The following is a 72,089-nucleotide window of genomic DNA, read 5'->3' on the forward strand; positions in this document are numbered from 1 at the left end:
TCTAATGTTCTTCTCCCCGAATACTTCCTCGCAGAGACTTTTGAACCAAGCTTAAACTAATAAGTAGGGAAATATATTATATTTCTCTTGAGGTATACCCAAAAGTCTGCTTCAAATGCATTGCGCTCATTTGTATGCATGTTTACTTGCTTGATCGCTTTTCGTGCTTCCTGCTACGCTTAATTTCAAATAAAACAATGCACCTGTACAAGAATACTTACAGTCAACTGATATATTGCCTTTTCTGTTACATTTTTTTTTGTTCTGCGACATGATCAACAAAATAAAGTTCATGTCGTAAAGTAAGAGGTCAAAGGTAGATAGTCCCGGTAGTATAGAGGGCGCTGTTGATGATACTGCCGATCACCGTCAGCATTGATACGAAGATTACCGAAGTTGAGCTGTCATCAAGAGCTGAAGTTGAGCTGTCATCAAGAGTAGAAGTTGAGCTGTCACCAAGAGTAAAGTGCGTAGGTGCTGCTAAGTAACGTTGCCTTCGTTGTCTTCTCTGCGCATGGGTGCTTCGTATTATGACTTCACAAAAGAAGTTTGTTAAAGCTATCATTCCTCTCAGCCGAATCATGAACCGAACTGTGATCGGACCACTGACTACAGTGGATCGGACTTCTTCGGACTCGGGGGAAGTAGGCCAAAGCGTAAGCGCCAAAGAGGAGTCGATAGCGTAGGTCTCTATAGGAAACTTGCGCCGTGCGCCCGCGTACATATTTGACTAAAACACCGGGACCATGCACCTTTAATTATGCTACAAGATCAACCGGAAAAGAAATCTTCTTGAGGAGCTTCTTTCTCTCTGACTTTTGTGGCTCTGTCTTTATTGCCATCTCTCAAAATGTTGCCGAGGATATAGAGGAAGGACGTTTTTTTTTTTTTTTGTTGTGAATTCATTTATATCATTATCTCATTTTCGTGGAAAATCGGCTGTCAAATTTGCTGAAAAATTGGACACATGCGTTAACACCAGAATGAAGCATACTTGCCTAATCTTAAGAAAAGGAAAGTAACTAATGGGCAATTCCGCAGTTAGGTGGACTTAAAAAAATGTGCCTCTTTATCTTACTCTTTAATTTAGGTAACAGCTAATGCCATGGATGTTTACCAACTATAAAGGGCTTTCAAATTCAGTAGATTTTATTTTTTTATTTATTGGTTTTACGAGATCTGAAACCATCATTTAAAATGTATATGTGGGACTAGGGATGCTGAAATTCACTTACCAGTAAATATAAATTACACTGGGTTCCTTTTAATTTTTTTTCTCAAAGTTTTGCTGAAGGGTAAAAGATGAATACATTTGAATGCTCCAGAAGTCATGTGACATTTCGTCAATTACAAAAGGGTGAAATGACCTGCGGAATTACTTCGGACAAATCGTAAAGTTACTAACCATGCTTTTTGGGGTCTAGCTAGTAAATTATCAGTCGAACTGCTAAAAATATTAGCGTGAACATTTGTCAAGATGCAATAATTGAAATTAATGCAACACTTTGTTTGAAATGCCTTGAATTTTTGCACACTTTTTGTTACAAGACATTGATTTTTTTTGTCATGTCCTTTTTTCGTAACATCACTAACCTGCCCTTTTAGCTGCCATAGCAGTTCTTATATTTATTGGATTTTATTCATTCTTTTCTATATCATAAATATTCGAAGGATGAACATGTTTTTAACATGATTTTTGACGTGAAATGAATAAATGGAGATTTTGTAGTAAAAATAAATATCTAAATTTGTGTAAATGTAATGTTACTAACCGCGGAATTGCCCTAATATGTCCTGGAGTTCAAGAAAAGCGCATATGCTGGAGACACCTGCATTTACAGAAGAACTTATTGGATACGATCAATAATGAAGAGAAGCAAGATATGGAGAAAGTACGAAAGGGGGAAAAGAGTTGCAACTACAGTGGACTCCCGTTATAACAAAGTCCTCGAAACCGGTATTTTTCTTTCGTTTTATCAAAGTTTAGTTATTACCACAAAAAAAAAAAGAGAAAGAAAATAGAGAGGATAATGTTGCGGTCTGCATTTTTACATTGTGGTAACCGGAATTTCGTTATAACTAGAGTGCACTGTACTCAATGCAAGATTATGAATGTTTGTTGTCTGCGAGACACAATATTCAAGTTGATTTTCCTCTTTCGCACACACATAGACACGCGTTCACACACACACACACACACACACACACACACACACAAACACATACATATCGTGTAAACACAAAATGCAAACGTAATTAGGGGACCATGCATCTCTGTCAACCTGACACTTGGCAATGGATCGAAAATAAGACGTATGATTTACAACATGTCTTCTACAGGACTCGAGTGGATAATGGTTCATTATTTCCAGGGAACAAATAAAATGATACGGGTTCATGCACAATATGAAATCATTTGTGAAATCACTAGGGCAGTAATTTTTGTTATACTTGGCTTGTTATATTGGACAGTTGTCCAGTGCTCGTGTGCCCTACAAAGGAGTCACTAGCCTCTGTTTCATGAGTACGTACGTTCTGAACGTGAGAATAAGCGCTATGGGGCGCCAATTGTCCCACACTTGATGACTGATTTTGTAACAAAATCGGCCGTTTGATACTTGGCGTTTCATATAGAGCTTATTCTCGAAGATTGATTTAATTCCTGTATATGAAGGATCGCTGACTGAACGAAAGTGTAAGGTTAAACTGACAATGAAAAATATGAAAAACAATCATGCTTTCTTTTTCCTGACACTGCAGGCTTTTAAGATGATAGGGGTAGAGGCTGAGAAAATTACTATTTTCTGCCATTTCCGTTCTCCACTCCTCTCTCCTGCCACAGTTTCACCGAGAGCACAAAGTCGAAGATATAGCGTGTTCTGAAGCATTTGTGTAAGGAAAAAGGCCATAGAACCTCACAGATATCCTTTTGCAAGAAACCTTTGCAACCGTACTAATTGCAGTTTCTATATACAAGATCGGCCATTTTTGGGATATTGATATCAACAGTTCCCTTTGTCGCAATAAATACATTTCTTGCTGCAAAATTGAATTGTACATGTCTCACTACAGTTGAACAAATAAGATGGAGCCTGCTAAGATTTTTTTTTTTATGTAGCAGAAAATGATTCAAATCTTTATCATTGTGAGAAGATGAAGTAAAGGTATTTTTTTAATCATACAAACAGATTCTAATTGAGTGATTTAGGAAGATTTGCGAATGAGAGCTGGTACAATATTTTTATAGCAAACAAACAAAAAGAATTCGTTTTTCAATGGGTTCATTAAAAGAGGCTTAGGAACAGTCAAACACACACACACACATGTGCGTACGCGCAAACATAGATACATACAAGTACACACCCACACAGAGAAAAATATCAAGAAGTGACAGGGATTAAACATGATTTCCCGTGCACACGTACACAATAATAACAGAAACCATATTCAACTATATGCGTCACACTTCCGCGCAAGAGAATAAACTCAAAGTAATATCCATCCACACATACACACGGAATAGGAATAAAACAAGTATAGAGAATATCATAGGAAATTATGAGAATCGCAATTGTACATAATAAATATTATACCCACCGTACGTAGGCTACGGTCACAACCCCCAAAATCAGCCTGCTCGGCGACCGCTCGGCGAGTTTTTAAGCAATTTTGGTCTGAGAACGACCGGTGATCGACCAGTGACCAACGAGGCACCACTGATTTTTAGGGCATCGGTCGGTCGCCGCTGACCGACCAGTTTTCACTCACTGCCCAAAATACGCTCGGTGTCCGAACGGCAACCGCCCAGGCTCTGACCTAATCGAGCAGTCGCCGCTGAGCGATTTAGGGAACAAAAATAATGGAGACAAAAATAACAAAAGCACAGAAGAAAACCAAAGGAATAGATCGAGCGGTCGCCGTCGAGCGATTTAGGGACCAAAAACTGATAAAGATAAAAATGACCGAAGAACTGAAGGAAAACAGGGACTGGATGGGAAAGAGAAGCCAGGGTATTGTGGAAGAAGCAGGGGGAGGGATAGAGGTAAGGATCGAAACCCCATCAACATCTCAACATCTCGGCAAAAAACATGAGGGACAAGGAAGTTAGGGACAACCGCTTTGGTTCAAAAGAGATTTAAGCGAAAAGTTAGTGTACATAATATAGTTAGTAATGTATGGTTTTGGTTATCTTATCATTTAGTAAAGCCCTATATTATGAAGAAGTCATGAATGACAAGAGATGGGAAAGTGAAAATATGAGCTTAAATAAGAATAGAGAAATACTGTTAAGTATAGAAGCAAACCGAGATATTTTGGAAAATTCTATTTATTCTAATTTTAGTTCAATCTTGGGTTTTCCCTCCTTTTGCTTGATTTCCTATTTTTTCTGGTTATCTGTGGCTTCACAGAATTGAGGTTTGGAAGTTGATAATTCAACTCTTAGATCCTTAGCCAAGAGTTTTATCTTAATTGACTAATTAATTGATTATCACATCACAAATTACATATATTATATGGCTACATGAATAGACCCAGGTATAGCTTGTGAGAATTTCCAGCAGAGACCGGCGAGCGGCCGCCGGTACGCCTACGGGACACCGGTAGGTGACCTATCGGTCACCCGTCGGTCGCTGAGCGATTTCGTAAGAATCGGCCGGTGGCCGGTTAGAGATCGTCCAGTTGCCAATGGGGCATCACTCGGTGACTGCTCAGTCTCTGCGCGGAGAAGGTCCCCATATTTCGCAATTTTCTTACCTGAAATCGACCGGTGACCGATGGGAAATCGACAGGGCATCGCTCGGGCATCGCTGAGGTTTTTTTTAGTCTGCTCGACATCTCCAAAAACTGCCCGGCGGTGCCAAAATGTCAGCGGTGACCGAGCAGGCTACAAATCGGTCGGTCGCCGCTCTGAGTTGTGACCATATCCGCAGACACGCTGCTGGGGAAACTTTTCGATAAAGACGTTCTCATCTGCGGACTGAGGAGCGTTGGACTGGATGTCATGTGGGACGAAGAAGTAGATGGTAAAATTGGACTCGCATGTTGGTCCCTGTCCTGGGATCACCCGGGTGGCCACTGGGACTGTCATGGGGATTTTCATTCCTGTTTCAAAAGTAGTGAAACAAAGCGGTTTGAGAAATCTGGCTGGCTGAGTTCGAATATGGATGAAACCATGGACCCTCAATCCTGATCCACGCTAGATGTGAGTCCATTGGTGGCGGCAGTTGTGCCCTTCAGTAGATTAGAGGGATGGCATAGTTTTGGTGGAGATGAGGTTTAGGCTTTTAACTTTTTGCGAGATACCAGGAAACCATTTATGAAAGCGTACAGAGCATGCCATTCTAAGAGGATTTCAGAGTTTATTTGATAAAAATCGGTTTTGGAATTGCTGAGACATCCAAACCTATCAAAACCCTAACCTCATACAGTACACAATGGTACATGAAATTATATTATAAAAATCATGTAAGCCATCCTGTCTGAAGCCGTCTTTGTGCTACATTGAATGAGCGAGGAGCATGTAGCAATAACAGGTAAGTAAACTTGACTTGACACTTTCTTTGGACCAATCAGAACCCTCGATTGGCGCAGCAGTTACGAAATGCAGGAATCGCTGCCCCGCCCCAACAATGATATAATCATTCGTCTACCAGGGGGCATTTCATGAATCGCCTTGGTCGGAAATTTTTTCTGACCAACTGTTACAAGCTACTAAAATCCTTGCATCTGATTGGCTGAGAGCAAATTTGTCCGACAACTTTGTTGAACAAAATGCTTCATGAAATGTCCCCTGGTGAAGCTAATACCAATCAATCAATCAATCAATTAATCAATCAACAAACAAATCAATCAATCATTCATTCATTCATTCATTCATTCATTCAGTCATTCAGTCAGTCAGTCAGTCAGTCATTCAATCAATCAATCAACCAATCAAATACAAAGAAAGCGCCGGTTGAGCTCCCCTCTGGATCCGCCACTGTTACCTCTCCCCTGCTAAAGATTTCCGGGGCCCCAGTCTTGTCAGTTCTGTTTCCCTTGATAACGTACTTTGTATCGAACTAGAGACACAACCCCTTTCCGCTTATTTTTGTACGGTCCGTTTTCCTTTCCGTCACTTATCTGTCGAGACTAATCTGCTGTGGACAGATCAGGGAGGTCTTCTGTGCACTCAGGTATAGGTGTTTGTTCTTTGCTTCGTTTAGGAAGTTAAAGGGGATGGCTAGTAACTGATCAGTGGGGATCGGTGGGAATGCTGGGATATGATTGTTCCAATTCTTGTGGGATTCATTCATGAGTACATTATATATCTATTGTTGTGTGAAAATGATTTGCTTCAGAATGGTCTCATATTCAAGTAATGTGCAGTCAGATGTTTCCAGGTTAGCATGCCTGTACAGTGACGGGGCCTTAAACTGCACATTACTTGAATATGAGACCGTTCTGACGCAAATAATTTTCGCACAACAATAGATATGTAATGTACTCTTAAATGAATCCCACAAGGATCGGAACAATCATCCCCCAGCATTCCCACTGATTCCCACTGATAAGTAACTAGCCATCCCCTTTAATGTGCTCCCCCCCCCCCAAAAAAAAAAAAAAGAATAAAAATCGGCTATATGCACCTCATTGAGCACTTGAGGCGAAAAAAGAAAATTATCCCCCCGATATTAAATATTAAAATTCCACATCATCAACTTATATAACGTGTTGCCGAATGTCTTTGATATACACTGCAGAAACACAAACTCCGTTTACCTAGATGTTCATTAGTCCAAAGATGAACATAAGTTTGCGGTCTTATCCCAAGTACTAGTATTCGTTAATCCAAAAGTTTGTTGGACCAAAGAAAATGAAATAAGGTTTATTTTGCCGAAGGTTTGATGGTGATGAAATAAGGTTTGAAAATCCGAAAAGAAAAAGAAAAAGAAAAAAAAAAGACTCTTACAACTGAACTTACCACAGGAGATTGCCAATTTTGCAACCAGTCATAGATTTAAAGTGATGGACTTGAAGTTTTGGTTGAGATGGAGCTTCGGGTTTTTCAACATTTTTGTGAGATAATGAGAAAGAGTTCTAGAAGAAATACAAGTTTATTTGACGAAAATTGGTGTTGAAATGACTGAAATATTCGAAAACAAAGAGGTCCTTATATAAGGTGGGACCCGAATTCTATCAGGACCACTTTGTTTTACTTTTTATAGATTGACTTTGTTCAATACATCAATTTCGAATACATGCAGTAATTGTAATTCATGAAAATTGGCGATGTATGGGCGTGAAAAAAATGGGCATTCAAAATTAATCGAACACGTGTTTTTTTTTTTGTAATACTTAATAACTCTCTCAAAACAATCAGAACAATTAACCAAGCTACGTTGTAGTGACAATGAATAAGAGAAAATATCAAAGCATAATATAATAACTGTATAATCAAAATACTTTTGGAAATGTCTATAAAGAACGATAAGCACACCAACATGTGGCTACACGAATGCAGACGGTACCAATGCGTTCTTACCATGTTAGTATATCATCAATGTATTATACATGTATAATAGGATCTCGAATATCTGGCCATCGATTATCCGTATTCTCTGGGATCTGGACGTCGACTGACTGACATATCTTTTTAGTGTTTTCATGTTTATTTTCAGTGCCAAATATCATTCAAAACAAACACGCGTCCAACCATTATCGTGCGAATACACAACGGGACATTTCATTATTTCACTCATCCCAGCGGACAGTAACGATGATAATGACAAGTGCCGCGCTTATCACTAGCACTACGTACACAGCAGTGCAGTACACATCAGCGGCAGTATTTTGACGAGTCACAATATCGATCTCATTGTCAGTCAATATCAAGCAAACAAACAACCATGCATGAAGGGACATGAAGGGATATCATACTTATATTTTGTTTAAATTTCCGTAGAAGTATGAAACATGATAACGCTATGAACATAATCATAACATTAGTAACTTGGTAATAGCATGTCTATACTCCTAGCATGCTATGCTGGAAAGTGCTGTGGTTATCCGGCCAAATCGACTATCCGGACGCCCGCCGGTCCCGATGTGGTCGGATAATCGAGGTCCGACATACTCTTATTTTTTATTTACTTATTTATCTTTTTATTTTACGGAAACAGCAGATGATACATCATAATTACTGAAATTAATGGATATGCTATCATTGTTTAGTTTTTGTTTTTTCTTCTCGGTAAATAATATTTTCGTCTTAATTGACATACATTCTATAGGTAATAAAACAGTCAAAACAGGTGCATGTTCTTGGGTGAGCGCTCTATTAACCCTTTCCGTGCCAATAAGTCAAAATGTGCACACATTTCACACACACACAAACCTATGGATTGGGAATCAATGTGGCATGCAGAGCGTCAACAAAGGGAGTCAAACCAATGGATGATGGTTCTGCTCTTTGGAAATTAATTATGGCTATTTGCAGTACTGAAAAAATATAATGCCTTTGTATTGGGAATTTTGAACGTGATGCCAGCAGTGGTAAGCAAACTGCAAGCTGAAAACTACTGCAAAATAGAAAAGCGCCCTCATCGTCGCACAAAGTGTCATTACACGCTATTATTATAAAAATCATAATAATGATAGTGATAATGGACATTATTATTACTGTCATCATTTGTGTTATCATCACTATTATTTACGGTAATTTTATCGGTAATCTTTACTGGGTTTTTTCCAAGTTAACATCAGTCATATTCATGTATTTACTTGTGTGAATTGTACTCTACACATAACAGAAACATAAACCATCAATACATTACACTTGAATATCATACCTTTCAGGTGTATATAGCAACCCAACGATAACTATAATTAAATCATACACGAACACTTACACATGTATGGCCTATCTTGTATACTTCATACGAATATGCAGTGTGTGTGTGTGTGTGTGTGTATGTATGTGTATGTATGTGTGATGTTGTGTAAACAGTAAACAATTATTTTGCTGACATTGTTTTTGCTCAGTATATAGCTTCCTGCACACGATTATTTTCCACATGTCTTTTCGCTATCATCCGGTACATTGTGTCGTCACAAAGCCACTCAAATTTCGCCATCATAGCGAGGATATTTCTTAACGGAGGTCAGATCATAGGTCCATGGTCAGACTAATTATCGCCTCACTTCCTCCTACTGAGAGGAACGGAAGCGTTTGATGCTAAACCGCAATTTGCCATTGGCCAAAATAAGTGAATTCTGCTATCACATAACAACTATCACCAATATCCTAAAGCTTAGTCTATATGGCAGCCGTCTCCGAGTTAGGGTATAAAATGAAGGAAAAAGAACCAACGTTGAACGAACTACATCTGTACCAATTCTCAAAGTCAAGCTGTCCCCTTTGAATCTATGTAAGACAATTTACTAATTTCATTCCATTACATCACTCATGTTCATTAGGAAAGGAAAGCACAGACAATTAGGCACACATAGGCCTACTATTCTAAGAATGAATTGCGTTAATATTTTATGACTTTCCGTACTTTCATGTACTGTACGTCTGACCTTTAGTACTTTGTTTCCGCATACTTAGTCTAAAACTGCCTTCTCAATTTCAGTGGTAATTCCGGAGCAGTAATAATATGTTAGCAGATAGTCTGAGCAGAAAGATTAAATCTGATAAGCACATGGGGAACAATTACGTATTGATCAAAATCGGATAAAAATGAGGAAAGTTAAGAAACGATTATTTTCACAAAACAGTTCTTGAACTGTCAATATTAATATGCATATGATAGAGTCGCGGATGTCGTCGGTTCAACACAAGCCAAATAGTTTATAGGCTACACAAATCTCGAAATTATCCTATTTTTTTTTTTCAATGAACGCAATTATGCCTCAGTCTCAAATACTAAGATATCTGACTGATCATTATCATGAATTAAGTTATTCAGCCAGGAATACCTGGGATAAATTTTAAAGTGATGACAATCATTATTCCCCTGCACATAATTATGTGTATTTTTATATACCAATTAGCGAAACTCTACAATTTGATAACTTCCTCAATTTCTATCGGATTAACTCTTTGCTTTCAGACTTGCTTTTAAACTGGTCCGATTTCGCCCGTATAATCATGTCAGATCATTTCTCCTGCATCAGATAGACACAAATTGAGTGACGTCACTATCCTTTTTCCCTTCGCCATCATTCATAGTCTCCTCTTTCATAGAGAAGGTGGAGGAGGAGAAGGAGGAGGAGGAGGACGAGGAGGAGGAGGGGAAAAACACGGAGAAGAAGGACGAGAAGAAATTTTGTAGCCAACCTTTGACTTCATAAGCCGCTAATTTGCATGTCTCTCTCCTATCTCTTTATTGATACATACCGGGATCTGCTATGGCATGTTTTATGTAAATGGAATTATACTACATAATGCGTCACAATGGTAGAACAAGCTAATATTATCACTGGATTGAGAGGTATGTGTCCACGATGACCTCTAGACCTTTGACCTCTAAACCTTTCATTCGTCAAACTATGCACATCTCCTTCCTGCTCTGGTTCAGAAACAATAACTTGAACGATTTGCCTGCTGGAGATAACATCCAGCAGCCGATTGTGTCATTTTTCTGTACACCAAGGACCGATAATAGCGATCTGGACAACGCACAAAAAGTTACTGATATCTCAAATGGGTGGCACGTCCTTGATTAAAAGAAATATTGAATTTAGGACGTACATGCATTAAGATTTTTTAAGCATTTGTTAATGCTACGTAAGCCTGAGATGTTTGGATGTATAAGGTCACAAGGAGGGAAGAAATATTCAAAATAAAACCTTTCATCGTTTTATCACCCGTTTCTGTGCAAAAAAACAACAACAAAAAAACAAAGACTGGAACGAGAAACATTGGTTCACCTGTCTATTACTAAGATTGCAAACACAGGGAATAACTTTGGCAATAATGAAATGCGCACTTTATTTGGAAACAGTATAGTACAAGTGTGCATTTTATTCTGGCGATCTGAAAACCACGCATGTTTTCACTTCTTCTAGACACTGATAGGCCTGTACAATTAAAATCTATGACGCCCACTAGGGAGAAAAAATAATTAGATGCACTTTACGGGGAGTATGTTTCTGCTAAGACGGTGGCAAATTGATTTTGGTGGATGCCATGTTCATGTTAAAACAAATGGCAGTAAAATTTGCAACTCTTTTATGGTCATTGCTTTTAAATGTATATAGGCTAGTCAGCACTTTTGAGTTTCGAAAGAGATCTTTGTTGAAGAATATGATTTACAATTTTTGCTAACATGAATGAATGTATGTAATTTCAAATAACTTTTTATCTGAATTCGCTGGTGACGTCGCCTGATCATTATGTAGGCCTACATCTTCCATAATTGGCACAGTTGTGCATGACTGCGGTTTTATAGTTAGTAAGTATGGGGGTGTCCATTTTAATATCTGCTAAGCCTTTTCCTCTGACGCAACTTTGAAAAGTGGTACAACATGGTGGGGGGGGGGAGGCTATAGCTTGATCTACTTATATAGGGAAACTTTACGTGCAGACAATTTCTTCGTTTTGTCTGTTGTTGTTGTTTTATCCAAATGTTAGAATTTCCTGGTCTATGGTGCCCAGCTGGCTCTGTATTGAGACTTACAGCGAACACTCCGAGTGACGAGTCAGCAAAGACGGTTGCGGCCAAGACTTCGCTCGTGTGAATTGAATGCCGAGCTGCCGCTGGCAAAGGGGGGAAAACTTGCAGGGGCTCCTAGCGTAACCTCACACACTGGGGGTACCCTCTCTGCACCACACACTCCCCCACATTAGCAAACTCGTCTGCGTTTATCCCGCTGTCCTTGCACAGTGAGACAAGAGTGCACTGCGCGTATTGCGGAGTTTCAGTATCCACATCTCCACACAGGAGCATAGACAGCGTTGAGGCTCCGTCTTTCTGACTACGTGGAATACGCAGGATTATCGCTTCTAAAGTGATCCCCAAAGTCTCCAATTGAGTTCAACTTGAACGAGTTTACCGGCAAAGATTGACGGAGGTTAGTAACCTGTTACACTATTTACGTTTGGCAGTTGATCGGAATAAGTTTGACATATGAATGAGGTGAAAGTGTCACTGTACCGACGCTTTTGTTTCAGACCTTTCCGTGTTTGTTGTCGCTGACGTGAGCCTACTCTCACTCACACAGCAGCGGAAACTTCTCGCGTGGCAGTCGTCTCGACCGTGCGAAGTTGTGGGTTTCGTGTTTCAGACAGTTTTGTTCCGTTTGGCTTTATAGCAATGGGCTGTGCAGAATTTATACGCTCATGTGAAATACATTCATGATTATAGATCTAACTACTGAGTGAGTGGGAGTGATTTTTCAAATATTAGAAGAGATACCATCAAAGTTGTCGCAGTTTTACTTTTGCTGTCAACCCTCTGCCCCTCCACCCATCATCCATGACGACTATTGATGCTGTGACTTGTGACACACATACACACACACACACACAGCTGCAGGCTGCCTTTGACAACTACTATCAATGAGCTTCAAACACATCTAACATTCACAAGACTGATTGTTAAGAAGAGGAAGTAGACTGAGAACTGTGATGGAGGCAAGATAGGGGATTATACGTCCTACATTATATTCGGGGAAAAAAGTATCTAAGGTCGTGGAGAATTATGCTACCACAGACCATGACTTGAACGTTTTACATCTTTTTTTTTTTACGTGCGCGTTGGCCTATACGATATAGCAGGTTGTTATTGAAAATATGCACTGTAAAGGCATATTATATACGGCACTATGTTATGTTTACAAGTTATATAGTGAAGTTGATGTAACTATGTGTAATCATATACCTGTAGTATGTGTGTGTGTGTTTGTGTTTGTGTTTGTGTTTGTGTGTTTGTGTTTGTACATGCGCGAATATTCAGCGCATATCCCCAAAGCTTTATAAAGACCCCGATCATAAATGATTTTATGTATATTAAAGGCAGTCATGTTATAGAGCACATGCAAGTGGTACATAAGCAATCAATATGATTTATACACTTCTATGGGTCACAACCGTCGCTGCTCCCTGATTGTGTTCATAGAATTATGATCGACCCATAGATCTAGATCGCTGCACGTATGTACATGTTTAATAGGCCTATATTCAAGTTTCGGCATTCATTTGTGATGTCCAAATCCTATTCCGTTTTCAGTCTAGAATGAGTCAGATAAACAAACCTTCGAAATAACAAGCCTTATTTCATTTTCGGACTATTCATGAACCTTCCGAATAACAACACAAATGCCCTGGCTTAACGAACCCTATTTCACTCATTTTCGGACTATATTAAGGAACTTCTAGTTAATATATTAGTAAGTCGGAATTTGTGAAACGTCAGAATGATATGCAACCGTCAACGTAACACGCATTTACTTCTATCTTTCTGCTTGTTGTTCAATATTTTGGTCGTACTGGTGTGTTGGCTTCCTTGTTTCTGTGAAAAAGTCTGCAACCACATAATACCGTTTATCCTTCCTTTCTAAATTCGAGCCAAAGCGCAATGATTTGTCAGCAGGGTTGTATTACAGACCAAGATTGTGGTTTTCAAAAAACAACAGTAACAAAACACACAAATAGTTAGCAGTGTCAAGAGTTAACGACTAGTTGAGCTGCAGATTGTCGATGGCGTCTTCCGCTCAGGTAACTGCAAAAGGGTCCAGCTGGTACGTGATTACATGATGGAGTTATACCCTATTATCAGATAAAGTAGTTAGTATAAACTCTCCTGCACCTTACAGATTTCTACAGTTTCCCTTCGGATCTTGTTTACTCAAATGCGTTAGTAATCATCGGAATGTTGACTCTTTGAAGGTGAGTCTGAGTCGCTTCGTCGCCCAGAAAAATTACAATTTATTCACAAGGTATAATAGCAGTGTGTCCAGAACCTATATAGTGCTTGTGTGATTATGGCTGTCTTCCAAGAGATAGCTCCAGGGAAAATTGTGAAAAAAAAATGTTAAAATTTCACTGTCATTTAGTGTTAACTCTTTCATTCATTTGTATAGACGAAACCTTCGCTACTGTTCAGTATACAATCACAGGACAGAGTGGATCGGTGAGAATTGGATGCGCGAGTTTAACTTTTAAACTGTTTAAACCCACGTGCATAGTGAGTGGGTTTTATACTGTTTCCAAAGTTAAACGAGAGCATCCAATTCTCGTTGATCCACGAAATTGGCCTGTGCAACATTTGTGTTATAAAATGGGCCCGTAAATTCATGAAATACAACCGTTTTCCCCATCATGCGTCCGGTAGGCCTACACCTACAAGACTATACAAGACTTGAGCCATGCGTTCGGATTTTACCGGACGCATGGCCATGCGTTCGGACTTTACCGGACGCATGGCTTAGTATGGATCAGTAAAAATTAATGCATGACAATTGACCAATCAGATTGCAGATATTCAAAAGCCCATTTTATAATGTGTTCTAGACCGATAAATCTGCCTCTTGTTCGGTGTCCTCTTGCTTAGTGTCGGTAATTGGATGGGGGCCGACCGTATTACCGACCGTAGGCCACCGAACAAGAGGCAGATTTGTGCTCATACTAGCTAGAACGAGAAGTTTCTGGGTTTTAGTCGAGAAAACCAAAAAAAAAAAAAAAATGGAATGTATAGTATCTGAAGTTTCCATTCATTTCAAGGGAATATGAAGCATTTAAATTGGCAAAGATTGTATCATCGAGAGAGTGAACTGTATTATGCCCCTGGACTATGCCGTATGTAGTGAACTGTACTATGTCCCGGGACTATGCCGTGTGTTCAACTCGTTATGTCGGTATTGTCAATCCTATTGGAAACCCTTTTTAGGTCGAACCCTACGGATTACATCTGTAACGCAAAAGAACAAAATGATATTATTACGATACGTTTTGATATTTTGATTGTCCTAAGATCAATATTGTAAAACGAGTTTGATAATATTAATGTTACGGGGATATACAGTTTTGGTGGAGATGAGAATTGGGTTTTTAACTTTTTGCGAGATACAAAGAAAACACTTATGATATAGTTCAGAATATACCATTTTAAGAGGAATTCAAAGTTTATTTGACGAAAACCGCGTTTGGAATGACTGAAACATCAAAAAACAAAGTAAAACAAAGCGATCGTGATAAAGTGTGGGTCCCACACTTTATTAGAATCGCTCTTTTTTGATATCCCAGCCATTTCAAAACCAATTTTCATCAAATAAACGTTGAATTCCTCATAGAATTACATGCTCTTTCACATTTTATAAGAGGTTTCTCATTATCTCATCAAAAGATGTTAGAAACCTGAAATTAGGTCTCAACCATAACTGTACAATCCCTTTAACTTTTGATAATGATGAAAAAGAAGAACTACAAGAAAACTTCCATCATGAGTGAATTCTATTCCAAGCTGTAATACAATTTGAGAGCCGGACACGGTTAATCTTTATCAGGTATGACATGTCCATAAATTTCATTTGACTGCTAGATCACCTCAACTCGACACCCTTCCCTGTAGGACTACAGACAAAATGAAACACACACACACACACAAAAAAAAAACCCCGTCATCAAACGATATTTCATGTGTGAAGCCATAAAACAAGCTACCTAGTGGATTTTATTCATGGAGGTATATACAAGAACTATTTCCAAGATATATTTATATAGGCCCTACTAAGTTGTTATAGGCCTAATACATGTTTTATACATGTACTTGTATTTCACATATTTATTCAGTGCGTGTGTGTATGTGCGTGCGCGCGTGTTGTGATATCATGTACTGTATTCGAATAATATAGGTGGCGTTTGTCAATGCGTGTTCGCGTTTTTCCTCTTTCCCCTTTTTATTTAGGATAGAATCTCCCCTTTGAAGTTGTGCCAAAAAGCCTTTCCCGTGCCCCCAAGGTTTTGCTCTTATGTGGCCTGAGTATGTAGGGAATGCTAAGCTTTGTGTTCATGAGTAAGATAGATGCGATGTCTGCTGGCGACCCATCAACGACACTATTCGGGCCTTCCGGTCTTATCCGGAAATTAAGAGCTTCACACAGGATTAGACAACGCCTCCTCTTTCATTCATCTTAAGTCCCCCCCCCCCCCAAAAAAAAAAGAACTCCAAGAACAAACAAACAAAGAATCCTAGACCAGTTACAAGTTACCAGTAGTCTGAGAAGAAAAAGAAACAAGAAAAAGTGAAATATTGCAAGCACGACGGTGAAAATCTGATCAAAATCGGATTAAAAGTAATGAAGTTAAGAAATTTTAAAGATTCGCTTATTTTGGGGGGACAGTTCTTAAACAGTTCATAAATATGCAAACAAACTGATTAACCATTAATTCCGAAGGCTATTATCACTGTAAAATGAGTATGCCTACAGAACATAGCTCAAGCGAGGAGCGAAAGACCTAGGCCTATCGATACATTTGTATATCGGTCTAGAGTGTATAGTGAAAATGAGAAGTCATGTAGCAGATGAACCAGTCAGACGAGGGGGGGGGGGGGGGTGAGAGAGAGATGAGAACAAGCAGCTCTCACAACCGCTTGTTTACTTGCATCATGTCCCTGGAGAAGTTGTTAGTGGTCAAGGAGATGAAAGAAAGAAGAGAGAAGGAAGCAATGAACGTCAACAAGGCTTCCTGCCTGCACAACGAACATAGTGAGTTTCTTGTGTTTGCAAACTTTTCTGGCGTGGACAAGCTAACTCGTGGATACTGTTGTCAATTCAAGCTGAAACCTAACTTGAGTCATCATTCTATGGTCGCGCTATTATGAAGAGACGCAAATGCATTTCCCAGGAGAAGAGGCTGGTTGGGACGTAAGGCAAGGGGTGGGATATGGAAGGTTTTAATTACATGTACCTTTGAAGAGAGTACAGTAGTAGAGCAGGCAAGAAGAATATCCTGTTCATGCGATGATGGGATATAGGAGCATGGGTAGCTCCATGTGGGACCATGGCGGTGACTTCCCTTACCCCGCGTTCACATTAGTTACGTTCAGACGGCAGGCCCTAACCTCGAAGTTAGGAAACTTCGAGGTTTCGCTCTTGCCCCCTAACTACGACGTGTGTCCACACGACGAATCTTAACCTCGAGGTTACGAAACTTCGAGGTTAAGCTTCTGCCCCCCGTAACTACGAGTGGGTCCCACAAAACCGGAAGTTTCAGCCCACACTGCTAACAAGGCGTCTATTTATTCTTTAGTCGAACCCTGTCGGACTCGCTTACGGGTACTCTCTTTCTCTGTCATGGTATGCAGAGATAGCACTGCACTGATGACTTTATGCCTTTATGAAGATATTCGTCGAAAACATTTTTTTAGCGTCGGAGAAGAATATAGAATACAGTTTGATAGCGAGTTCGACGTGTTCAGTTTCAGAGATCAAGCGCATGGGAAGAAAAGATGATGTTGTGTCATGCGTTATAAGTTTTTCACGTGTGGTGTATTTGTGGTGTACGTTTGGGAGGTTGACCCGGAAGCAGAGGGAAATTGTGGGGGCCGGAGTTTACGGCGAGGTCACTCTTAACTTCGAGTTCGTTGTGTTTTGTGTCCACACGGTGCTTAACTACGAGTGGGGACCCCCCGCGGCTCGTGGTTAGAGCGCTAACCATAAGATTTCTCGTGGCTCGAAACTTCGAGCAAACCTCGAGGTTTGCTAACTACGAGTGCGTCTTCACGGTCCCTAACTACAAGCTCTAACCTCGAAGTTTCGTAACTTCGAGGTTAAGGGCTCCCGTCTGAACGTAACTTTTATTTGAAGGGGGACAGTCATCAGATATCTTATCATTGGTAATCATGTTTTTGCAACTGACTGCTATCTGGACTGTCCCTGAGCTGCGAGGCAACTGTAAAACCAGGAGTATGCACTTAAAACTGCCACGTAGGGCTTTCCGGCATTCGGTGCGGGTGCAGTGTTACATAATAAAGACAAATTGAGCAGTATATACTTTCTTGGACGGAGGTATGCATGAGTTATGCATGGGGCAATACATCAGAACTGCCCAACTAAAACAGTCTAAACTGTTTCATCATCATCATCATCATCATCACTATCATCATAATCATGAGGAGGTACCACACAAGAGCTAGGTGATGTTTCACAGATATTCAAACTTAATGGTCTGCTCTTTGGACATCGGCCAATTCGGAATTCGACCAATTCGTACATGATTCGACCAGCCATGAGGTACTAAATAGATGTTTCCTGCTACTTGTACTTTCACTGAATAAACTCCTCTTGTCTTTCATGATGTTGGTGGAAAAAGACCATAGAGTGCCTATACTATAGAGGCTATACGTGTGTGTGTGGGGGGGGGGGGGGGAGGGGTTCCCTTGTATAGCAAGCGTACCAATTATTATTTTGAAAGCCGGTTTCACGGGCCACTTATACCCTTATGGCATGCATGACTAGCATCGGATACGCGGTAAGTAATTAGCGATGATGAGGTTCTTCCATCGGAATCCGAGTGCTGCATTTTCAACAGGTTGCCATCGTGATATCTCTGTCCCTTTTACTAGGCTCTCTCTACTGTAACTTCCACCTGCTGTACACAGTGATATGACATTTTGGGGTAGTGTTCCCGAAAATGATACAGTGCACGACCAAGTGATAATGATATCTGGCTATCGCGCCCTCATTGACTATAACAACACCCCTCCCCGCAATACCATCATCAACATGCCCATGGCTTGGGTTCGAGCGTTTCCCGCGCTTTTGTCTTCCTGCTGTCCGAACGTCATATGCGGTACTGACCTTTCTGCTCTACATGTACATTCGCATCGTTCACTTCCCCACTATGCTTATGGAGTCAGATGCTGTAAATACAGTACAACTAAATTTATAATGAGTGGATGCACAATGGACAAATGGTCGATGACACGGTTACAAAGGGTACCAAAGAGTAGGCCCACAGTGAAATAAATTTACGATTTGCCTCGATTTCAATACATTGAGCAAATATTCTGAAAGTCAACAAACAAAGATTTCACCCGCGAGACCTTTCATACTAAAGTACTATACGAGATCTCACCTGAGATTTCTTGGATGAACCTGGGAGAGCTCTTTTTCTATCATAGTAGGTTTCGCAGGTAAAATCCCGCGGGCAAACTGCTGGTTGCTTTAATGTACCCCTGAACCGTCCCTGGTAAACTCCCAAGTGTCCCGAAAGACGCTGCTGTGTGAAAAGCATCGCGTTGAAACTCCAGATGAAGCCAAGTTCAGCATACCAACAACATTTTGTGGACCGTTTCGCGCATACGCCATAACGTGTAATTTCACTGTAGACGAGAGAAATTGAATAAGAACTCATTCGCTACTAGTTTGAAAGATTTTTTTTTTTTTCCGCGGGTGTTTTATTTATTGATTATCCGTTGAATCTCCCGGGTGATTCCTGAGTGGCTATAGCGTGAAAGGGGTTTAACACCCCTTTCACGCTCCTGATAGCACCCGGATGAACCCTAGGCCTATAGAGATCTTGTAGTAATACTAGTATACTAAGTCTCGCGGTTGAAATCCCGGGTAACTTTTCAGAACCTCGAAACGTCAAACCGTCCGAGGTAAAATCCCGAGTGTCCCCGCGAACTCCCGAGCGACGCTATAGTGTGAAAGGCTATGCGAGAAACTCTTGGGTGAAAAGCGAAGCTACATTGTATTAAAATTTGACTATAACACTAACGTCTTGTGGGTGTTTCGCGCATGCGCCATGCGGTGTGCTTTCACTGCAGAAGAGCTTAAATTCGCTAGTTTTAAAGAAAATTTTCGCGGTATTTCGTGTTTGTTTCCCTATATACTGAATCTCCCGGATGATTCCCCGTGCAACTTATAGCGTGTACAGTAGGATTTTTTTTTGGGGGGGGGGGGGGGTGGGGAGGGGGCATGCGGGGTATCTCCAGTTATTTGCTTATGCCTCGAGTGCCCTTCATTTTTCTCCGTATGGCCTACAAATCCCGACCTTTTCAGTGAACGTGAATACATAAATAGGCCTACTATGAGCGATAAGCTTTAGTGATTTTTCACTTTGGCCTAAAATGCCGAGAACGAAAGTCTCGGTAATGGACCACAATATATTGCCTTCTTGGGCCATATCTTAACTAGCAAAGTTTTTGATTCAACCATGGAGGTAGAAGTCTTTTCTACCTCCATGATTCAACCATGGATCTATGAGTCCATGATTCAACGAAGGTGTGTGATGTGATGCCTCCGTGGATTAACCAGGGAGGTGGAAGAGACTCTCTTCCACCTCCCTGGATTAACATTCCTTGCTGGTGTTTGTGCCATATGGTAGGTCTAGTTGTTTCCGTTTTTGTTGTCATTGTTGTTTCTTTCCGCTAATACCTTCGAAGTCTGTTTGCACTTTTAGAATCTTATCATTACTTTCGCATTTCCTATATCGAACATCTGGGTGTGAAATTAAATGCGTCCCTGGCTCTCATTATGCTGAGGAGACCAAATCTGCGAAAATTACCACAGTCAGGGCAACTCAACAAGACTTACTAAGTAAATAATGCACGATCAGATATCATGGAAAATAGTGACCTTTAATTGATTGAATGAAAACAATTCAGGATGTAGACTTTGGGTGCGTACATGCTCAATTTGCAAAGGCAGAATCAGCATTTTGAAACATTGCTCCAAAAAGCCGTGCACGAGGGTACTGGTTTCTGGTCAAAATTTTCTGAGCTCGCGAAAGAAACTATAAACCCCCGTGACATTGTAGCGAGTCGTTCTGCGTGTGAAACTTCTTCACGTGAACAGGAAAGGCGTTGAGATGACGTCGGAATAACGCGAATCATAAACATGATTTGCGATTAGAGAATCGCCCATCACAATCGTGCCTTTTTGTGCGTTTTGAAACGCTTTTCTTTTCTTTAATCGAAAAGAGTCGGGACGCAACTGTGTTTTGACCTGACCGTGATTCAAATGCCTGATTATGCATGGCCAAAAGAAGTTGAGCGTTCACGCACCCAAACTGAGAAAGGAAGAGCACACAAGGTAGATATTTTATAACCGAGAATAAAATCAAACATGCAAAGCAGTTGACGTTTCGTTAAGATCGTGCAAAGATTATGAAATTAAAATGAACGGATTTTATTTTTATCATGTAAACTCAAAAGCGATATTTGTCAAATTTAGATTAGATCACGTGATTTCGTGAAGTAAACAAACCTATGGATGTCATGTCCAGGGACAGCGGCACGATTTTAGTGTGGGTGTGTGGGAGAGGGAGCTACGGGTCAAGAGTATGGGTCAAGCTTCTGACGGTTTAGCAACTCTCCGCTGTTGACGGTTAAGCATCTTTATCATGCCGGCCCTCTGTAGAAATCCCAATAATTGCTCTGTTTTAATGACAGCGTATTAGCGAAGGAATGATGAACTTTCATTCCTTGTATTTATTCAAAAACGAAAAAGTTGTGAAGATCTGTGTGCAAAGAAATGTCAGAAAGCTTTGAGATATGATAAGTCTGTACACGTGGCAGCTCCCAGCTCCCTGACCACTCGAGTGACCCTGATGACCTTGTTTATGAGGCCGTGGGGGACGATTGACCTCTTGACTTCATTTGTTGTCCATCATCCTGTCAGTGACCAGGAGGGCTTCATCACGAGCTGTCTGGTCAAGTGGTCAGAGACTTCGGCTTCCCACCTCCCTGGTAAAACTAAAAGTAGGGAGGTATGGGAAGCCGAAGCGGAAACATTGCTTACATACAGATCAGACGTTGTTTCGATCCTTCCACTGTATTTTAATTTATGCATCCACAAAGACAAGCTCCACAAAGAATGTTATAGTATTAAATTGATGAAAATTTTATTGTCGTGAAGCTCATCGGAATTGAATTCACAAATTGAAAACGGTGAAAGAATAAAGTCAGCGATGATTTCTCCCATAATTATAAATCCCAATATAAACAAAGTCAGCGACGTTTTATCCCATGGTCGTCATGTCAATGTTTGCGCTATTTTTCACGGATCTTGGTAAATCCTGATTGTTTAAAATCTCCTCGCTTTTTCAACTTTCAGTTTGAAGTGTATCCCTTTGCGTTTAATGAAAAGCGATATAATTTTGTCAGTGACCTGCAGGACTATAGGCCTACATCGCAATGAGGACGGCTGTACTCGAGTCATCAGTTTACCCAGGGAGGACTCCCACACCTCCCTGGTTTACCTATGTGCCCCAGTGTGTAGTCGGAAGTGATAATTGTCGAGCTACTTATTAGTGTCATAATTACATCGCTAGTCCAAGAGCATTAGGTCAAAAAAGGCTTAAAGGGCCTGTACAGTACTGGTTGAGGTAGGGATTCATGTTTTGAACATTCCTAAGTGAGATAATGAAAAGCCTCTTATGAAATATGAAAGAACATGTAATTTTAAGAAGGATTCAACGTTTATTTGATGAAAATTGGTTTTCAAATGGCTGAGATATCCCCAAAAGTGCTAATATTAAAAGGCGACATGCCCCAACTTTATTAGTATCTCTTTGTTTCACCTTGTTTTTGGATATCTCAGCCATTTCACAACCGATTTTCATCGAATAAACTTTTGATACCCCTTAGAACTGCATGCTCTTTGACATCTCATAGAGTGGTTTCTGAATATCTCACAAAACGTTAAAAGCTAAATCTTCACCTCGACCAGAACTGTACACACCCTTAAACCTGGACATTTTTGGTAACAAGCTTTTTTTTTTTCACGGTAGGTCCAGAAAAATGTCTAGAATAACATACTAAAAGTCCTCATAAATCCTCTTTGAGCGTTGTCTGCAATCCAAGATGGCGTCCCAAATGGCCGCCATTTCCAGAAATTCTTATAACTTTTCAACCAGAGAACCCAAATACAAAATTTAAATGTCTATAATAATATTTCGTTTTCAAGCATGAAGAACACAATAAAACACATATCAAGAGATGTTGATGCACGCAAGTAGCGAAATCCAAGATGGCGTCCAAATTGGAAGCCATTTTCTGAAATTCTTATAACTTTTCAGTAAGGTAACGCGAATGCAAAAATTAAATGTCAAAATATATGTTTTGAAGGATGAAGAACTCAATAAAATACATATTAAGAGATGTTGACGCACACAAGTACCGATCCAAATCCATGATGGCGTCCAAACTGACCGCCATTTTCTGAAATTCTTACAACTTTTCAGCCAGGTAACGCAAATACAAAAAAAAAATAAAAATGTCTAAATATATGTTTTGAAGGATGAAGGACTCAATAAAATACATATTAAGAGATGTTGACCTACACAAGTACCGTATTCCAAGATGGCATCCAAAATGGCCTCCATTTCCTGAAATTTTTATAACCTTTCAGCTAGGCAACCAATTACAAAATGTAAGTGTCTGTGAAGAACTCAGTGAAATACTACTTACATAATTTTTAAGAGATGTTGACGCACGCATGTACCGATTAAACCGCTCGAGCTCTTCCTAAAATGCAAAATGGCGTGGAAAATGGCCGGCAGTCACAATTTTATCTCTCTATAGTTTATAAGAAACTTTGTAAAGTATACAAATAAAAACATTTGGATGTTAAACTCAAGGAGTATGTCCTTGTTGCGAGAGAAACATTTCACCATCAGATTCGTTGCTAAACAGAGAGCCTACTAGAAGGCAAAATCTTTTTACCATGGTCTATATTCGTCACCTCAAGCACATGACATGAAAATTTAGTGCTAGCCCTTTTGTATTACTAACGCATTTGATGTCTACCATGAGGTGAGTTCCATTTGAAACTATCAGTTATCACTTAAGAAGTACAAACAATTCTTTTTTACGTCTGTGCTACATAAATGTTCAAAATTAGTATCTTATTGTGATACAAACTAATGTGTAATTCATCACATGACAGCGAATTTCTTTGGTGCAGTATATTTCTCGACTTGGGGCCGAATTCTCGAAGGTGGTAGATTTAGCGCACTCTTTTGGTGAATATATGTGAGATTTGTTTTTGTCGTAAAAGTAAGAAAATATATATTATGGAAATATGCGGGGAAGATGTATGAGGTGACGCACCCTCCCACAAAATGGAGATTTTGTTTTTGTAAGGTTAGGGGTTTTATGTTGATGAAATGCTATATTTCGTTTCTATTAAAAAGTGTACGTAGAGTAAAGACTAGTACAGAACTGCCAACTAGTACTGATTTTCAGTAATTTCTACTGAAATTGAGAAAGAATACTGAAGGCTACAAGCAAATTACTGATTTTAGAAATCATTGTCTGTGATATATTCTATTACACTGTTGAGGATTACTGAGTTTCACTCAAAAAAGGTACAAATTACTGATTTTTAGCCATCAAAGTACTGAAAGGCTTTTACAAAAGTTGGCAGCTCTGCTAGTATATTCAAGGCAATGAGCTAGTAGAGGATGTGGAAGGGGGGGGGGATCTCTTTCGACTGGAGGGCGTTTTGCATTTCTATGATCGTCATTAACCGGCCTATAGTGCACCCTTAGTATTTTCCTTGATTGTCCATCCTCAAAGAGTAGATGATTCATAGTCTCGGTACCCCCATATTCTCCAACACGATTGAGTTTTCACACTTTAATTGAAATAAAAATAATCATATCATTTACACACATTTGATGGAATATTTGGGAATTGTTAATCATAGGGGGATTTAATTCATATTGGGGAAGTGAGCAGTGGAAGGGTTAGGAAGGGCAAATTACTCTCCAATATGAGGGAACTAACTTTTGCATTTTGAAAGATCTAGTGCACACTTTTTGATGACATATTCGGAAATTTGTTAATCTCAAAAGTGTACAAAGTCTTGATATGGAGAGGGGCCGAGCGAGGGACGTTTAGCATTTTTATGATTGCAATTCAATGGCAGAGTGCATATACTTCAGGTTGAATATTTTGAAAAAAAAAATGATTGTACAGGCCACCCCCTATCCCAAGAGGGGGGGGGGGGGGGGTTGCATCCAACCCAACCTAAACCGTGTTGTGCACATTTAAGGGAAAGATTCCACTGGACCTTTTGAGTTGTTGAATCTCGAACATTATGTTGAATTTCTTTGTCTCTTGAATCAAGCTAAAAACAGCAATTTTTATTATAAACAAACGGCGGCCATTTTGAGCAAAATTTGGTTTTCGCGAAGAACTTACATGGTTTGATATGTACTTACGTGCTTCATGATCTCTAAATAAGTATTTCGTTGGGTTCCTTATGTCTCAAAATATATATTTATACATTCAAGTGCGTATCGCGGTTACCTTGTTGCAGGGTTATGAGAAAAACAGGAAATGGCAGCCATTTTGGACACCAGTTTGGATTTCGGAAAGTGCTTAATTGCTTTATTTGTGTTTCAAAATCTCTGAATAAGTATTATATTTGGATCCTTGTGACTCAAAACGCATATTTCAACATTCCAAGTGTATACAGTTGAAATCTACTTGCAAAATTATGATTTAAAAAAAAATCAGGAACTGGCGGCCAGTTTGGACGCCATCTTGGATTACGGTACTCGCGTGCTTCAACAATTCTTAGTATATATTTTATTGAGTTCTTCATCCCTCAAAACATATATTTAGACATTTAAATTTTGTATTTGGCTTACCTGACTGAAAAGTTATAAGAATTTCTGAAAATGGCGGCCATTTTGGACGCCATCTTGGATTTCGCTACTTGCGTGCATCAACATCTCTTAATGTGTGTTTTATTGAGTTCTTCATGCATGAAAACATATATTTACACATTTAATTTTGTATTTGGGTTCTCTGGTTAAAAAGTTATAGGAATTTCTGGAAATGGCGGCCATTTTGGATGCCATCTTGGGTTGGGGAAAGCGCTCAAAGAGGATTTATGAGGACTTTTAGTATGTTATTCTAGACATTTTTCTGGACCTATCCTGAAAAAATCAGCTTGTTACCAAAAATGTCCAGGTTAAAACTAATACTCTTGGCCATGGACTAAGAGCCAAAGTAAGAGCTCGGAGCTTTCATCCAGTGTGCAAATACGATGTAGATAGAAAGTTGTCATTTTGATATTTTAGAGGCTAATAAGAAACTAGAAAAGCAATCTGAGAGCGCTGACCTCCGCCATACACCGTATTACACGCATGCTGAAAACCGCCCAGTTTCCAAAAATAGAAGCCTTTTGTTACGTCAAGCAGCTTGAACTCTTAAAGGACAAGTTCACCTTCATAAACATAAGGATTGAGAGAATGCAACAATATTAGTAGAACACATCAGTGAAAGTTTGAGGAAAATTGGACAATCGATGCAAAAGTTATGAATTTTTAAAATTGTTGTGTTGGAACCGCTGGATGAGGAGACTACCACAGCTTGTGAGTCATATGCGTACAACAGTATAATGAAAATGTAAAGAAAATTCAACATATTTTCACTTTTTTCGCATAATGAAAAAGTGCTTGACTTGCCTCATTCTAAAGGGAGGGAATAATATCACCCATAGCATAATGTCGGTAACGAGTCAAGGGAATATGCACTTTTTTCAAAAGATGAAATTTTGTGAAATTCTCTTTATATTTTCTTTATATTGTTGTACGCATGTGACATCTAAAGTTATTTATACACTGCAGTAGTCTTCTCATCCAGCGGTTATTGCACAAAAACTTCAAAAATTCTTAACTTTTTAACGGATTGTCCGATTTTCCTCAAACTTTCAATGATGTGTTCTACTAATATTGCTACATTCTCTCAATCCTTATGTTTATGAAGGTGAACTTGTCCTTTAAGTTAATTGACCCTGTCTGAAAAAAAATCTAAATCCCATCAAAAATCCATAGAAATTCCAGGATCACTACCAAAAATATAATCATCTGTGTTATTCAAATGCGTTCACAACTTTTTGAGTTAGTTTGCAAACAAACCAACCAAACAACCAACGCCGATGAAAACATAACCTTCTGCCTTGGCGGAGGTATGATCAAACTAGGGGATCCGTGATCGAATGCAACAAAAATGTGTGTACAGTTGTGCATTTGATAGTGGGGTATACTCATCGCGCAAGGTGGCACATACTCTTGTATGGTACCTTGTCTGTGATGGACTCCATCAACTTCCAAAACGTTTCCGAAAAATCGAAAAAGCCATGAGAATTTGAGTACGATTGGCTAATGGCCAAGTCACATTTGCGTTACCCCCCCCCCCCCCTCCCCAAACATTGAAACTTCTTTCCAAATGTTCCAAGGCGTTTCTGGTATTATTGATCGCTGACCCTTATAACCTCGTAACCATCAACGGAAATAGCAGCCAAGTTTGGGATTCAGGTCGTTTCTGCCAGACCCAAATGCTGCTATGGAGAGTGCTACTTCGCCCTCGTTTCTCATGTTCGCACAGCGGTTTCAAGAATTTAGGCCAGCTATTGATACTGGCTGATGATCGGTGGAATGTGGGAGAGGCTGGGGCACATAGACAATTAGATTTGTGAACTCTATAGATTATGCTGCCCTAGGTTATTTCCCCACTTTGAACTACATGTACATTTTTAAGTTAGCTGGGAAATTTGATGTCTGTCTCAAATTGTCTCTCCAGCGTCAACTTACTTGTTTGTGAGTCGACGAGAGGGGTTCGAAAGGATGTCAAACATGTTGTGAGTATATTAAACCAGGGATAACCATCACCCAGGAGTTACGGAGCTGCATATTCACACACAGTGCAGGATATGATATGATATCAAGGTTAGCAGAGGTTATGAAACTGGATTTGAACCTGAGTGTATTGATTTAGGGAAAGATAATTTATGTGAGGTTTTATCTTCTCGACAAAGACGGAGAGAGGGTTTGAGTTTGGAGAAAGGACTACCTTTGCGCTTTGTTAGTCTCACCCATGTCACTTTACAGTCCTCAATGTAAACCAGGCGTAATGAGGTTTCTTTCATTAATTTTCTGTGAAATTTTGGTTTTGATAAGGCTGTTTATGACGATTTTCCTCAACACTGTGTAAAGAGTATCGAGTGTCGTCTGTGTATTTTCAGCTTCTCATACACAGCCCGGTAAAGCCTTTTTTCCCCTTCTTCTTCTTCTTTTTTTTTTACAGCAACTGGGCTGTGTATAGTTACTACAGTGTAGTTAGGATGAGTGAACACATTCTGACCCAGGTCATTCACGCACGTTGGCAGAGCTGATCTGGATCCCAATGAATTATCATTATTATTGTCAAGGACACGGTGCTGGGCATATAAACTCGTCAATGCAGTGACCAATATAAGAAAGAACGCAGGTAAAAGATGCGTACTGTTTCTGTCTTTACACTGATTTCTCACCATCTGTGTGTTTGCCTATTTTTAGTCCAGGTAGGCCTATCTATTAAATCTTATTGATACACGTATCTCTGTTGATGTACACTATTGATTTGTCCATAAACTTTTCAAAATAAACACCAGTTACAGTCGTGTGAATCAACGTGTAATGGGTCTTGAATTCTGAAGAGCAATGGCTAAAAATCATGTTTGACTTTTTTCCCCATTTTGATCATCTGCCTTCCAATGGATAAGGTGAAGTCATCACCTTTTCCTGTATGTTGCAAACAATAATACTGATCTTTTGAAACACGGGATTGTTTGTTACGTAACTTTCTCATTTCATATCCATTTTCAATGAACCTTCTACCATTCCATTCTTCCTATTTTACTCTCTGACTTGAGATGAAATCAAACAAACAAGATGTTTAAGGTTTACCTGTTTGTGTGGTGAAGATCTGTTGACCTTAGTGTAGTTCCATAACCCTTCTAGCCTCCATATTATAATTAATTATTCAAGGCCAGTGAACACTGAATTTCGGAGCCGCTTTAGAGGAAGGATTCGTATTTTCTGTGAAGTTGTTGTGGTTTTTTTTTTTCATGCATGAGATGTTTCCTTCCGTCTGTCTGCATGTTCTTCGTGTTGAAATCCTGTAGACGCAAAGTCGAGCGTTTCTAAAGGACCGATGTGTTGCCGAGGAAGTACCGTAACCAATTGACATCACCGCCCTGGTTGTGGAAACACGGGTGGAAATATTGCACCCATGTTGCTGTTATTTTAATTTTTAAGGCGCGTGTCATTCAGTTGTGAATGTGGGTATATACGCCTTGCGTGATATCATGTAGTCTAACTCCCATGCGTCTGGACTCTTTGCCCATTTAGAAATATGTAGGCCTAAGCCTTCAATCAGGAATCAGCCTGTGTTTATGGCAACGAACGCACATTCAAAAGCCTGAAAACAAGAGTAGGTATCACGGACTGATTTATACGTCCTTCTCTTTCTGTTGGGTAAACATAATGCATCCTTCAATCGTGAAAATCATTGCAGGTTTATTGGTCGTATGCATCTCTTGGGAAGAATCGTGTGAGTGCTGCTTTGCGTTTATTCACAATGATGCAAATAGAACTCATGTCCAGCTACTTAATATAATGCCTTCCGTCAAATAGTGACGGAATAAAAGTGACGATCGGATTGATCGTTGATGACTCTTTGGCATCACTATGGATCACTAGGCAAGGCCAGGCAGGGAGCCACCTCCCTGCCCACTCCCTGGACGAAGCTGGACCCTGGTATCACACCACACCGTCTCCTGATCACTGTATCCAAGATAAGACAGACACAGACAAATTCGTGATGCTCTTAGAACAGGCACACCTCCCTTGAACAGGTTATGGTTGCTTCTGGCTCCATGATGTCTACTGCCTGGCGTAGAAAGGAGCAGGTGTTCCTATTTATGAACACTGTCTAGATTGCGTATCGAGACTTACTACCGTGGTTTAGTGTAGTTATAGAAGTCAAGTGCGTGTATCGTAACGTAAGCCCATTTTGTTGTTAATGTTATTTGACTCCCAAACGACTCGGACCTCAGGTCATAACCCTGCACCTGTTGGCGAACCGCGTGTCGGTCAAGCTGTAGACAGGGATCGTATACTGTGAAGCACTTGTGTTGACCTTAGTGAGGTCATGCATGCCAAATGCTTGTTGGGTTTACACGAGCAGTACGCTGGCGTGATCGTCAGGATCATGCGACTTTAAACGAAGTACAATATGGAATGTATGGCATGTGGCATGATAAACTGGTACGACTGATATATGACATACGATATAAATCATACGATGATGATAATAGACATTTGTCATGTGAAGTGTGTACCACCAGAGAGGTGGGCTTTGTCCGTCTGCCCCTTGGTTAAAAGACAAAACAAAACACAACAAAACATATGGAGTGTATTCAATACCAGATACACGAGAACTGATATGGGGGTAGATTATGTCGTATGTCATGCAAAAAAGATTATCATAATCATGTGATGTCATTGTATTATGATGGCATGCTAGGCTGGACAGCCTAAGCGGATCAGCCCATTCAGTCGTCGTGGTATCGTGGATGAATTAAATTTTGTTTACTGTATGTGCTGTTATTTTTGGAGTGGCAGCAGGGAAAATGCGAAGAAATGTGTAGGTAAAGCCTTTGATGATAATGTCGAGTGAATTATAGTGTTTTTTTTTCTTCGACATTTACCTGAAAGAGTTTGAGATCAGCTTGTACTGAAGAAACAACAACAAACAAAGTTCTCCTTGAAGTTTGTGCCGTGTCCTAGGAAGCCATAAATAATAAACTGCGCCAGACCTTGCCATTTCGCGTCATAAAATCAACCTACAACCAGAAGAGGTATTCGTCTGGCATGGGCAAAAATGCTCAGACTTCGTACAAATATTTATGACCAAATGTGCTCAAACCAACCTTGATGCCAATGGCTTTCACTTACTTCCCAGTGTCGCGCAATAAACATGGTAGAACGTAGTCTCAAATACAGAAGTTATTATGTTTATTTCTTCCTTTTAGTGAAGGACAGATCCGAACAAAACAACCGGATAATGCAGTGTAACCAAAATGTGAATAAATAAACCCAACTGTTAACCTTGGCGGTAAAGCTAAATCGTTTGTCATGGGATCAACAGTCATCGTTGTAAATGGCCACACAGCTCTTCCGCCGGAAGTAGAACATATAAGGGTTTTTTTTTTTTTTGTTTGTGTGTGTGTGTGTAACCATATTTGTGTGATAATATGCTCCAGGTTTTCCCACTCAAAATTGAGAACGACTTTGATGTCCTCGCAACCATCCAACAAAAAATGATATAAAACTCCCAATTTTGTTCGATAATTCACGTACTATTAAAACCCATTCCCCTCGAAAGTCATATTAACCAACTTATTGCATCACTCCAATAGTTCGATGCGATTGGGACCTATAGGATTACTAAAGCTATAAAAACAAACATGGCGAAGCGTCGCACATTGTATTTTGATTTGATGTGAGTGTCGGTCCCACGTGTGATGCAATGAGCTTTTAGCAGCAGTAAGAAAGATTTTATTTTATGTTTGCCATTCAACCACGCCAATCAAACGTATAATTTAGAAAGGAATTACGCTGCATTTCTTGAGAGAGTCCTTACAGAGAAAAAAAAAAAACAAAACCCCAACTTTCTACGAACTCATTTTAATGTCATATTTCGAAGCTAAAACACTCAATGTATTAATCCTAACTAGGCCGGGCTATTTAGGTAGATGATAGAGCCGGGGGGGGGGGGGGGGGGGGGGTGGGGGGCTCCCAGGCCCCCCCTCCAGATCTCGGCCGTCGACCGCGCAATCGCGACAAAAATTGGCACACACATTGCCTATGATGTAATCTAAAGTACCATGAAGTTAATTTTTTCAAAAATTATCATTTACACTAAATTATGCTGATTTATGCATAATGATGCATGAAATCAAACAATTTGGTATAAATCACTAAATAAAGCTCAAAACAGGCACATTTTTTGTGTAAATATTCTTTTTAGTGTCCTTAGCAAATGTAAGAGAAAAAAATTGCACAATCAGACAAAAATTCCTAAGTATTTTATTGTTTTTTGAATTTCTTATGTATTTCTTTGTTTTTTCGACTTTATGTTTTCCATTGTTTTTTCGATGAAATTTGTCCGCGACATTGTTCCGAACAAGAAAATATGTTATTAATTGATTTTAATCAATAAAACCTCAAAATAATCATGATTGTATGAAATTTGCCTGTAAACACAGTTTGCATTGAAATTGTACACGAATTCACGTTTTTGAGCAATTTGTGGTCTGACATGCACGTGCATATATGCGCAACTTCGGAACCGCGCGCCCGGGCATCGCAAATTTGGTGTCAAAAGATGCGGGAGACTCGAAAGAAAAAAGTCATGAAACGTCGCGGCGATAGCTTCTCGCGATAGCGATACATCGCGCGAAACGTCAAGGGGGGGGGGGCCCTCGGAGGCCCCCCCGGCCTAGTTAGGGTTAAAGGTATGAAGGAAATGATATAAATTTAGATCGACTATTTAGCTTTTGGATTTACAGTGCATGTTATATAGTAGGAACCTACACTGCATCCTATGCATTCGATTGTCTCCACTATAGCATTGGCTCGATTACCGACTCATATCTTGTTTTATTATTTTATTATTTATTCATTTTGTTATTATTATCATTATTATTATTATTATTATTTAACATTCGCGTCCTTCGCAAACCGTTCACGTGCTCCGTGCGGAAACCTCTGTGCACCCTTCGTTCATTGTTTACGACAAAAATCCACCACGGTGTTATCTTGACGTTGATCTAGAAAATTTGAGTAAGCAGGGTGGGACACAGTTCTGTGGTGGGACAGCGATGATTTATAAATATGGTGTCAAATTATAAGAAAGAATGTCGTGACATTTCATGCAGAGGACAAGTACAGAGGGCCTAATGGTTGCGACAGATGTCAGATTGGTTTCTTGAAAACATGGGAAACTTTCGAATACCGTATATCAACCTTCGCATTACTGTATGTTTACTTTTTAATAATTGTATTAGAGAGTGGTATTTCCCCTTAATTCGACATTGTCAAAGAGTCTGACCGATATTTTAGTTTAGTTCTTACTATTTGATGGCAAGAGTACAGATCATGTATTGCAGCCTACCCACCATTAAGCCCCATCGCTCGTGGAATTTGAAACACGCGGATTTTGCTGCATGTTTCTGCTTGTACAAACAAGGTTATGCTAAGTGCATTTTCATATACAGTATGTTTATTGCCTATACGCTCCAAGAAAAATAGGTTCAACTTTACACCTTTACCAGTGTCACACCCCGGAACCCCATTACAGCGGCAACTTTGCACCTTTCAGATCAATGTCACGATGGGAGCACCTCTATAGGTGCATTAATGGTGCAACTAAGCACCTTTCAGATCAGTGTCACAATGGGAGCACCTCTAAAGATGCATTTAATAAAGGTGTAACTGAAGCACAGGTCTTTCAAATCAGTGTCACAATGGGAGCACCTCTAAAGGTGCAACTAAGCACCTTTCTGGTCTGAGGGTGCAAAGTTGCATTGTCTGCACAGTATAGTGATACGGCCTTCTTTATCCGCATTGTCGTTCAAGAGGAACATGCATGGTAGTTAAAACATCTTATCGAAGGACGTAAGCACTGGGCGGGATTGGAACTCGGGTCCTCCGTTTTGTAGTATATCGTCCACTATGCCACCGGGTTCCCGCACTGGACCCTTAGTATGGTACGGCATGACATTTTCCCACCTCCCTGGTCTCCTTCTTCAAGCTTGTACTAGTGTATTTTGATCGCAAATTTTAGTACAGTGGATGAGGACGACGGAAGCCATGTATCTCGTCGTATGCAGCATTCATTGATTCAACAACTGTCGATTTTGATTGAATTATGACCAAATCGAATTTTTAGACATAATGGTACAAAATAATTGGCAGCCTCGAGAACCGAAGTCTAGTTCGTGCCATATTTGTCAGATGACACGCATGTTATGAAATTGAGCTCATCCGCCGTGTAACCACATGGTAGAGATTCAGGGAAAGGGATTGTGTGTGTGGGATGATGGTTGGGTTTGGTGTTGGATGGGAGTTGCACACCTACTTTGGGATTTCCCCGTTTTTACACGGTTTCAACCTTACAAATTAAGCAAAACGCCTGCTTAGTGTCAAGTCTCATATAAAAAAGCTTTATTAGTAAGTTAGTATCCCCTAGATTTGCAAGAACATTGTTTACTGCGTGTTCCAAAATAAAAATGCTAATTTGATTTCTCTCCCTTCGTCGTGTAATAATCCTTATACGTTACATCGCAGATTGGAAGTTGTGCTGAGGTGTTCCCTCCATGAGATGGCGTTTTCAACTGTAAGATTTCTTTTCTCAAGTGTTTGAAAATAAATGCAAATAGCGTTATGACCAGGAAGATTATAGGTGCCTACGTGTAGTGTAATCTATAAAGCAGCTAGAAAAGTGAGAAACAGTATTGATCGCAACATTGGTAATTGCAATGTTGCTGAATTTGGTAATGATAATAAAATTCTCGAAATACACAATGCGCCTGGTTGCTCAATACTGATCGCTGAGCTCTTTTTAGTCATCTTTGAGAGGCTTACCATAAGGGATTAGAGAGTTCAGCCTTTGTCCAAATGTAAACCTGCCATGGCTGCTCGCGAAAAGCATGGAGTTCAAACAGTGAAAGGGATTGTACAGTTTTGGTTGAGACCTAATTTAAAATTTCTAACATTTTTGGGTGAGATGATGAGAAACCTCTTATGAAATATGAAAGAGCATGTAATTCTATCAGAGCTGCCAACTAGTACTGATTTTCAGTAATTTCTACTGAAATTGGACAAGAATACTGAAGGTTACAAGCAAATTACTGATTTTAGAAATCATTGTCTGTGATAAATTCTATAACACTGTTAAGGATTACTGATTTTCACTCAAAAAAGGTGCAAATTACTGATTTTCAGCCATCAAAGTACTGAAAGGCTTTTACAAAAGTTGGCAGCTCTGTTCTATGAGGAATCCAACGTTTATTTGATGAAAATTGGTTTTGATATGGCTGAGATGTCCAAAAAAGAGCAATTCCAATAAGTGTGGGACCCACACTTTATTACGATCGCTTTGTTTTACTTTGTTTTTGGATGTTTCAGTCATTCCAAACCCGATTTTCATCAAATAAACTTTGAATTCCTCTTAAATGGTATGCTCTGTACTATATCATAAGTGTTTTATTGGTATCTCGAAAAAATGTAAAAGCCCAATTTTCATCTCCACCAATACTGTACTATCCCTTGAAGCTCCTTGTGAAAATTGAAGCGAAATTGTATCTTGTCCTTGGTGCGTCCTTTTGGGGGACAGCGAGGGGTAGAATGTTATGGCAAGAAGGTATACACGGAGAGCTCAGCTGCAGTTCACCCTTGATGTGAGTAGGCACGGAGTAGGTAACCTAAAAATTGGGCTTGACTGACATGATGGTCTTCTTGGGACTAACTCCAGAGATATTACTGTGTAGAGTCATACAGATTGCCGACTGAGCCATCTTGCTGCATGCCTCATAAAAGCAACTTCTACTCATGGCTTTGATAAAGATGATTATGATGTCATTAAGACCTTAAAGGAATATGATTGGTGGAGATTAGGATTGGGCTTTTACCTTTTTGCAAGACACCAAGAAACCACTTATGAAATAGTACAGATCATACCATTCTAAGAGGAATTCAAAGGTAATTTGATGAACATCGGTTTGGAATGAATGAGACATCGACAAATAAAGTAAAACAAAGCGATCGTAATAAAAGTTGGGTCCCACCCTTTATTAGGATCGCCAGTCATCCTATTTTGGATATCTCGGCCACTTCAAAACCAATTTTCATCAAATAAACATTGAATTCCTCTTGGAATTACATGCTCTTTCATATTTCATGAGACGTTTCTCGTTATCTCACCAAAAAATGTTTACCAAAACTCTACGACCCCTTTAACAACTTTTTTTCTCCCGATCTCAAACTTCTAATATCCATCGGCATTAACATCCATTGGGCATACACGTTAATAAGCCGTAAACAGTGTGCCGAAAGTGACAAATAATCATGTACAATGCAAGGGGGCATGCTCCCGAATTTGAAATGTCAATGTTCACGTACGTATCAATACGTGGTGCAGGCGGGGTAGATCCATGTAGTGTAGAAGCAAGGGACAATGTGAACGGGTCTTCTGCGTTGCCATTTTTGGGATGAGTAAACTGCCGGGGGGGAAAAGGAAACGATTTCGGCACATATGGCGGTGCAAACTGCGACGGAGCCAAAACTGCTGCTACTGATCCTTGTTCTCTGTGACCTCCAATTTGCAAGTTGGCAAAGATTGTAGCACATGGCTGTGGTTCAAGGTAAATTGGGAGTTCGGAAATAGGCGTGATGGAAGCACGGCAGAACAGATATGTTTTCGGGGTCGGCGTGACCCCAATCACCAGTGTGCCGAGAACTCTGACGTCGTCGTAGCACGGTGTGAGAATTATAAATTCGGCTGTGCAATAGCAGCCGGTGAAAATCGGTAATCTGAATGGATTTGCGAAATTTGGTAGGCCTACTCTTTTCGGTGTTGTTCGTCTTTTTGCTCTGTATTTTTTAAAGGGTAAAGGGTTGAAATCATGTAAGGTTTAGATTCCGTGACTCATTGCAAGTGGTAACACTCGATAGTATTTGATGGCCTATGATCCGATGTATGCATCCAATTCGCGTTGGACTATGTTATTGTAAATGAAACGAGAGCTGCCTAACCCTTCACGATTACCACCAACTCGAAATTGACGTATATGTGTGTACAGTGTGAGAGGATTATTTTGCTGATCAAGTCTGGATTGTCGGAAGTATATTCATGAGACAACCTGTCAGTGACATAGTTATGTCATCCTTCGTACGGTTGTGAAGTAAAAGTAGAATTCTGTAATTATGATTGTGAGTGGGTTTTTTTTTGTGTGTGTGTTTATGTGTTGAGGTGGTAGGGCCTATTCATATTGGCTGTCATGCATATAATAAACCTCCTTGCTTACCCGTTCCATTAGACTGTGCGCTGACATCATGAAACAAATCAATGAATGTTAGTTGGGATCTTCACTGGAATAAAGTTCAGTATAACAGATAAAATTTAGAGCGAGAGGTTAAAGGCCTAGGTATGGAAAAGACGGTTAGGACAGCCGGGATAACAACAACAACAACTACAAAAGTCGTTAATTTTGCCCATGCCCTCATAATCATAACGGAAGGCTAACCTAACCGGAAGTATTTGACCCAGAACGTCTACTCAACACATCATCATTTACCTCCCTAGTCCCATTTATGGTGCTGTGGGTGCTCATGAAGAGTTGTGTATGCGTCTCGCAGGCTTCCCACCTTTCTGCACTGATATTGTCTATTTCTGCATTTCGAATGCAAATAGGAGGGAAAAGGGGCGTCAGGAAGTCGTAGACTAGCGGTCACTGACTTCTTTGCTGCTCTGGTAGATGTCAAACTTCCATCTTTATTCTGAGCGACAGCCTCGCCCTGATCTGCGCTATATAGGCTGCTTGGTGTCTGTCTGCCGTGTATACCAACTCAGCTACCAAATCGTAGGAGTTTTACAACACATCTCCTTGGTTTTAAATCTAAGACGGGTATTTCCTATAAGATTGGAGGGGCTTCTTGCAATCTCTCACCTAACAAGGTGGACTAATACTTTATCTGTTCCTTCAAGATTGAGATAAATTGTGTTTTTCAGATGCGAATAGTTTTCAACTGAATTTGTGATCAGAAGGCAAATAATAATGTCGAAGCATATATTGCAAAGCGAATTCGTGTTCTTTTTCTTTTCATCAGTCATTTTTTATCTATTTTATGAGTTCCTGGCTCTTTAGAATAGCTTCAATAGTCCTGTCGTCAGTATATGAGATCGAGCAGCACATGACATCATGTTTTGGAGTAGAGCTATACAATGTATTTTATTTTATGGTGATGGTGATGGGAATGGTGAATCCATCACCTGACATGACGATTGTGCCAAAATTCGTTGCGATTACACGGAAACTTTTTTTTTTTCATGGAATTGAGCCTGGCCAATCGCCAATAATCGTAAATAGCAAAGGTAAATGCTAGTCTTACTCCAAGTACTTTAGTATTTACATTGTAGGCCTATCATTGTGACAACTAGTGATATGCTAATATTGAATATACTGAAAGTAATGAAAGGGGTGGTGGTGGTGCTGCTGCTGATGATGATATTGTAATAATGACAATAATACACATTATTATGATGCCAATGAGAATGTCAATCACGAATGTAGGCCCTAGAGTAGTAGAGTAACGACGTATAGTCGTTATGCTTCGCATTGGCTACAGAGTATTTCTTACTTCAATATCTAAGGCGACATAATATGATTGACGAGCATGACTCAGATACTAGTTGTTGAAAACAAACATCTGGAAACGAGTCAATTCCTAAGATGAGTCACTAAATATCCACATTAAAGTCCAGTAGACTTGCTCCACGTTGTCGTAACGGTATTGGGGCATTTAATTCCAAGTGTACTCTATCGCTTCGACGAGCAGAAAAAAAGTGGAAGACAAGTTATGAAAATTTACTGGACATTCTAGCCAAGTATGCATCATTGTGAAAGTGACTTTGAGAGAGGGAAAAGTGGTTTTCCTTTTCAATGAATCCATATTCGAAACTCTAGCTTTGTTTATATTGCACAATTGGTCACAAGACCCAGAAATGTTTCGTATATTTCCAACTTTTGTATGATGCCATGAGTCATTGAATGTAGTACTGCTATTGGATCAATGTATTTAGTGTAAGATGACGGTTATATGACGATTGTGTTTTATTATTGAGGGTAAGAGAATTAGAAAGACTCAGAAAATGGGTGAAAGAAGACGAGGAACAGAACCAATGACTAAAGAAGAAGAGAATACAGTGTCGAGGAGGAGGAGAGAAAGAAGGAGCTACAGAAAGAAGAGAAGGAAGAGAAATGAAAAAAAAATGAGGTTGGGGTCTGTATGCAGTTTGCTCCATATTTCATGCACCTGTATAATCGAAAGTCGTTTCTGATTACATGCGCTGCAGGTAGCGCGAAAGACATTAGCGGGGTTCCATACACAGGTAATACGCATCCGGGTCCCTATATAGCCGGATGTATGCCATGCAATTCAAGTGGATAATATGTAGACAGCAATGCGATTTACTGCCTACGGTCTACTGCAGAAGGCTAAGCATACGCGGAAGGAAGTCTACACTCGATAAAGCGATTAGCCTAGATTCTATCTGACTTTTACTCTGTCTTTCATTCGAGTAACCCAACTTTGCCTGTCACTCACCATTTCTCAATCAAACGCCCCTTTTCCATGTGTCCCCGTGTTCTGAGTCCTCAAGATAAAAGAAGAAGAAGAAGAAAAGAATAGGAAAACTTTTCAAGGGAAAGTAGGGTACACTGCTTTTGGTTGATTTAATGAAATTTATAAAACATTTCCAAGATTTTAAGTGTTATTTATGTGCAGTATTAATAAATTACTCTGTAAACGCTTACCGTCACTGCTCTCTTTTAGCGCAATGAAGATCGACGTACTATAAACTAAAAACAAGATAGCGTTTGCTCTAAGTTAAGTCTAAAAACTTCCACCACGGTCCCTCTGAAATATGAAAATGAAGTCAGCAAATTAGGCGAAAGAATAGAGTTACCAAAACCAGGCGAAGAATAGGAGATCTACAAATGTATTTATGTAATTTGACGTTCAATAAGTTTTCACGAGCCAGTAATATATGTCATACCTTTGCGAGTGGTGTCTCACTTAATGTTAGAGCTTCCTCATTAGTTTGCACGATGAAATGATCGAAATTCATCTATCATTTCGGAACTAATTTGATACTAATGTCAGAATGGGACATTTTGTAAACATTTGTGTGTAGGTAAACCACGTGAGGTGAACGGAGGACTTGTTAGACGACATAAATACGAATTCCCATCTTATTATAGACTTAATGTATATAGCGATTGCGACAGATACAATGTACCCGTGTTTTCAGGAAGCGTGTTTTCAGGAAGCATGCTATCCGGTAAAATTTTTACTTCTGGTTTTATACCAAAATGTCTGTTTGCGTTTTCTCCACGCTGTAATGACGAACTTTTACGCCGAATGAATGACCAGCAGCCAACCGTGGACAGCTGTCTCTCTCGACCACTTGGTATAATGATAATGGTCTCTTGTTTCTTTGCCAGCATAGAATTCTTTTGAACACGTGTTCATGTCGTAGGTCAAGCGCAAAGCAACACTCGATTGTCTGATGCGTTTACCAGGCTGTGCCAGCTTAGAGAGGGAGGGAGAATTCTACGTTAAAGGTTTTCTGAAATACAAATGCATGTTGATTTGTGTTGATTTATGATACCCTCAACATCACTTTTGCGGTGAAACGAATATCTAGAAACATTCCATATATTCTGACTAATTTTTCTTCTATTTTTCTTCAGATTACTTGGTTACTCCCACACACAAAAAAATCCTTCCAAACCAATATTCCTGTTGTGACCTCATCTGTCATTCATTGCTAAAGTACTGGTATGTTTAACTTTTAAAGACGCTATGGAATGCACCTTTCCCTCGACTCACCATAACTTGCATGTTCCCTTGCCATATCTTTTGTTAGTCACATTAATATCAAAGAAACATGCAAGTTATGCTGAGTCGAGGGGAAGGTGCATTCCAATGCCTTTTGTTAAACATATACCAGGACTTTAGCAATGATTGACAGATGAGGTCACAACAGGAATATTGGTTTGGAAGGATTTTTTGTGGGCGTATCCAAGTAATCTGAGGAAAAATAGAAGAAAAATTAGTTAAAAACATATGGAATGTTTCTAGATATTCATTTCACCGCAAAAGTGATGTTGAGGGTATCATAAATCAACACAAATCAACGTGCATATGTATTTCAGAGAACCTTTAAGTGTATTGACATTCTAACTCTGATAGCTCACGTTTCTGTTTGTGGTACTGATCTGAATTCTCATATTGGCAGCATTCCATGACATAGCGTGTAGAACAGCAGGGACAATACCAATCAAGGGAGTGGATGACTCAATGGTAAAATAAGCAAAATGATTTAGAGCCAGACGGATATGATATGAATAATGAAAATTACTGACATGGTTTTGCTGTAGTAGAAAAGGCAAAGGTAAATGAATTGAGACAAGATAGGTGTGATGAAACTATACAAGTGTATTTTGTCAGATCTTCAGATGGAAATATTATAACACATTTTACTCACATTTTAATGAAACTATAATTGGATTTGCGGGGCAGTTGCAAAAATGTGTATGTGGATAGGCGAACAATGAAAATAAGATGCTAGTGTGTTAATGTGTATGATACTACACTGTACATATTCCTAATGCTATAAACATGCATTCTAGGACGGGAAATCGATGCGATTGATAAATTTCATTGATGCAGGCTTCGAAGTCCCGAAATTAAGCACAGACGGACACACGATAAAGGAAGTTTTCAAATTCGGTTTTGATCGTATAAACTTCCTGATCACCGATGGATTCATTCGGGCTTCGTGAGGGACGACAAAATCTTTGGCAAGCAAAAAATATATGAAGTATAGCTTTTTAGTGTGGACCGGGCATCATTATGTGAATTTTGTATAGGCATGGTATTTGCTTCGGCTCTTGGTTAACTTTTAGTTTTAACCACGTTTGGGGCTAACTTATCACGAAATTATTCGTATGGCCATTTTTAATCAGTTTCGGGAAAGGGTGGCGCCACCCTTGCAATGGAGCGAACGATGCATGCTCTGCCATGCGTTACTGACTTTATGCTCCCGAGTGGAATAATTAGCACTCTGTAAAACAGAAAAACTAATTCCCTTCTCTAATATTTTGCGCATTTATTGTCATTCGTATGGGTAGTAAAATACACTTAGATCACGCATTATTAATTTTATGTATGTCAAAAGTGGTAAAAACATGGAGCTACTATGGTGTAGCTCCATGGCATAGTAACACCATGGATAGACGACACATTGTGCATCTGCTATAGACAATCGTAGTATATGAGGACTACAGGAAGGTACATCACCAGCAACGAGGCCGTGACATACAACCTTCCTTGATCTGTAGGCCTCATCGTTTAATCATTGAGCTACGACAACAGTAACTCCATGGTTCAATCAGGGAGGTGGAAGAGTTTCTCTTCCACCTCCCTGGTTCAGTGCATGCTTATATGGGAGAGCGTCAGCAGATTTATTTCGGTGCATTGAGATCTCTGACCTCCAGTAGCATCAACTATTAGGGACGAAGAGTAAATACTGTAGTCCGCTGCATTCGGGTCTCCACCCCCTCACTACGCGCCCTACTGACTGGTGTCGGAGAGGAGATAAGTATACCTCCTTGGTACAAGGCTGCCTGCCGTGTGAACCCAGGCAGTCCCCAAAACACATTGGTGTGGTTAAATCCTGTATCTTTTTATAATTATATAAATTTGGGTCGAGATGGAAATTATGGGCAAGACCTCTCGTCCGAGGTTGAACGCACTAGCTGGGAGTCGAACTGAGGACCTTGTTTCAAGCTAAGAGTTATATCCACAGCACTCCAGTGCTACCACGCTCTCTTCGAAGCCCACAGCATCCTTCAACACGGCTGACATAGGCTGTTTGGTGATGTACGCTACGAATAGAAGCTTGTTCTATTATAGCTGTTTGATTTTGAGCATGATCCGAAAAATGGAATATTTATGGATCTCGTTTGAATGGGTTCTGTTCTAAGGGTGGCGAAACCCAGTTCCTAAGCCGCCAACCCAGCAGGAGTTGACGAGTGAAAGACACCATAAAACTTAGCGGTTTTTTTTTTCTGTGTTTGTTTTTCAGCTGTGGAGAAACGATTTTGAGGAAAAGAAGGTGCAGCATTCGGAAGCAAGAGTCAAACCAGCCACCTGCTGCCTGTGAAACTGAAATAATCTTTGCCTTCATTGTCTTTTTTTTCGAAACAATTGGTGAAATCATGATCCAATTAAAAAAAAAGAAGGTAGGACCCCCGGCAACGGGAGTCAAAATTATCGGCCTGCAGCTCTTGATCACTGACTCTCTCTGTGCATTCAATGTCACATTTAATGGTCTCTTCCGAACAGCGATTTTTGTTTTCGAATAACAAGGAAACTTCCACAAACGCCGCAGAGCTCTTCATTACCACATTGGTGACACGACATTCACACCTGCGACAATTGCTCCGGTCTTATTTTCTCCCTGAACTTTAGGGTTAGGGTTGTGATAGGGTTTTAGGTTTAGTTTGATGTGAGGATAGGGTTAGAGTTATGTTTTTGTGGGTAGAATTCAGGTTTACGACTTAGCGTGCAGATTATTTCATGAGAGCATTGTCGCAGAACGCCATGGAACTTACCACTGTACATTTACCTGTCACTACTGCGACAATTGCTCCTGTCTTATTTTCTCCAAGAATAAGGTTTTAGGTTTAGTTTGATGTGAGGATGAGGATTAGGGTTACGGTTATGTTGGTGGGTAGAATTTGTGTTTGACTGTAGCGTGCAGATTATTTCATGGGAGCATTGTCGCAGGAGCATATTGTCATGGAACTTACCACAGTACATATACCTGTCCAAAGGGTTTCATCAAGGAGGTACGAGAGAGGTACCTCCTTGGTTTTATCAGTTTCCGACGGGAGATGGTCTTTTGACCAGGGAGGTGGAAGAGAGATCCACCTCCCTGTTCTGACTGCATCGTGTTTATAAACGTCGTCATGATGAGCCTTGCTGCCTCCACCCCCTGGCTTGACGTTAAAGGGACTGTACAGTACTGGTTGAGGTGGGGATTCATGTTTTGAACATTCCTAAGTGAGATAATGAGAAACCTCTTATGAAATATGAAAGAGCATGTAATTTTAAGAAGGAATCAACGTTTATTTGATGAGAATTGGTTTTGAAATTGCTGAGATATCCAAAATGTGCTAATAATAAAAGGCGACAGGCCACGTCTTTTATTAGGATCTCTTTGTTTCACCTTGTTTTTGGATATCTCAGCCATTTCAAAACCGATTTTCTCCAAATAAACTTTTGATACCCCTTAGAATTGCATTCTCTTTGACATCTTATAGAGTGGTTTCTGAATATATCGCAAAACGTTAAAAGCTAAATGCTCACCTCAACCAGAACTGTACACACCCTTTAAAAGCTTTTAGTTGACAGTAGCTCGCGTTCGACACCCGAAGGACGTTTTGTTTAGTTCTGCAGGGCTTCTGAGCCTTCTGTTTCTTTTCTTCTAGCAAAGCCTTACGTGACGGATGGCAATGTCAGGCCAATGACTTTTATAGGATTTATGTGAAATCCATTGACCTGAAAGAAAACATGTCTGCAGTCCGGGGTCCACGACTGTGATTGCAGTGCAGTTTGGGCAATCGCCGTGGCAGAAGACTGGAAAAAAAGAAACTGTTGCGAATTAAATTTCACAATCACGATTTACGATCATTCTCGCAATCGAGCTTTGTCATGAAAACATTTTATGGAGCCTTCAAACATTTAGACTTAGTGGTCAATATTAATAATGATACTAATGGTGATTATCATTATCATATCGCTTGCACCAATTTTGTGGTCTGATGAAACATGGCAGTGGTTTGACTGTGAAAAGCTACTATTAAAGAGCATCCAGTATTTGCACCAGGGAGGGGGAAGTCTTCCCACCTCACTATTTGCACACACATAAACAACACACACGTGCATACACCGACGGGGTAAGGGGTTCCAATCACAGGAGACACAATCCACACCATGTTCAAAATGCTTGATGGAGCTTGTCGCGAAATATTTTTGTATGTAATTTATTCAACTGAAGTAAGCCAGTTCGTAATTAGCTCATGTACACCTTGGTACAAATGACCTTTCTTTTTACTCAGATGGTTAGGCACTTAACTCGTTTTCAAAGCGGTATAATGCATAAGCTTGCCCGACGTAACATTTTATGGAATTCGTGTTCAAACAAAGTATGAACTTGAGTTTAGACCAGATGACCAGAATAGTCCGTCAGTTGACACTTTAGCAGCCGTCTATTGTTTTGTATTGAATGCAATAACAACCTTTTCTTTTGATATTGCCAAATATCAGGCTTGCTGTCAGGTGGATGTGCTGGCAAGCACTATTTAGATAAGGATCACATGAGTAGTCATCACATCACACATGCTTATCTAAGTAAATTAATAAACCAAAATGCCTGTTGGTACAAGTGACCTTTTTCTGCTCATGCGCAAAGTGGAATTACGAACTGGTCTATTAGAGGCCGTGATGTTTATGAATTGCTAGGGCTTGAACTTATCACTTAGTAATCTGATTCTATATCTGTTTTCGAGGAGGGCGACATAAGGAACGTTTGTTAGAGATCGCCACCCCACACAATATCCATGATACATGATAATCCCGCAAACAAAGTACATTATAACACTTATCATGATTGTTGGCCTGCATAATATCATTACATCCTAAAATGGGGCATACCCGCAACCTCAATGGCTGCGCTACACCCTCCTGTGATGTCTTCTTCCGTAATAGATGATGCGTTCGATCAAATACTAAGCCTGGTCGTCTGCTGCGACTTGTTAAATGGTCAATCTAGTCCAAATATACGTTTGTCTGATAAGGAAGAGTAAAATATTACAAGTTCAACGGTACAATTTTGATCGAAATCGGGTGAAAAATAAGGAAATTATGACATTTGTAATTTTCTCTTATTTTTCAGGAAACAGTTCTTGAACAGTCAATATGAATATGCAAATGGCAAAGTGAGCATGTCATTCCCTCACAACGTGCCATTATATAATTTGTCCATAGACATAAGATTTTGAAATTTCCAGTTTTTCATCAAACGCTGTAACGCCGGAGGCTCTAATCCTCGTATATCTAACTGATCACTATTCTGAAGGTATTCAACCAGGGATACATCATGTTTCAGACTTCAATGACAGAAACATTGAATTTTCGTCATTTTTTTTTTTGCAGGCGATCAATGGAAAATTGTGAGGGTATGTATGACATGGTTAGCCCACTTATTTGCATATTCATATCCACTGTATAAGAACTGTTTTTCAGAAATTAGCAAAACTTCAAAATGTCGTAACGTCCTTATTTTTCATCCGATTTCAGTCAAATTTTTATCCTTGAACTCATACGATTTTACTCTTTTATCAGACTAACTTATATTTGGACTATTTTCCCCCTTTAAACGTTGCGACACGTGATAAATATGACCATTGAAGAAGTGAAAACCGTCGACTACTTTTCGGTATACATTGTGCATTCTCTGTAGACTCTACATTGATGTATAATGACAGGTGTGTAATGGAAAGATCGTTTAACTTTGTCTTTCCAGATAAATACCGATAACTGTGGTGCTAATAGGTCGAGGATGTTTTTATTTCCCGCTAATGGATCTCGAAAGTTATCTCGAACAGTTACATAATTTCCCCCTTAATCTACATGCAATGAAATGCATGTACTGTAGTTATTCGAGATGCCTGTGTTGTGTCGTGTGTAACGTAGAGGGAGTGTGTCCTCTTTCCCAAAAGCGACATCCTGGCGAGTATGGAGGAACTACGAGCACACATGACGTAATGTGGATGTACAGAGTTTCAATGCAAAATGAGTTATCAGTCTGACATATTTGCGATTAAACCTGTCAAGGGCTCAAATGTGCTTATGCGATCGTTCTTCGTCCGTCGTGCGTCGTAGGTAATGCCCCTGTCACACTTTGCCGGATATGGCAAACGCATTAAAAACGAATGTCAATTTTTTGGCATTCGTTGATATCCGTTAAAATGCGTTTCATGTCCCTTTTATTCTTTGGACGGATGTTTATCTTCCGCTGATTTCCGTCAGCGCGGCCAGAAAACTCTGTGCATGCACAGAGTTTTTTCTCGCCAACAACGGATAGCGCGATCTGACCCTTGTCCGACAGTTGTACATTTTCTCCTATAGCTGTACTGTACTATGTCGTTTTCCACGCGTTTCCATCCGCTAGGCCTCCTGTAGAGTCCGTTGTTGCAAGAAATGGAACGGATGGAACGGCTATGTACAGCACATCAAACGCGTACGCACGGTTCTCTGACGTTCGATATACGTCTCTTGCGTCACCCATTTGTTCATGCGTTCTATCCTGTGGGCATGCGATTCTTATTCGTTTCTTATGCATTTACGCGCGTTCCACTGTCCTGTAAACTATCGCTCAAGATGCGTTTTGGGCGGCCGCTAGACAGTGTATGTACGCTCCTCTGAAAAGGAAAATTTACACTTTGTCCACCGCATTGACGATTTGAACAACAGATGAGCAAAATCTCGGCCGTTTCTTTTACTGTGGGCCTATCTGGCAAAGTGTGACACTGACAGGGGTTTAAACTTTTTACATTTTCATCTTCTCAAAAACCCCATGACGGATTTTCAGCAAACCTGGCAGGTAGCATGTCTAGGGCGATAGGATCGCAATTGTTCAAATGGGCACCGTACCCCACCTTGGGACCCCAAGGAGGTCCAAGCACCCCAAAATTAAGGAATCTTAAAAAATATTCTTCTCTAGAACCAGAAGTGATAGAGTTTAGTTCAGTTGATACTATGAGTCAGTTCATTGATGATAATAGTTTCAAGGTTGTACATAGCGGATCCAGGGCTGACCCCCTCGGAGCGGAAGGGGGGGGGGTTCAAATTGGGGCCTAAATTGTACATTTTCATTTTCTTCTTGAAGGAATTTTCACCAAACTTGGCAGATATCAACGCTTGGGGGATAGGACCTCAATTTGTTCAAATGGGCAGCATGCTCCCCCTAAGGACAAGTGCATTGATGAATGTAGTTTTCAAGTTTGTTCATGGCAGATCCAAGGGTGCCCCCCCCCCCCCTCTCCTTCCCTTGGAGCGGGGGTCCATATTCGGGTATAAATTGTACATTCTTATATTCTTGAAAACGCCATGACGGATTTTTACCAAACTTGGCAGGTAGCATCCCTAGGGGGATAGGGTCTCAAGTTATACTCAACCCCACCCCAATTATGGGATCTTTAAAAATCTTCTCTAGTATCAGAAGTGATAGAGCTAAGTTAATACTTTTTCTGCGAGAATGCTTGGAAGGTGGACTTGCGATATTCAGGCGATCGCGAGACCCCCGGGTCTTTTGTTATTCATCGTATTATCATCTTTAAGGGATGGTATAGTTTTGGTTGAGACCTAACTCAGGTTTCTAACATATTTTGGTGAGATAATGAGAAACATCTTATAGAATATGAAAGAGCATGTAATTTCAAGAGGGATTCAACGTTTATTTGATGAAAATTGGCTTTGAAATTGCTGAAATATCCAAAATAAGAGCAATTCTAATAAAATTTGGACCCATCTTTTATTAAGATCACTATGTTTTACTTTGTTTTTGATGTCTGTGCTATTGCAAACCGAGTTTCGTCTGATGAACTTTGAATTCCTCTTAGAATGGCATGCTCTGTATTTATTAGCTCACCTGAGCCAAAGGCTCAAGTGAGCTATTGCGATCGCCCTTCGTCCGGCGTCCGTCGTGCGTCGTGCGTCGTCCGTCGTGCGTAAACTTTTTACATTTTCATCTTCTTCTTGAAAACCCCAAGACCGATTTTCATCAAACTTGGGAGGTAGCGTCCCTAGGGGGTTAGGAACTCAATTTGTTAAAATGGGCACCATGCCCCACCCAGGGGGCCCCGGGGGGGGGGGGGGCAAACCCCCCAAAATTAAGGAATCTGTAAAAATCTTCTTCTCTAGAACCAGAAGTGATAGAGCTAAGTTAATACTCTGAGTAAGTACATTGATGACTGTAGTTTCAAGTTTGTTCATGGCAGAATCAGGGGTGCCCCCCCTTGGGACCCAGGGGAGGGGGGTGGGGAGGGGTTCTAATGGGGCCTAAATTGTACATTTTCATCTTCTTCTTGAGAACCCCATGACCCATTTTCACCAAACTTGGCAGGTAGCATGCCTAGGGGGTTAGGAACTCAATTTGTTAAAATGGGCACCATGCCCCACCCAGGGGGCCCCCAGGTGGGGGGGGGGGGGCCAAACCCCCCAAATGAAGGAATCTTGAAAAATCTTCTCTAGAATCAAAAGTTATAGAGCTGAGATAATACTATGAGTGAGTACATTAATGACTGTAGTTTCAAGTTTGTTCATAGGAGATCCAGGGGCGCCCCTCTTGGGGGCAGGGGGGGGGGGGGGTGGGGGTTGGTTGGGAAGGTCCAAATGGGGGCCTGAATTGTACATTTTCATCTTCTTCCTGAAAACCTCATGATGGATTTTCATCAAACTTGGCAGGTACAACATGTAGCATCCCTAGGGGGTCAGGATCTCAGTTTATCAAAATGGGCACCATACGCCACTCAGAGGGCCCAAAGGGCTTCAATCCTCCCGAATTAAGGAATCTTTAAAAAATTGGGCCCTTATTGTACATTTTCATCTTCTACTTGAGAATGCCTGGTCAAATTTTGGTAGAGCTGTGAATAATTTAGATTAGTGACTGCGTGGAAGATGAACTTGCGTTACTCAGGTGAGCGCTAGACCCGCGGGTCTCTTGTTTTATTAGTGGTTCTTAGTATCTCACAAAAATTTAAAAGCCCAGTCCTCATCTCCACCAATAATATACTATTCCTTTAACGTTGCCTTGTTTCTTTCTTGTCTCTTGCAGGGTTCCAGTTCGCGCTATGGCGTGAGCATAGGGAGTATTTCAGAGATCGAACAGATTGCTTCTGTCGCTGGTACCGCAATGGCTTCGACCTCCGTGCTTCGACGTAACACAATGAGATGAATGGAGGCTGTGAAAGATTGCCAGCTGTGACGACAGTGAAGTATTCATAGGTCGATCACTTAATTAAACAAGCAAAAAACGACAAAACTGTTAAACATTGAGACGACTCCCTCGTGAAAGTTTTGATAACCGCGTGAGACCGTTGCCATAACTATGTGGGTCTGGTCATAAGAAGAAAGCGAGAGACGTGAGGAGCGAAAACTTCTGACATTGCCCAGTTGCTGAGAGACACCAATTTTTTGACTCCTTCACAATTATCTTTCGGCCTGTTTAGAAAGATCTGCAATCTTAATCACTTTTGTTTTCCCTTTTTCGCGCTGGTGCTTGTAATAGTTGCTTGGACGCCAAGTAGAATGTGGCATAATCGGAAACAGTTCATAATTGGCATTCTGGTGTTTCTTGGGACGGTCACGTGTCTCATGATGACGAGTGATCTGCGCATGATCGGTGTCACCAGCCAGAGCAAAGAAGACGTTCGCCCCGTCAAGCACGATCACGGCTGCTACTCCCTCAGCAAAACCTTCCACAACGCCAACCACAAACCACGAACGCGCCTGGATCGGGGCTGCACAAAACGTACGCCTGACGCTCTGATTATCGGCACGAAGAAGTGTGGTACGTCCACGCTCAAGGACTTCATTGCATTCCATCCTCAGATCGCCGCTGCTGACTTCGAAGCCCACTATTATGACAACAAGCGATTCATGGGTTTTGACTGGTTTATAGAGCAGATGCCCTACGCCTTGCCCAATCAGCTTATTGTGGAGAAGACTCCAAGGTACTTTGTCTACCCTGGCGTCCAGGCGCGTATCCGCAAAGATTTAGCGTCTAATGTCAAGTTGATCGTCATTTTTCGGGACCCAGTGATACGAGCAGTGTCGGACTACACTCACATTATCTTTAAACGTTACACGACTGAAAAACAGAAGAGGAGTCTAGACAGCGACGCTTTGAAGCCTACACTGACGCCGAAACAAGCAGAAATGCGCAGAAAAGTGAAAGCAGAGGAAGCTATGTTCTTTAGCAAATATCCCAATTACGATAATATCGGAGATACTTTCGAAGAGTCGGTCTTTACCGATAGTGGCGAAATCGATACAAGCAGCGCCATCATTGACACGGGTATTTACGTCAAGTATGTGCGGAAGTGGTTGCAATACTTCCCATCAAAGCAGTTCCTGTTCCTGGATGGTGACCTGCTGATCAGCGACCCGGTCAGAGTAATAACTCAAGTGGAAAAATTCCTTGGGGTCGATCCGTATTTCACGCCGGAGCATTTTCTCTTCAGCGCGGAAAAGGGGTTTTTCTGTCTTTCACAGCCTGTGTATGCATGTATGAAGGCAGCGAAAGGACGCCCCCACTCGCCGGTCAGCGACAACACAATTGGGAAGTTGAAACGTTTTTACGAGCCGTACAACGTGGAGTTAGAAAAACTTCTGAACCAAACGTTTTCATTTACATGAAGGCTATCGCCTTTTTCTGCTGCTAATCAGACCGTGCCTAAAATTTGTGATGAATGAGATTTTATCAAACCAAAACTCAACGTATTGACTGACGTTCACTCGCTGTGTATTGTGTCAGCTCATCTTGATCATACTGATTCGGGTATTTATTGCAAGTAAAAAACCATGCTCTTTCTATATCTATCCTCCAGAACGTCAGCCGCAAGATTTCATTCCGTCTCTGAGATTGTAGAGTCACATTACAATGTGTGTGTGTCATGTGATAGCTCAAAGTTTGTGACAGATCAGAGGAGCGTGTTTGACGATGCTGTTTTGTGGTGAGTGTTGCGTGTAATGTTTTCATTTAGTGTACGCGTTTGCGTTCGATAGAGGGCACATCGCCCATAAGTATTTGAATGGAAGATTGCTCAGTCCAGATCGTTGCACATAATTGAAGCGTTTTTGTGTCGGAGGAGGTATGGAATACCGTACTGCTTTGTCTTGACCAATGCCCACTGCATTGACCAAAGTATTGACCGACCGAGATAGTCTATATGAAGTGATTTGATTGTTGTGCGTGTCGACGAAGTATACACGCTTATCCCTCCAATGAAGCAGAAATTTACAGAATACCTCTTGAAGTTGTTTTTTTTTACCTGTCATGTTTTAATGATGTGAGATAAACACAAGACTGTCGTCCTCTCCTAGATCAGTTATCTCCCTATTTTAGAGAGAGAGAGAGAGAGAGAGAGAGAGAGGGGGGGGGGGGGGAGTGAGACCCATGGTGATGGTACTGCCTTCCTAAAATGTGTGTTGTGTAGCAAAAGAGTGACTGTCGGGCCTCTGATTTGAGATTTGTGCGAGAAAATGTAGTGATGATTATTAAGTTTGTATATACATGTGTTTCAAAAGCAGTGGGTTGTCTTTTAATTCAATACTTTCCTGGTATTCTATCATCTCAGTGAGATTCAAAGAGATTAATCTCTTAGGTGAGATTATAGTCTCGAGTTTAAAGCGCTGGTCACTGGCCGTACCATGAGATGGATCCGCTATAAGGCAAACTCGGCTGCCTGCTTTTAGGATGTCTTGGAAATTAAAGACAGACAAAGTATAGAAAAGTTGTGGAATTCGTGAGTTTTTGTTGTGTTTTGTTTTGTTTTTGTTTGTTTGTCTTTTAGTCTTCACGAAATAATGATACGTGTCACAATTGTTTAACTGGATCAAGGTTTGATTCGTTATGAGCTGTGTGCTGAAAAGAAAAAAAAAAATGAGGTATATTTTGGCGATGATTTCTTAGCAACTACATTATTTGTATTTCTAACGATGTCTTTTAGTTATCATTGTCATATTGACAATAATTGACAACAACATTGCAATTTAGTGACGATACGCGTTCAAGTCAATGGGCGACTATTGCTTGATTTTAGCTCCGTGTAAAAGAGGCGGTTTGTACAATGTAGGTTTGTACGTGGAACAGAATTCTGTGCAAGAGCTATATATGTACCAGCATTATTTGAGTACTTCGAATTGAGTGACGTAATATAATGTTAAGATTGAGTGAGCGTGTTCAGCTGAACTGAGCCTGTGTCTGCATCTGTATAAAACTGAACATCACATGATGATTCAAAATTCCAAATCACCACGGCGTCGTGCTGATAAGGGTCGAGAAAACAACTTTGCCGATATGTCCACAGCAAGGAAAAAAAGTCGCCTGTGTGTGCTCATAGGCCTATAGTATTTATGTAATTGTTGATCAATATTCCTATAATCCAGCAGTACGGAAATTTCACGCGAATTGTGTAAAATCGCTGACTGATTAAGTTGATTGTAAGTGAACATTGAGGAGAAAAAGTAATCGGCGATAATATTCTCCATAATTGGAATATTAGATTATAAGGCAGTATCTTCTTGTAAAGATTTGTTTCTTGTTCGTGTTTCTGTCACTGACCATTTCCACAAAAGTTGCCGCAGTTTTTCTTGTAAGAGAATTTCGTGGAGTTGTTTTTCTCTCTCTCTCACTCTTATTCCCTGTGTGTGGAACATGTAAAGAGGGAACAAATATAGCATTCTGTAACGTCATATAGAATCCCTCTTACAGCCCTGAAGAAAATAACTCGGATAAAAAAAATAACGTAATCAATTCCGTGGATAGTGTAGTGAAGGCAGAAAGACAAGTGCGCCATTTTTGTATGTCATGTCACGTGACTTTTAGCGTGATGGCAGTCATGTCCTAACCCAATCAAATAGAAATAATGAGTAACTCCTTTCTTCTACTTGCTATACGCAGGCCCTGCTATACGTCTCGGTCATTTGTATATACAGGCTGCCGGTTGTATGAGATGATTTCTCTTAATGTTAGATAATGGTGAATATTTCAGCATCTTGTAATCCATTGTGGGATTAGAGCTGCTTGGTTGTCACGTGATATGATTCGTGCTGATCAAAGAGATTATACCTATAGAGTAAGTAGTCGCCATACGCGTGCGTACAAATAGTGCGTCCAAAATTGAAGAGGGAGCGCACACTCAGCTCCTGGCACTGGATCTAAGTCTACGTTCAAGTCATATCTTCTCATATCATATCTGGAATGATATGTTATTCTTCATTACACATTTTCATTTTCAGAATCACAATGTGGTTAATTGTTTAAATATTGGTTTCTACGATGATATCATATCATTTGAACCATTTGGGAGAGTCCAGACCTTTTAGTTGTTCGCAAAATAAACAGTGGGAACTTGGGTGTAGACTAGACAGTACTTGAGCATTATGACGTTTGTTTCGCGTACATTCCCACTCACGCCATAAAATCAAACAACATCAGCACCATTATGACGCTTAAACATGACCATTGTGACGTCACAATAAAACAACGCAAGGTCACTGCGCCGAATATTCAAGTCGAGCGCATTAAACAGTGCGCTGCCATCTACTAATTAATAACTGTACAGGATCCGTGCAATGGCGGCTCCCACAATGCGAAATGGCAGCTCCCTCGCGCGGCTGCCTCCCCACTGGACTACGCCCTCTTGTGGTATAATCTCTTTGGTGCTGATGTTGTTTCGTACTACTCGCTCGTACGCTCTCAATGTTAAGCCAATATCATTTACTATTCATGCACATTATTGTATTTTTGTATTTGCCAATGAAAATGAATTCATGTGGTTACTGTATACAGGAAACGAAAAAAAGAAAAAGATGTAAATACTGTACATGATGATGTCATTTTCTTCATATTGAAGCTTATGGACTGAAAATTGTACAATGATCATGCATGGGAATTTTTCTCATATAACATAAGTGTTTGCCTGTACAAAGATGAATATATCATGTCACGGACTATAATAGGCCGAACTTGTATAATCTACATATTTAACTATTTGTAAAGGTACAGTTATGTTAATGTGTGCGTGATGACTTGTACGCGTTTTAGTGTTTATTTGTAGGTCAAATACTCTGTCGTAAACGAAAGAAAGAGAACCATAAAATTTAACATGTGGCACAGTCATTACAGCTTTTTCATGATTTATCGTTATATGATATCTTTCAAAAAGTGTTCATTCCACCACCCTACACCAACATGAAGTGTGTACTTGCTTCATTATAGTTGTATAATTTGATAACAGTACATGCTGCTACACGATGATACCTGAATGTTAATTTCTTTTTGACATTTTGGTGGTTTGTGAGAGGCGACAACATGTGGACAACCTCCGTTAAAAGGCTAGTGATATCGCGGATGATGTGATAAATTGTAAGATATTCGAGTTTGAAGGATGTGAATGACAAAGCAGTGAAAATGAATCAATGGTTGACTAATTAACTACATCAAAGTGATCTAATAAAGATAGATAAGGATCTTTGGCTACTGGAAGAGCGATGGTAGAAAGTATATTGCTCTCTTTCTCTCTCTCTCTCTCTCTCTCTCTCTCTCTCTCTCTCTCTTATGCAAATTATAATTGAATAGATGTAAGAAATACATAATAAAATCAAAATGTGTTATTTTTCGCAGTTTGTTCGATTGCATTCCAAGTATTAGGCCCGAGGCCTTATTGTGGAATATTCCTCTTTAATTGCGTATACCTTCATCCATTGCACCTGCTCAGCATACTTTATGACTTGCAAGTTGCCATACAAATCGATATGAGTTAAGGCATAACTCGCCGTGGCAATGAAACCAGTCTTTGTATAGGGTTGTATGGTTGTATGGTTGCGGTATACATAGTAAGTAGATGAAACATATTTCATAAGTCGGTTGTGAGAAAGTGGTATGATTTTGTTGGAAATAAATAGCTCTCTTTTATATGATATTAGTATGCGATGTGGGCACCTATATCGTATGTACGGTACCACGTGCGTTCATGTTCGCTATGGAACAGGCCGTTGGTCATGTTTACTACCGTTAAAAGTGTAAGTGTCATGACTGTATAAAGTATATGAAATATAAAGTACATTTGTATTAAAATTTTTCTAGTCACACTGACTGAGTCCTATTTTTCATGTTCGATTACGTTTTTTCTTATTCATGATTAATATTTGACAGAAAGATGTACAATGTATGCCATCTTTCTTTCCCTGTGAGAGTAAAATGATACTTCATTCCTCCGGAATACGCGAAAGAGGTTGAAATAGACGCAAAGACGAGGAAAACTTTAAAGTGGACATCCAGTCCAAATATAAGTTAGTGTGATAAGAAAGAGTAAAATATTACGAGTTCAACAGTATAATTTTGATTGAAATCGGATGAAAAATAAGGAAGTTATGATATTTTGAAGTTTCGCTATTTTTTTGGGAAACAGTTCTTGAACAATCAACACGATTATGCAAATGAAAAATTTAGCATGTCATCCACTCACAATTTACCATATAGTTTGTACATAAAATTTGAAATTTCCATAATTTCATTCATATCTAACTGATCACTATTCTGATGTTATTCAACCATGAATAACATCATGTTTCAGACTTCAATGACAGAAACATTGAATTTTCGTCATTTTTTGTTGTACGCGATCAATGGAAAATTGTGAAGGTATGACATGGTAAGCTCACTCATTTGCATATTCATATTCACTGTAAAGAACTGTTTTGCAGAAATTAGCAAAAGTTCAAAATGTCATAACTTTCTTATTTTTCATCCGATTTCAGTCAATTTTTTAGCTCACCTGAGCCGAAGGCTCAAGTAAGCTATTGCCATCACTCTTCGTCCGGCGTCCGTCGTGCGTCGTGCGTAAACTTTTTACATTTTCATCTTCTTCTTGAGAACCCCATGACCGATTTTCATCAAACTTGGCAGGTAATATCCCTAGGGGGATAGGATCTCAATTTGTTCAAATGGGCGCCATGCCCCACCTGGGGGCCCCCCTAAAATTAAGGAATCTTATAAAATCTTCTCTAGAACCAGAAGTGATAGAGCTAAGTTAATGCTATGAATTAGTACATTGATGAATATATAATATAATTTGAAGTTTGTTCATGGCGGAATCAGTGGGGCCCCCCTTGGGACCCAGGGGAGTGGGATGGGATGGGTCCAATTGGGGACTTAAATTGTACATGTTCATATTCTTCTTGAAAGGCCGCTGGGGGCCTAATGCCCCCCCCCCCCCCACATTAAGGAATATTTTCAATTCTTCTCTAGAACCAGAAGTGATAAAGCAAAGTCACTGTGAGTTTGTACATTGATGACTGTAGTTCCAAGTTTGTTCATTGCAGATCCAGGGCTGCCCCCCCCCCCCCGACTCCGACAAATGTGGACCTAAAGTGAACATTTGAGTTTTCATTTTTTTTTTGGTTGCTGAAAACAACATGATAGATTTTCACCAAACTTGGCAAATAGCATTCCTAGGGGTATAGGATCTCAACATGTTTGAATGGGCACCATGCTTTCCTTAGGGGCCCCAAGGGGCCCAAACCTCCTAAATTAAGGAATATTCAATGATATTCTTCTCTAGAATCAGAAGTGATAGAGCTTTAAGTCTTTTTTTGTTTTGGCCAAATTGCATAGTCCAACATTCTATAAAGTGCTGTGTACTTGGCAGGTATTTTTACCAGTGTGATGGAATATGCAAATGGTCACCATACCTCCAGCTCTCAAACTTACCCCCACCCCAAGTTACCCATGTTCTCAGGTAAGAGTCTACAAGAATGCATGGAAGGTGAACTTGCGATACTCGGATGAGCGCGTGACCCCCAGGTCTCTTGTTACTGGTGAACTCGTAAGATTTTACTACATGTATGTGTAGTTTTTATCAGACTAACTTATTTTTTGACTGGATTTCCCCTTTAAAGATATAAAAATACTGTACTCCAATACACACGAATATCAGCTATTTAAGAGTATACAGTGAACATTTTCAGTGATAAATGTTACAAGCAATAAACTTTCTGTTTGACCTCCGAAATCTTACTCATGTGATGTGCATTGTGTTAACTTTGGAAGCGTTGTTTGGAAAATATTGAGTGTGTGGGGATCTGTTTGATAATTTGAAAGTGTACTTGGAGTTGTCGGTGTTGCTTTGTTTTACGTTACTTCTACTTGATATTCATTTAGGTTTGAAAAACTGTTGTAACCATCGTCAACAAACGATCAACAGCACTGCAAAAGATCTACAGAAAGGCACAAAATGAAATATTTGTGCATGTATGCAAGACACAAAATATTATGCAAAGCACATAATACGTGCAAGGCTGTATGAAGTTGTATGCAAGCCACAAATTATATGCAAGACACAAAGTACAATGTATATGGGGTAGGGGGAGGAGGCAGGATGTTCACATTTTCAGCATCTTCTTGAAAAATCTGGAACAGATTTTCACCGTGGCAGTTAGCATACCCAGGGTGTGAGAATCCTATTGTGTTCGAAGGGGCACCAAGTCCATTTGGGGGGGGGGGGGGGGGGGGGGGGAGGACGGGCGGGGATGGGTTTGGTCAAAGGCCCCAATTAAAGGGATTTTTTTTTTGTTATTTTTTTTAGAACCAGAAGTGATATGGTCTATACAGTGATGTATTAGTTAGTAAATTTATGAATGTATAATTTCAAATTTATTAGGCAGATGAGGAGAAGGGGGGTGGGGTGGGGAGGAGGCGGAATTTTCACATTTTCAGCTTCTTCTTGTAAACGCTATGACCGTTTTTTTTTTTTTAAACCAAAGGTGGCAGGTAGCATCCCTAAGGTAAAAGAATCCCATTTTGTTCGGAGGAGCACCAATTAAGTCTATTCTTTTAGCAGGGTAGCCCTTTCAGTTGGCAACTGTTAACGGTTAGATATTCATTCCATTTAATTTATAGAGGTCTAACATTTGCGATCTTCATTACATCAGACACATAGCCTTTTGATAAAGATAAATTGAGAATATAAACTAATGGATCAGCTATATACTCAACAATATTTTTAAGAATAAAATTATCAATACCATCATATCTGGAACTTTTCTTATTTGACATATTTGAAACGATACCAAGAATTTCGTATCTATCTACAGGAGAAAGAAAAATATGGAGTTTAGGTTGGACGGGCCTAAATACATGTAATAGCAAATTAGTGATTATATGAAGGCGGTATATTCGTCGAGGGTTGGTGCCAATAGAAGAAAATACATGTCGAAAATATGAGCCATAGCTTCTGAATCTTCATACATTACATTATCAAATTCAAACTTTGTATAATCATGTGTGTTATTTGAAAGAATCATGGCTTGTTTCAGAGTTTTCCAAGTAGTTTGCATATCGTCTGTACAATTCCAAGCGTGTAACAAAACACTGTTTTCCCCCCGAACAAATAACTCTCACTAGAATGTTTTATTTAGAAGTAAACCTAAGTTTGGATTGATCAGTACTTCTAAGTTTGCATTTGTAATACAAAATGTATATAATATTATATATTTTTTATTAATATAAAGAGAATGTGATAAAGATTTTGAGATCCAAGGAAGTCTTCGAACTTTTTTGGGGGTATTTTTAACGTACTTTTGGATAGGGATATGCATATCAGATAATTCATATGATATTTTACAGAACGCATCATATGAAGAATTACATAATCTATAATATAAATGTGTCACAAGTCTACGTTGTCAAGACTTTCAGGCGAACGCGATATATTCAGAGGAGTAACTTTTCTTTTCATTGGGCAAGGCCCAATGTTGGCATTTTCGCTTGATATTATATAATGAGCCATCATAGGATAGTGATCAGAGATATCAGAAAGTATAAGACAAGAATCATGATGAGGAGAAACATCAGAAAATATATTATCAATCAAGGTAACAGAGTGTTCAGCAACCCTAGTTGACTTGGAAATGAGGAGTAATAAAGAAAACGACAACACATCAATGAAGTCTGAGGAAAATCGGACAATCGATGCAAAAGTTATTAATTTTTAAAGTTTTGGTGTTGTTATCACGGGATAAGGAGACTACTAGAATCCATGACGTCATGTGTGGACAGCAACATAAAGAAAATATAAAGAGAATTCCACAGAAATTCAGTTTTCACGAAAATTACACATTCCATCAACTTGATACTGACATAATATGTTAAGGGTAGTAATTATTCCCCCTGCTTTCTGAAAGCGGTTATTCAAGTGCTCTTCCATTACTCAAGAAAAATGAAAGCGTTTTTTATAAATTCAAGTAGTCTCCTTATCCAGTGGTTCCAACACCAAAGCGTTGCATCGATTGTCCGATTTTCCTAAAACTTCACTGATGCGTTTTAGTAATGTTGCTGCTTTCACTCAATCCACATTTCTCTTTGGGTTTTGGTTTCCTTTAAACAAAAGGTATCAATGTGATTGAAGGGAATAATGGTGTCTTTTGTCAGTACATTGGCACAATTAATCAAACAGAATGGCAAGATTTGTTTACAGTCTTCATGACGAAAGAAATATAAGTTTACACGAAGGTATGAAAAGCCAGTTAAATACCAAGATATGTTTCAATGTCGATGTGTATATATATATATATATATATATATATATATATATATATACATATATATATATATATATATATATATATATATATATATATATATATATATATATAACAAAAGATATTCTAGCTGGAGACATGACGTTCGAATCAGATAAGCATATAGAAAGCGTAACACTTGCATCCTTTTTTTTTTTTTTTTTTTTTTTTTTTTTTTTTTTTTACACTGTACGTGTACAGCATGAACCATCTTTCCTTATATTGTAACCCTTCACTGCGCAACGAGAGCCAGCCAAACGGTACTGTGGGTCCTGGGGAATCCCCGTTTATGCCAATTTAAATTATATTTTCTTTATGTACAGATTATAACCAATAATGGCAGGAATTTTTATTTCTTTCAAAATTTTGATCCTTAAGATTTTATATCTAATTGAAAAACATATTTCAAACAGATTTGAATTAGATTCTAACAGATTTAGGACTGATACTGTTTAGTGAGCTCTGTGCTGAAATCCAATTCTCATTCATCGGCGAGATCGAGTATTAGTAGTGACGTAGTTTAGCCATACATCGTTCCATACTCGCAGGCATAGACCTGCAGTACTATCGTGTCGACCAGCATCGAATCGCATATAGCGCATACATAGCAAAAGCAGACGGGGGGCAAAGGTCCGAACGTACGCGATATCTGGTATCCTACACTTTGCGTTGCGAACGAAAGATTCCAAAATCTGCATTTTTTGTGACGAATTTGACTTGACGATTGTCAACCTTCTAGCACCAAGCAACCGGAAAAATCGTGATGGCATATCAAACCGATGCCGATGGCTATAGCTATCGAGACAAAGTGTCAAGCGACCCTGGTAAGTTTTGGGGTTTTGTGACTTTTATAGTTGTTGAGGGTGAGTCCTGTTTTGAGTGACTAGCACGAAACATTTGGACAACTAAACTGTACGTTGCAACCGTAAATTTTTACGTAGATTTAGCCTAGGCACGCAGCATTAAACAAAATGGCGTCAAATCCTCTTCAGTTATCGCATAGGTAATATTCCGTTTCAACGTTATCTTTGGTTCTCAGTCAAGTGACATCACGAACTGTGAAATTGAGACAAACAAAGTCATTGCTGGACTCAATTGAGTCAAAGGCCCGAACAATAACATCCAGAATCCAGATTCATTGGCGGGAGTTACAGAGGGGATGAGGTGAATACTGTCTGTAGACTGTAGTCTCGCCTAGTGCCTAAGTAACGTTAGTGGTCAAAATTAGGTCACTCTGAATTTGATATAAAAAAACCCCTATTTTCCATGCACCATAAATACTGCGAAGAAACGTACTGCATTTGTGATTTTTACTGCGCTTAAACGTCTTAAGGTCACACTGTTGTGGGTTTCGTATCGACCGACAAGTATGTCTAATTCTACGAAAAACTTCTCATTTATAATAATGACATTGGCTGGGTCAGTTTTTCGCTCCTTTAAGAAGCAAACAACTGACCCAGCAAATGTCATTTTTATAAATGAGAAGTTTTTCACCTTAGACATACTTGTCGGTCAAGGTTTTGTACTGCCAGAGGACTGGTTAAAGATGGAGATTGTAAATTACTGCGAAGTATGAATACTATGATGTTTGATTACGATGGTTCGGTATTGAAAAGCCAAATAAAGGTGTTCAGTTGGGGTGTTTCACAGAGAATCCAAGTCATTCTTAAAAGTTAAGATTGACTTGAATTTCTGTTATGCCGTAGGTTTCACGGTTCAGTTTCATTGAATGTTCATATATGGCAGGGTATATGGTTGGATTTTTTTTTTTTAAAATCAGAATTTACAGAAAAAAAAATGTACCTTTGACATCTCTTTCATTTTGTACGTTAATTCATGGCTGCATGTAAAAATCTCAACAATTTTAGTTTTCATTTGGATGTTGGAAATTCATTGTAGACACACACAGCACGCATACCACAATTTTAAGTAGATCTTAACTTTTACAATCGAGTGAAATTCTTTGTGAATCAACCACCCCCCCCCCCCCATCCCCGTCTGATTTTGATAATTCCCTGTTTGTGTAAACTCCATCCATTCAATACGTTTAAGTACATGTATGTATGATTACCAAATGCTCTCTCATATTAGAGAGTTTCAGTATCATTGCTGTGTCGTTTGTTAATCGAGGTGCACATTTTGATTTATTCTTGTATCCAGTTCTTTAAATCAGAGAAGATAAGTAATGGCTGAGTGAACTACAGTCTGTTGAGACTTTTGGCTCTGGGTCCTCAACTTCTCTGGCTCTGCAAAAGGAAAATTTGATAGCTTACCAGTTCATATGATTTCTACAAGGATAGATACACAACTTTGTATAAATTATATCTGATGTCCTACAGAGTTTATGGGCGTAAGGACTGACCAATTTGTAGTTCGATTTCTCTATTAGAATGGTCTACTATAAATGTTGATTTTAGGGTATGTAGTTGTGTAAATCAGCACATGGTGAGACTACAATCTGTAAATGATGGGATATGTATTAATCTGGCTCATGATGTAATGCAAAAGGCAACATACATCTACCTTGTACATAGTACCGGTACTCCAGATGCACTCTATGACCAATAAACCTGATAGAATAGATATGATCCACATGGCCTGATGATGAAAATGCTGGAGATATGTAGGAAGAACACTTTGCTTCCATGCTGTTTTTTGAAGGTCATCATTTCTGGTCATTTTGATGTTCCGTTCCTCTAAAAGTAGTATGTAATCTGGATGCACTTCAGATGAACCAAGCAAAACTCACTTCAAAGTTTAACCCATGGAAGACTAGTCCCGAGTGTACCCAGGCAGGTGTCTATGAGGAATGCATGGTATACCAAATCAGCTTGTCCTCAATAGGTTAAAACTTGGCATTTTCTTTGGTTATTCAGGGTTGCTCTTCTGAGCTGATCAGATTGTACCATAAGTCTTGGAATGTGTCTTGTTTGATTGTCATAGTATTTCAGCTCTAACAGGTAGTAAATTTGATTTAGCAAAGCAACTTTATGTAATATTTCTTGTTTCTTTCCAGTCTACATGATCCATGGCGAAAGGGAAATACGTGAAGTGGTCAGCCCAGTGACACAAAGGATCGAAGATGACCTCAAAATTGAGAAAGTGACGTATAAACGGAATTTCAAAGACAGTGAGTGCTCACTTGTTTACTCTTCAGACTATGCAGACTTTAACCCTAGTGCAACTGCTATTGGAGCTTCAGAACCTGTGTACACACTGTGTGCATGTGCAAACAGTAAATGCAATGTGGGATAAGGATATTTAAAGGTCCTGTTTACCTTTGGGAACAGTGATTTTAAAAAATGTTCAAGATATCACTTTTGATGCATATGTGTAGGTCAGTTGTATCACAAAACATCCTACCATAACATTTTGTTTTGCAATAAAGCCTAAAACATAAGGAGATATCACTATTTGTCTCATTAAACCATAACTGTAGATGGTTTAGTCTGGAAACATTTTTATTATAACTATTGTTCACATTTTGTATATTTAACCATACTTAACATAGATTATACTTGTTCTAATTTTTACATTGGTTGTTCCTATCCCTAACTCACATTTTAGAACTATTTTGAAGCACTAATGCTGGGTTTTTGTTTCATCTGCAAATGGTCAAGTATCCCTTTAAATTCAATAGGTACACATACCCAATTTATACCCTCACAGATTCATGGTGTGATAATCTTTTCTTCATTGTTGTTGTTCAAAGCCAATACTGTGTGCATTCATGTGAACAGAGGATGATTTATTTTCCACAGGTTTGCGAATTCCAGATGTGGAAAAGAGAGAGTAAGGAAAAAACACAGAACAAAACAGACCATTGCAATCAATGACATAGCATTCCATTTCAAGCCGACAGCATTGACAATCAAAGTTAATCAGGAAAATAGATAATAGTGCCTGGAGCAGTAACTGAAGTCCCATTCACACACAGCCATGATTTTGTCTGCAATGACCTCAAGAAAAATGATGTCACAGATATCCAACTCTCTAGCTGTGAACTGGCTTATATTGTTAAAGGGATCGTATAGTTTTAGTTGAGACCTAACTTCAGGTTTCTAACATTTTTGGGTGAGATAATGAGAACCTCTTATGAACCATGAAAGAGCATGTAATTCCAAGAGGAATTCAACGTTTATTTGATGAAAATTGGTTTTGCAATGGCCGAGATACACAAAATAGAGCAATCCTAGTAAAAGGTGGGACCCACCTTTTATTATGATTGCTTTATTTTACTTTATTTTTGGATGTCTCAGCAATTCCAAAACCGATTTTCATCAAATAAACTTTGAATTCATCTTAGAATGGTATGCTCTGTACTATTTTATGAGTGGTTTCATGGTTTCTCACAAAAAGTTAAAAGCAATACTGTATCATCCCTTTAAACTTGAAGATTTCATAACTTTCTTTATCTTGTGTCAACTTTATCAAAGCATCTGTCATTGTCTTTGGTCGATTTTCCTTTAAGAAAGTCCTTGCGAGGATGGAGTGGTGTATCATTTGTTCTAAGGGCACCTCGCAATACTAGCTTTTATGCTGAGACATATCACAATATGGCATTTTTAAACAGCACACTTCTTACCCTTACCCAAAACAGCATTTAGTGGCCTATGTACCAGCCAGACAGTGACTTGATTTGCTGGGATAAGCAGGCAACGAGTGGATTCGTGTCAGTCTGTACCACATCAGTGAAATTTCTATGGTTTGTAGATTTTGCAAATTAGTGATGTGGAGAAAAATTCGCTCAATCTGTTATATTCCTGCAGAGCCGAATGAAGAGATTGCAAGGGAGATTTTAAACATGGTAAATTCACTTCAGAAAGGTGATGGCAGAGGTATCGTCATGCTTTCACACCAGTTCTGCAAGGTCTTGAAAAACAACAAAATCCTGACTCAACAGTTTGAAGGTGAGTTTTTTGACATGCTTGCACAGAACAAGCTGTTTGCCAAAGAATCTATGAACACCTTATGCTCTCTCATCCAATTTCTTTATTACTGGCAAATTGTTTCCATTATTTATATTATGGATTATTGCAAGTATTCAGCTTACTCTCAAAGAAATTTCAATATAATGAAATTTGGATATAATGCAAGAAAACTACTGGTCCTTGGGACTTCCTTATAATAAGAGTTGCCTGTATATTTGCATTAGGAAATTTCCTCTCTTTAAAAGTTTGATTATGATTCAACTATTTTGACTCATAAAAACAACAATGACACAATGCACTTTCAAAGTTTGTCACTTCCCTTAGATACTGAGGTGTTGGGTCACATGTCTCTGATGCAGATGCAGATTATTATTATTTTTTTTTTTTTATATTTCAAAGTGAATTTTATGGCTGAATTAATGAAGGATTACATCTTTGGTGAGCTTGCACAAGACATGTGGGCACTGTCAATATCCAGTCCTGCGTATCGTTTCAAATTCATATTCCGTTCAAATGGCCAAGATGGTAGATACAGTGTTTCCTCTCAGCTGTTTTATGAGATGAGCTTTGGACAAAGGAACATTCAGAAAACCCTGTTATTAGTTGATCAATTGTGTTTCAACATTAGATTATGTTGTGGTTTTCACAGCTTCACATGTTACAGAGGACCGCTTTTATTGCCAGTTCCCCCACTACACGTCTGAAAAATGAACCGCTATGAGGAAAACTAAGATGGATTTATATGCAGACGTATCATTCAGGGTTTATACACTGGTTACGTATTTCAACACCCTTCTAACAATTGTTAATCAAATGTCTTTTTATATACAACATGTAGATTTCAGTATACCCAATATCCAAGTTGTTGTGTGGCTGAGATGCTGCAGTCTGTATTCACTGAAAAAAAAAAAAATCTCCTTTAGAAATTATGCAGTTTCGTGATGTAATTTCACTTCTGCTACAGAGAAAATCTTGGAGGATCTAAGTCGGCCGAGTGTGGACCATCGCATTGCCTGGCTGTTAACAGAAGATGACATGATGTCGAAGCCCATCGTCAGCGAGGTGTTCTCCGCAAAGTTCGTCAATCGCATGAGACAAATCCAGCCTGCAGTACAGAGCAGTACAACACCATTGGATGCTGAGGCCATCCTCAAGCAGTGGCAAGGTAGTGAATTGCCCAATTCAAGACTTTAAGGGCCACATTCCACAAAACGAGTGCGCCCACGCAATATTTCTCTCAGACATATTTCACAATACCATAAACCTGTCATCATCATGACTTGTCATTTTTTCCCAATGAGTCATATGAAAGAATTAATGTTCCTTACATTCCGCTTCTCATTTTGTGTGTAAGTGCACAATAAGTGAGCCACAATATACATGTACACAAGAACATAAAACTCCTTTCAGTGTTGTAGGCTTGTGGTTTTATGCTGGCTTATGATATATAATTACTTGTCCCAATAATTTTGTTACAATGGGAGTGCCATGTAATGATAATGAAAATGTCTTCTTTTTTTGGGGGGGGGGGGGGGAGGGAGTGTCTGTCCACCCTTTCATGATGCTAATGGGCCTTATGACATGATTGACCCACTGAGTGCTGGGGTTATTTTTCTACAGATGTTGTCAATCTGTGGTCCATAAATAGGTGTGTCTTCATCAGCTCGAGCTTGAAGAATAGCACGCTTATGGGGGATCAGAGAAATAAGCCCGAAGTCAGCTGAAATGTGCAATCGCATCTTCACCAGCTCGAGCTTCAGGCACGGTCGGGTTTAAAATAAGCTCGATGCTGGCACGTGCTCACTGAAACGAATGGTACCGGTGCAAACACACTCCAACTCGACTGCCTACGTTCCTGTGTGGTGCGCAACGCATGTAGTGCCGATGTTTAAGCTTGAGCTGATGAAGACGCGTTAAGATTAGCATGCTATTTTGCAAATTAGCTGGCTATTCTGCAAATAAGTCCAAGATTTTGGTGGTTTATTTTCCGATCAGAATAGCGCGCTATTTCGTTCTTCATTGCAAAATTAGCAGGCTGTTTTCTGATCGGGCTAATTCTTTGGATCAGAAATAGCGGGCTATTTTTCGAGCTCGAGCTGGTGAAGACCCACCTATTGTGAATTTCACTGCGTGTCCTTCATTCAAGAAAGATTAGACAGAACTGGTTGAATTCGATAAATCTGTACAAAAATCAGATCTGACAAAAGTTTGCAAAGTTGAGGTAGAAGCCTGAATTTTACTCTTTAAAAAAAAAGTGTTGCCAATTTAAAGATGATTTTAGGATTTAGTGATTTAAAGGTTTTCAATGATTCTACAATGCAAATGAGCAACTGAATGTGACCAATTTAGGGCTCTAGTGAATGAGACATTTTCATTCCTTATGAAACACTCGAATGAAAGTTACAGGTAGTAAACAGGTATAGCATCGAAGCACAGAAATGATTTCTTGGACTGGATATGAGCTGATTAAAATCAACCAGTGAAGCATTATCACTCATCATCACACCATTCTCGTGGATGGTAATATGGTTTTATTGATTTACTTATTTTTGTTCTTGAAAAATTATCTATCTTGACAGGCACAGATGCTGAACCTCCTGGAGATATGGATGTCTCGAGTCAAGAGGAGACAACTCTAAAAGTGGAAAATGGTGCGTCACAGTTTCTCATAATAGGACAGTGATTTGGCTATGTTGGTAGGGCATCTGCCACCCAACCCAATTGATTTGGATTGGATTCCCAAGTCTAGCTGAGCAATGTTGTGTGTAATCATATCATACCCTCTTGTAAGAGGCAAAACCCTGTCCCTCAGATGTAGTGTAGTGAATTTTGATGTCAAGAGACTGTTTTGATAGCGTGTCTTGATGTGAATAAAGGCTACCGCACACTTCACAACTTTGCCACAATTTACAGGTCATAATCATACAACCTTGAAGACCGAAAGTGTGACGTCACCAGCCTTGCCAGTTTCCAGTCATGTGACTGGGTCTTAATGCCAGTTGTAGAGATTTGACATGTCAAATTTCCAGGACTGGTTGTGAACTTTCAGCCAATCGTGCTACAGTATAATGTACTAATGAAGCCAGAACAGTCGTAAGCCTAGCTGTGTGGTCTGATCATATAGTGTGCGGTGGCGAGTCATGCAACTGGTCATATGACCCGGTTGCCTTTATAGTCATGCGACCGATCTGATCGTACAATGCAAACATGACTGACAATTTGTTGTCAGTCAGAGAATTTAAAATGCTTGCCCATCTCCTGCAGCTTGCATATTTTTCTCCAATACTTGTCTCAAGTACCTTACACTACGGGAGATGAAGAGGCACTGATTACAGTTTGGCAAATTGCCCAAAGGTCAACGGTCGGAAGTTGTTGAACTTTTGCTGAAAGTGTCATTTTCCAGCTTTAACTTCAGTAAGGAATGTCCAGTGATAATGTAAGCTGGTAAAATGTTTGTAAACATATTGAAAAATGATGTCCATGAAATTACGAATCTTTCTCCACACCTGTTTGAACTCTTAAGGAGGTATCGCACCAGGGCCCATTTTCATAAAAGGTGTTTAGCAACTTCCCATGGCAACAGCCAACCAGGAAGCTGGATTCTTGTCATTACCATGACAACTGCCATTCCAGCAAGAGTTGCTATCATCATTATGAACTTTTTATGAAATGGGGCCCTGAATAGCAGGTTTCTGGCATTCAATCAACTATGCTGTCTCAACGATTTCATATGTGGTCTCCATGACATTACAGTGCTTCTTGTTTGTCATTACTACCACAGAAAAAAAAAAGGAATCACTACATAATCATTTATTTGTTTATATGCATATAGGTCTGAACAAAGCATATTAAAGTGAACAGCCAAAATGGACAAGATGGAGTTAATGAAGGAATATTTTCACTCGAAAGCAAGAAGCATATTATGACTTGTAATTCTGACCCACAGTCATGTCAGTTGCTAATTGAGCATGGTCATGAAACTGGATTCGAGGTTGTGAGCTGTTATAAACTTCTCTTTTTTTTCCAGAGATATAATTGAAGTACAGTATTCTTATGATCAAACTTGGGATATGACCTCCAATGTCAGATGGAATTTATGGATTTTTTTTTTAATGTGAGAATGTAGCAATGAGACAGTGAAATGCAATACTATACAATAGTCACAGGAATGGAACATTTATAAACACAAACAGAATAATAATGTCTGTTTCCATGATCATTGTTGCTTGTGTTCAGTTCACATCGTCCATGGAGGGGCCAAGCAAGCAGTGCGTGAAATTGGTCGCGAATTAGAAGATGGCTTTGAACTAGAGGAGACAATCAAGTACAAACTGTACCATGGAATTGCAGGTAGGTATAGTAGGATGGAATACTAACCTCTAATTGTGCCTGTTGCATATTGTGGATATGATGTTTTCACTACCGAATAGTTCGATCCACATGAAATTCTATATGTAATTAGACAGAAGAATTGTGCTCCAAGGGGAATTTACCACATCACAGGGAAACCCTGTCCAGACGAGGTCTCCAGGACTGCTGATTTTACCTCATTATAACCGGTACCACATTGTAAATGCACTAAAAAAGAGATCACTTAAAGGGGATGGCTAGTAACTGATCAGTGGGAATCAGTGGGAATGCTAAGGGATGATTGTTGCAATCACTGTGGGATTCATTTAAGAGTACATTGTATATCTATTGTGATACGAAAACTATTTGCTGCAGAATGGTCACATATATATTCAAGTAATGTGCAGTTTAATCGCCCCGTCACTGTACAGGCATGCTAACCTGGAAACATTAAACTGCACATTACTAGAATATGAGACCATTCTGAAGCAAATAATTTTCACACAACAATATATGCATAATGTACTCCTAAATCATGGCTCGACACTAACTTTTTTGTTTGGTGGCCCAATGGGGCCACCAAAATCCTAAATTTCAAATTTTTGGTGGCCCGAGAGAAAAATTTGGTGTCCCCCCCAAAAAAACAATAAAAAACGTTAAAAGTCCTTTTTTTTAATGAGTCAAATATATAAGTTTTATGATAGTAAGAGTTAGAAGTTAGACATAATCTACTCATAAATAAACTTCAACAAACTTGCAACACTCACTCTCAGGCACTCATTCAGTCCTTTTCATCCATCCTTTAAACAAATTTAACTGCTGATTTCCGGCGCAGAAAGTTGCGAATTTATTGACATACTTTTCAAAAAATTTTGGTGGCCCGAGGCGGGCCACCAAATTTGCCCTTTTTTGAAATTTGGTGGCCCGACTTTCATTTTTGGTGGCCCCGGGCCTCCGGGCCACCGTTAGTGTCGAGCCCTGCCTAAATGAATCCCACAAGAATTGGAACAATCATCCCCCAGCATTCCCACTGATTCCCACTGATCAATTACTAGCCATCTCCTTTAAATGCAGTTATGAGAAAAAAATGGGGACTGCCAAATTCATCTTGTTAAAAGTGGTAACTTATAAGGAAGTTTGACAGAATTACATTTTCATGTGTATGTGGATTTCACTGAGCCACATTGACACTTACAAGATTCAAAACTTTTGAACGGATAGTGCAATTTATGTATTTATTTTCTTTTTGCAATGTACACTGGTGTGTTCTACCATTTTGACATCCACTGAATCCACATGTATGTTTGGGGTAAATTCCCCTTTATTCATGTTTTTTTGGATGTGGTTACCCCATGTGATCTGCAGTCTTCAGTAGGGAAATTGAGAAGTGCATTCATACAGGAATTGTAGGTTAATATTCCAAATATATAGTGAATCTTATCTTATTTGATGGTCATTCCCAGCTGTGTTGTATGGCATGCATGCAGGACTCACTTAAGACTTTTGCAGAACATGCAGTCAGCTTAACAATGCAAAATTAGTGCTAAATGTAATTGGTTAGTACCCGAGTATGTAGAAATATGTAGATACTTTTCAGTGCTTTCTAATTTTAGCCATTTTTTTTCCTCAATTTCCAACTTATCCTCCGCCTTCCATCTGTATTTTCGAACGATACTTATAACTTGGAGGGGTAGTGACTCTATGTACAGAGAAGCGGTGTTAGACATTAACGTGAACCATTGGGTTGACTCTTTTCCATTAAAACAATTATGCAGCGGATCCTGGGATCATTGCCAAAATTGTGCTGAGTGAAGTGCGGGCGGTGATCGAGAAAGATGGGCCCAACACTCTTGGGGTGGTCGTGTGGTGTCCCAAGCTTCTTGACATGATGGTGAAGTCATCAGACAAGGGGATATTTGAAAGTAAGAGAGCAAATGATGCAGTTTGGGTACCCTGAAGGTACCTAATGGAAATCTGCCATTTTGTTGACTCATTTTTTTTTTTCCTTCTTCTTTCTTCTTTTTTTTTGCGCTTTATTCTGATTTACCAAAAAATGAGTGGTAGTAATCTCGTTTTGATACTGATTCTGTTAATGCTGGAAAAATGCTGGAAAATCTCTGCATTATCAAGAAGTGGCTCTATACAGATTGGTTTTAAAATTTGCTGGATAAAACTTTCCTCGTGAACTATCATCTTGACCATTCTAAATCTCTACTGTGTAGTAGAGCAATTGAAGACCATCTTATATCCTGTGAACATGTTGTGAATACTTGCCTGTTACATGTATAATTACGTAGAGTTCAGATATCTTTAAAATTTTCATTATTCATCGTGACAAAAACATTCTAAATTCCTTTACCATGTGTTCGATTTCTTTCCTATACAGTCACATGAAAAAGATTTGATGAATGTTTGAGATGCACAAGTTTGTTGCAGAATCAGTTGGTGAAACTCAGATATGTGGGATTCTATGTCAATACTGTGAAGTGACTATTGTCAATGTCCTTTTCCAGACTTGCTCATCAATTGCGGAGGTGGCAAAGTGTTTGTTCACTTATGCCTTGGCGTGAACGAGTATGTAATCAAGAATGAATTCCAGAAGCTGATGGGGCTCGGCTTTGTGCCCATCGAGGTGAACGAGGATGGAAGTATTGATCTTAAAAATCTGGTGGAGCGGATCAAGGTTGCATGGAGTAAGTGGCATCCTCCCTTCCTCATTCTTTACTGATAAAGGGCAATTCTGGACCAGTTAA

General features: G+C 39.6%; 2 protein-coding genes across 2 annotated transcripts in view; both read left to right on the top strand.

Annotated features, from left to right (window-relative positions):
* The first annotated feature begins 11,957 nt into the window (after positions 1-11,957).
* LOC139740875 (heparan sulfate glucosamine 3-O-sulfotransferase 5-like) lies at positions 11,958-51,109 on the top strand. The gene is made up of 2 exons (XM_071651460.1): positions 11,958-12,060; positions 49,527-51,109. Exon 2 carries the CDS (start codon positions 50,000-50,002, stop codon positions 51,107-51,109), a length of 1,110 nt encoding a protein of 369 aa, XP_071507561.1. The 5' UTR covers positions 11,958-12,060; positions 49,527-49,999.
* A 9,577-nt stretch (positions 51,110-60,686) lies between these two features.
* The window catches only part of LOC139740898 (uncharacterized), a 14,644-nt gene continuing 3,241 nt past the window's right edge, over positions 60,687-72,089 (top strand). Inside the window, exons 1-8 of the mRNA XM_071651483.1 lie at positions 60,687-60,879; positions 63,072-63,185; positions 64,825-64,965; positions 65,951-66,151; positions 67,566-67,637; positions 69,223-69,336; positions 71,112-71,258; positions 71,850-72,029. Coding sequence (XP_071507584.1) covers positions 60,819-60,879; positions 63,072-63,185; positions 64,825-64,965; positions 65,951-66,151; positions 67,566-67,637; positions 69,223-69,336; positions 71,112-71,258; positions 71,850-72,029 — 1,030 coding nt within the window. The 5' untranslated portion in view covers positions 60,687-60,818. The remainder of the gene's footprint in view (positions 60,880-63,071; positions 63,186-64,824; positions 64,966-65,950; positions 66,152-67,565; positions 67,638-69,222; positions 69,337-71,111; positions 71,259-71,849; positions 72,030-72,089) is intronic.

This window comes from Diadema antillarum, unplaced genomic scaffold, assembly GCF_040938485.1.
Source record: "Diadema antillarum isolate AM-2024a unplaced genomic scaffold, OU_Dant_1.0 seq00000889_RagTag, whole genome shotgun sequence".
Lineage (NCBI taxonomy): Eukaryota > Metazoa > Echinodermata > Echinoidea > Diadematoida > Diadematidae > Diadema > Diadema antillarum.

Excerpts from the sequence above, each read along its gene's own strand:
- LOC139740875 (XM_071651460.1), top strand. The coding sequence starts at position 50,000 with ATGTGGCATAATCGGAAACAGTTCATAATTGGCATTCTGGTGTTTCTT.